The 60553-nt window shown below is 31.8% G+C and overlaps 2 protein-coding genes and 1 long non-coding RNA gene across 6 annotated transcripts; 2 read left to right on the top strand and 1 right to left on the bottom strand.

Moving 5' to 3' along the window:
* Positions 1-12804: 12804 nt before the first annotated feature.
* Positions 12805-23854, bottom strand: LOC134687640 (uncharacterized). 4 transcript variants are annotated; one of them, XM_063548088.1, is made up of 7 exons: positions 23819-23854; positions 17918-18625; positions 17084-17572; positions 16405-16575; positions 15116-15180; positions 14149-14406; positions 12805-13429 (listed from the first exon to the last, which is right to left on the bottom strand). In XM_063548088.1, exons 2-7 carry the CDS (start codon positions 18606-18608, stop codon positions 13391-13393), a joined length of 1713 nt encoding a protein of 570 aa, XP_063404158.1. In that variant the 5' UTR covers positions 18609-18625; positions 23819-23854; the 3' UTR covers positions 12805-13390. The 4 variants fall into 4 exon arrangements, with proteins under 4 accessions (XP_063404158.1, XP_063404157.1, XP_063404160.1 ...); XM_063548087.1 differs by lacking the exon at positions 23819-23854 and adding an exon at positions 19325-19444; XM_063548090.1 differs by lacking the exon at positions 23819-23854 and adding an exon at positions 19278-19290.
* A 22392-nt stretch (positions 23855-46246) lies between these two features.
* LOC134688007 (uncharacterized) lies at positions 46247-46717 on the top strand. Its single transcript, XM_063548474.1, has one exon. It carries the CDS (start codon positions 46247-46249, stop codon positions 46715-46717), a length of 471 nt encoding a protein of 156 aa, XP_063404544.1.
* Positions 46718-53364: 6647 nt separating this feature from the next.
* On the top strand, positions 53365-60309 carry LOC134686351 (uncharacterized). Its single transcript, XR_010101597.1, has 3 exons — positions 53365-53503; positions 55956-56070; positions 60145-60309. It is a non-coding gene; the product is annotated as an uncharacterized LOC134686351 (long non-coding RNA).
* The last annotated feature ends 244 nt before the right edge of the window (positions 60310-60553 follow it).

Here is a 60553-nt window from a genome sequence, read left to right as displayed (position 1 = left end):
GAAAGCTCCCAATAATAAAGAAAAAGCTTTTCATAATAGAGAAAAGCTCCCCATAATAAAGAGAAAGCTCCCAATAATAACGAAAAAGCCCATCATAATAAAGAAAAGCTCCCCATAATAAAGAGAAAGCTCCCAATAATAAAGAAAAGCTCATCATAATAGAGAAAAGCTCCCCATAATAAAGAGAAAGCTCCCAATAATAAAGAAAAAGCTCATCATAATAACGAAAAGCTCCCCACAATAAAGGGAAAGCTCACAATAATAAAGAAAAGCCCATCATAATAGAGAAAAGCTCTCCAAGATAAAGAAAAAGCTCCCAATAATAAAGAAACCCTCATTATAATAAAGAAAAAGCTCATCATAATAGAGAAAAAGCTCATCATAATAAAGAAAAAGCTTATCATTATAGAGAAAAACCTCATAATTATAGAGAAAAATCTCATCATAATTAAGAAAAAACTCATCATAAAAGAGAAAAACCTCATCATGATAGAATGAAAGTACCATAAGACAGTCACGGCGTTCCATACCATAATATTAATATGTGATTTTTATTGCATAAGTATACTTGTTGTTACCATGGAAAGATATCTTTTTGTGTTATGTGGTTAAATATTTTATTATATAACTTGTATTTTCTATGTATCATATGTTGTACATTTTTCTTTTATAATGTATATATCGATAATATTTATACCGGGTATACACTTCTTTTTAAGAAAAAGATAAAGGTATACCCCAAAACCAAAATTTAGACTTATAACTAGAAAATGAGTAGATGTTGGATATTTACAAAACACATGCTTTGCTACGTACAAAAAACGTACACCTAAAAGGTTTCTTGAATAAGTCCTTCTTTGGTGTATAGAAAGCATGATACTTTCTCATCAGTGTGAGACATCGTTAGTGCAAGGATGAACAAACATGCAGTAAGCATAGGTTGATTTGTCGTTGTTTGCAGTACTTTTAACTGTTGCTCACATTATTACATCTGCTGATTTTGTTGTATTGTGGACTAACGAAGTACATTTTATCAACAGGAATTTCTTTTGATTTGTCATACGCACTTTTATATGCAAACGTTAATCTACAAAGTGGACGTACATGATACCCGGTGTCATATGGTATTTTGAACCCCCTAAAAATTGAACCCGGGGTCAAAATACCATGCGGTAAAATGACCCCGGGGTCATTATACCGCATGGTATTTTGACCCCGGGGTCATTTTTCACATATGGTATTTTGAACCCCCCTGCGGTATATTGAACCCCCCTGTTTTTGAGAAATAGTATTGCAGATAAATTTATTTACAATTTATTGGCTATTTTTTTTTTAATAAGATGGTTATGAGTAGGGGGTTCAATATACCGCAGGGGGGTCAAAATACCATGGCTATATAAAATTTTGCAAAATATCTTTTCCAGTATGCTGAATACATACCAACTACATGGAGTATTATAACTATGTTAAGGAATAAGAATAGCTTGGATTTTTGAAATTTAAGGTCTATAGTAGGGGGTTCAATATACCGCAGGGGGGTCAAATTACCATGTCTAAGTAAAATTTTCAAAATATCTTTTCCAGTATGTTAATACATGTAAACAAACTACTTGTAGGAGTATTATAACTATGTTAAGGAGTTTGAATAGAGAGAATTTTTGAAATTTAAGGTCTATAGTAGGGTTCAATATACCGCAGGGGGGTCAAAATACCATGGAAATTATTTTTTTTCAAAATATTTTTTCCAGGATGTTAAATGCATACAAACTACTTATTGAAGTATTATTACTAAGTAAAGGAGTTAGAATAGCTAGAATTTTTTTGATTAAAGGTCTATGGTAGGGGGTTCAGTATACCGCAGGGGGGGTCAAAATACCATGGCTACGTAAAATTTTCAAAATATCTTTTCCAGTATGTTAAATACATACAAACTACTTGTTGGAGTATTATAACTATGTTGAGGAGTTAGAATAGCTAGAATTTTTGAAATTTAAGGTCTTTAGTAGGGGTTCAATATACTGCAGGGGGGTCAAAATACCATGGAAATTATTTATTTTTTTTACATCTTTTCCAGCATTTTAAATACATACTAACTACTTATTGGAGTATTATTACTATGTTAAGGAGTAAGAATTGCAAGAATTTTTGAAATTTAAGGTCTATGGTAGGGGGTTCAATATACCGCAGGGGGGTCAAAATACCATGGCTAAGTAAAATTTTCAAAATATCTTTTCCAGTATGTTAAATACATACAAACTACTTGTAGGAATATCATAACTATGTTAAGGAGTTTGAATAGCTAGAATTTTTGAAATTTAAGGTCTATAGTAGGGGGGTCAAAATACCTTGGAAATTATTTTTTTTCAAAACATTTTTGCCAGCATTTTAAATACATACAAACTACTTATTGGAGTATTATTACTATGTTAAGGAGTAAGAATTGCAAGAATTTTTGAAATTTAAGGTCTATGGTAGGGGGTTCAATATACCGCAGGGGGGGTCAAAATACCATGGCTAAGTAAAATTTTCAAAATATCTTTTCCAGTATGATTAATGCATATTAACTACTTGTTGGGGTATTATTACTATGTTAAGGAGTAAGAATTGCTAGAATTTTTATACGACCGCAAATTTTGAAAAAATTTTCGTCGTATATTGCTATCACGTTGGCGTCGTCGTCTTCGTCGTCCGAATACTTTTAGTTTTCGCACTCTAACTTTAGTAAAAGTGAATAGAAATCTATGAAATTTTAACACAAGGTTTATGACCATAAAAGGAAGGCTGGTATTGATTTTGGGAGTTTTGGTCCCAACATTTTAGGAATTAGGGGCCAAAAAGGGCCCAAATAAGCATTTTCTTGGTTTTCGCACTATAACTTTAGTTTAAGTTAATAGAAATCTATGAAATTTTGACACAAGGTTTATAACCACAAAATAAAGGTTGGGATTGATTTTGGGAGTTTTATTTTCAACAGTTTAGGAATTAGGGGCCAAAAAAGGGCCCAAATAAGCATTATTCTTGGTTTTCGCACAATAACTTTAGTTAAAGTAAATAGAAATCAATGAAATTTAAACACACTGTTTATGACCACAAAAGGAAGGTTGGTATTGATTTTGGGAGTTTCGGTCCCTACAGTTTAGGAATTAGGGGCCAAAAAGGGACCCAAATAAGCATTTTTCTTGGTTTTCGCACCATAGCGTTAGTATAAGTAAATAGAAATCTATGAAATTTAAACACAAGGTTTATGACTATAAAAGGAAGGTTGGTATTGATTTTGGAAGTTTTGGTCCCAACAGTTAAGGAAAAAGGGGCCCAAAGGGTCCAAAATTAAACTTTGTTTGATTTCATCAAAATTGAATAATTGGGGTTCTTTAATATGCCGAATCTAACTGTGTATGTAGATTCTTAATTTTTGGTCCCGTTTTCAAATTGGTCTACATTAAGGTCCAAAGGGTCCAAAATTAAACTTAGTTTGATTTTAATAAAAATTGAAACCTTGGGGTTCTTTGATATGCTGAATCTAAAAATGTACTTAGATTTTTGATTATTGGCCCAGTTTTCAAGTTGGCCCAAATCGGGGTCCAAAATTAAACATTGTTTGATTTCATCAAAAATTGAATAATTGGGGTTCTTTGATATGCCAAATCTAACTGTGTATGTAGATTCTTAATTTTTGGTCCAGTTTTAAAATTGGTCTAAATTAAAGTGCAAAGGGTCCAAAATTAAACTAAGTTTGATTTTAACAAAAATTAAATTCTTGGGCCTCTTTGATATGCTGAATCTAAACATGTACTTAGATTTTTGATTATGGGCCCAGTTTTCAAGTTGGTCCAAATCAGGATCTAAAATTATTGTATTAAGTATTGTGCAATAGCAAGTCTTTTCAATTGCACAGTATTGTGCAATGGCAAGAAATATCTAATTTCACAATATTGTGAAATAGCAAATTTTTTTTTAATTAAGAGTTATCTTTCTTTGTCCAGTATAGTAAGCAAGAAATATCTGCAAGAATTTTTTTAATTGGAGTTATCTTTCTTTGTCCAGAATCAACTTAAATCTTTGTTTTATACAATATACAATGTATATTCACTTTTTACTACCAACTGATAAATTTAAATAATCTTTACTATTCAGTGATAACAAGCAGTTTTTTTACATCATGTATTTAAATGAGTAGTAATTGTTGCAAACTCCATTAGAATATTTTAATTGAAATTAGTTTTGGAATAAGGGAAAGGGGGATGTGAATAAAAAATTGGGTTAAATTTTTCTCATTTGAAATTTCATAAATAAAAAGAAAATTTCTTCAAACATTTTTTTGAGAGGATTAATATTCAACAGCATAGTGAATTGCTCTAAGAGAAAACAAAAATTTTAAGTTCATTTGAATACATTCATTCTGTGTCAGAAACCTATGCTGTGTCAACTATTTAATCACAATCCAAATTTAGAGCGGAATCCAGCTTGAATGTTGTGTCCATACTTGCCCCAACCGTTCAGGGTTCAACCTCTGCGGTCGTATAAAGCTACGCCCTGCGGGGCATCTGGTTGAAATTTAAGGTCTTTAGTAGGGGTTCAATATACTGCTGGGGGGTCAAAATACCATGGAAATTATTTTTTTTTTTACATCTTTTCCAGCATTTTAAATACATACTAACTACTTATTGGAGTATTATTACTATGTTAAGGAGTTAGAATTGCAAGAATTTTTGAAATTTAAGGTCTATGGTAGGGGGTTCAATATACCGCAGGGGGGTCAAAATACCATGGCTACGTAAAATTTTCAAAATATCTTTTCCAGTATGTTAAATACATACAACCTACTTGTTGGAGTATTATAACTATGTTGAGGAGTTAGAATAGCTAGAATTTTTGAAATTTAAGGTCTTTTGTAGGGTTTCAATATACTGCAGGGGGGTCAAAATACCATGGAAATTATTTATTTTTTTTACATCTTTTCCAGCATTTTAAATACATACAAACTACTTGTTGGTTTATTATTACTATGTTAAGGAGTAAGAATTGCTAGAATTTTTGAAATTTAAGGTCTTTAGTAGGGGTTCAATATACCGCAGGGGGGTCAAAATACCATGGAAATTATTTTTTTTTCAAAACATTTTTTCCAGGATGTTAAATGCAAACAAACTACTTATTGAAGTATTATTACTAAGTTAAGGAGTAAGAACAGCTAGAATTTTTGAATATTAAGGTCTATGGTAGGGGGTTCAATATACCGCAGGGGGGTCAAAATACCATGGAAATTATTTACTTTTTTTACATCTTTTCCAGCATTTTAAATACATACTAACTACTTATTGGAGTATTATTACTATGTTAAGGAGTTAGAATTGCAAGAATTTTTGAAATTTAAGGTCTATGGTAGGGGGTTCAATATACCGCAGGGGGGTCAAAATACCATGGAAATTATTTTTTTTTTTAATTTTCCAGCATTTTAAATACATACTAACTACTTATTTGAGTATTATTACTATGTTAAGGAGTTAGAATTGCAAGAATTTTTGAAATTTAAGGTCTATGGTAGGGGGTTCAATATACCGCAGGGGGGTCAAAATACCATGGCTACGTAAAATTTTCAAAATATCTTTTCCAGTATGTTAAATACATACAACCTACTTGTTGGAGTATTATAACTATGTTGAGGAGTTAGAATAGCTAGAATTTTTGAAATTTGAGGTCTTTAGTAGGGTTTCAATATACTGCAGGGGGGTCAAAATACCATGGAAATTATTTATTTTTTTTACATCTTTTCCAGCATTTTAAATACATACTAACTACTTATTGGAGTATTATTACTATGTTAAGGAGTAAGAATTGCTAGAATTTTTTAAATTTAAGGTCTTTAGTAGGGGTTCAATATACCGCAGGGGGGTCAAAATACCATGGCTAAGTAAAATTTTCAAAATATCTTTTCCAGTTATTTTCAAGATATTTTGAAAAATTTTACTTAGCGATGGTATTTTGACCCCCTGCGGTATATTGAACCCCCTACCAAAGACATTCAATTTAAAAAATTCCAGCTATTCTTAATCCTTAACATAGTAATAATATTCCAATAAGTAGTTTGTATGCATTTAACATGCTGGAAAAGATATTTTGAAGAAAAAATATTTTCATGGTATTTTGACCCCCCTACCATGGTATATTGAACCCCGTACTGTAGACCTTGAATTTCAAAAACCCAAGCTATTCTAACTCCTTAACATAATTATAATACTCCAATAAGAAGTTTGTATGTATTTAACAAACTGACAAAGATATTATGAAAATTTTACGTAGCCATGGTATTTTGACCCCCTGCGATATATTGAACCCCCTTCTATAGACCTTGATTTTCAAAAATTCAAGCTATTCTAACTCCTTAACATAGTAATAATACTCCAATAAGTAGTTTGTATGCATTTAACATGCTGGAAAAGATATTTTGAAGAAAAAATATTTTCATGGTATTTTGACCCCCCCCCCCTACCATGGTATATTGAACCCCCTACTATAGACCTTGAATTTCAAAAATTCAAGCTATTCTAACTTCTTTACATAGTAACAATACTCCAATTTGTAGTTTGTATGTATTCGACATGCTGGAAAAGATATTTTAAAAATTTTACTTAGCCATGGTATTTTGACCCCCTGCAGTATATTGAACCCCCTTCTATAGACCTTGATTTTCAAAAATTCAAGCTATTCTAATTTCTTAACATAGTAACAATACTCCAATTTGTAGTTTGTATGTATTCAACATGCTGGAAAAGATATTTTAAAAATTTTACTTAGCCATGGTATTTTGACCCCCTGCGGTATATTGAACCCCCTTCTATAGACCTTTGATTTTCAAAAACCCAAGCTATTCTAACTCCTTAACATAATTATAATACTCCAATAAGTAGTTTGTATGTATTTAACAAACTGGCAAAGATATTTTGAAGAAAAAATATTTTCATGGTAATTTGACCCCCCCCCCCCCCTAACCATGGTATATTGAACCCCCTACTATAGACCTTGAATTTAAAAAATTCAAGCTATTCTAACTTCTTTACATAGTAACAATACTCCAATTTGTAGTTTGTATGTATTCAACATGCTGGAAAAGATATTTTAAAATTTTTACTTAGCCATGGTATTTTGACCCCCTGCGGTATATTGAACCCCCTTCTATAGACCTTTGATTTTCAAAAACCCAAGCTATTTTAACTCCTAAACAAAATTATAATACTTCAATAAATAGTTTGTATGTATTTAACAAACTGGCAAAGATATTTTGAAAATTTTAAGTTGCCATGGTATTTTGACCCCCTGCTGTATATTGAAGCCCCTTCTATAGACCTTGATTTTCAAAAATTCAAGCTATTCTAACTTCTTAACATAGTAACAATACTCCAATTTGTAGTTTGTATGTATTCAACATGCTGGAAAAGATATTTTAGAAATTTTACTTAGCCATGGTATTTTGACCCCCTGCGGTATATTGAACCCCCTTCTATAGACCTTGATTTTCAAAAATTCAAGCTATTCTTAATCCTTAACATAGTAATTATACTCCAGTAAGTAGTTTGTAAGCATTTAACATGCTGGAAAAGATATTTTGAAGAAAAAATATTTTTATGGTATTTTGACCCCCCCCCCCCCCCCCCCCCCCTACCATGGTATATTGAACCCCCTGCTAAAGACCTTGAATTTCAAAAACCCAAGCTATTCTAACTCCTTAACATAATTATAATACTCCAATAAGTAGTTTGTATGTATTTAACAAACTGGCAAAGATATTTTGAAAATTTTATGTAGCCATGGTATTTTGACCCCCTACAGTATATTGAACCCCCTTCTGTAGACCTTGATTTTCAAAAATTCAAAGCTATTCTTACTCCTTAACATAGTAAAAATACTCCAATTTGTAGTTTGTATGTATTCAACATGCTGGAAAAGATATTTTAAAAAATTTACTTAGCCATGGTATTTTGACCCCCTGCGGTATATTGAACCCCCTTCTATAGACCTTGATTTTCAAAAATTCAAGCTATTCTAACTCCTTAACATAGTTATAATACTCCAATAAGTTGTTTGTATATATTTAACATGCTGAAAAAGATATTTTGAAAATTTTACTTAGCCATGGTATTTTGACACCCCCCTGCGGTATATTGAACCCCCTACCATAGACATTCAATTTCAAAAATTCCAGCTATTCTTAATCCTTAACGTAGTAAAAAAATCCAATAAGTTGTTTGTATGCATTTAACATGCTGGAAATGATATTTTGAACAAAGAATATTTTCATGGTATTTTGACCTTAGTATATACCATGGTATATTGAACCCCTACTATAGACCTTGAATTTCAAAAACCCAAGCTATTCTAACTCCTTAACATAGTTATAATACTCCAATAAGTAGTTTGTATGTATTTAACAAACTGGCAAAGATATTTTGAAAATTTTACGCAGCCATTGTTTTTTGACCCCCTGCTGTATATTGAACCCCCTACCATAGACCGTCAATTTCAAAAATTCTAGCTATTCTAACTCCATAACATAGTTGTTACTCCAATTTGTAGTTTGAATGCATTTTTAAAACATGCTTGAAAAGATATTTTGAAGAAGAAAAAAATTCCATTGTATTTTGATCCCCTCCCCCTACCATGGTATATTGAACCCCCTCCTATAGACCTTGAATTTTAAAAATCCAAGTTTTTCTAACTCCTTAACATAGTTTTAATACTCCAATTAGTAGTTTGTTTGTATTTAACATGCTGGAAAAGATATTTTGAAAATTTTACTTAGCCATGTTATTGTACCATGGTATATTGACCCCCCTATTATACATCTAAAGACCTTTCATGTTAAAATATCTTGCTACTGTAACTCCTGAACATATTTATTATACTCCAATTAGTAGTTTGTATTTATTTTATTAGTTTGAAAAGATGTTTTGAAAATTTTACTTTTTAAAATCAAGTGAGCCATGGTAATTTGACCCCCTCCCCCTTTTTTACCATGGAAAATTAAAACTTAAAAGTCTACCATTCTATATAAATATTTTAAATTTCAAAGAATTATAGTGTCCAAGCTACATGGTCTAGTTTTAATGCTTTAAGAAGTTTTTTGAATGAAATTTTGTTGGTTAAGACTTCAAAGCACTTATACCAAGCAAATATTTTTCTTTTAACCAATAATTGAAAATTGACCTCCCCTTCTTGTATAAATGATTTTTAATATTTGATTAGCTTTTACATAATGTTAAATGTTTTATTAATTATCTAGAATGAAAAAAACAGGGGGGTTCAATTTACCAGGGGGGTTCAATTTTCCATACAGGGGGGGTTCAATTTACCATGGGGGGGTTCAATTTACCATAGCGGTATTTTGACCCCGGGGTCATTTTACCATGGGGTTCAAAATACCATATGACACCGGCATGCACTTTTAAAGTTCATTATCCACAATAATTCCAACTCATCATAAAAGTATTTATAAGATCAATTATTAATTTCTGCTTTATTGATTTAAATATTGTTTACAAACAAACGTATGACTACTAACAAAAGGTGATATTAGTACTTATTGTTCAATACTTCTAACCGCAAACCAGAAAATAAAACCAAGCTGTTATTGAATTGTTATTAAATTTCACCACACGCATCTGCATAGTTACATCATAAAACTGAACTCAGGGTTCATTTGATTGAAAATTACCATCAAATAGGTGATCATTTGTTTCCAGCCTCCTGTTGCACCTTATGCATGGGAACTTTATACTTTTTCCACTAGAATTGAAGAGGATCAGGATGGCTATCTTCATTTTTGAATTTTTCAATTTTTAAGCCATTTTATACTCTTTTTTTCTTCTTTTATTTTATCTATTTTTCCCAATATCCTCTATTCCATATCTCTTGGTATGTTTTTAATTTCTTGTTATTTGTCTATTGTTCTGTTCTACTGGTCCATTAATCTCTATTCTTAAAACACCACCCGGCCACATCCTCATTGTAACTTCTATTGCCAAAGACGAGGAAGCCTACCACTACTTGCCAATGTCTACTGAATGTATTTCACACAAGAACCATTTTCGAAAAGTCTTATAATCTTCTGTAATTTGATTCATCGTATTACAATCCAATATGTGTATTCTTAAAGGTTCTAACAAATTAATAAAATTATGGGTAATCGCAGAAGCATCATCGTCTTAAAATAGCCTAAATCGCAATTTTGACAGATTAGGGATTTTTTTAGTATTTATTCAATGAATGTACAAGAAAGGATGGTGGAATTAAAAGCTATGACATTCGGATTAAAATTGATTCATGTTAGCTTAAAATATAATGTTTCTCGCGTATGGCATTTGTTTTAGACGGTATTTCCCATCATAGCTTCGAATATAACGTCGTTACTATTACTGAAAATTGAAAAATTATATAGGTAAATAAATGGGGAATGTGTCCATGGGACACGGTTAAAGTAACGCTACCCAAATGTGTTATCGATGTGAATTTTGAAGTAAAATAAAGTAGTGTGTATAAGATTCATAACATTTGGTTGATTATATACACTACTAAATCATATTGAATCCCTGTTAAGTAAGAGAACGGAAACGAAAAATTGCACATTTTTTTCTTTCTGTAAAGGGGCATAACTCTATTGAACAGTAAAAGTGACACCATCATTATACAACTTGTTGATATGCAATAAGCATTGCCTACAAGTTCCAAAACATTTGTATGAGGCAAACTTACATTAAAGAATGGAAACGAAAAATTCAGCATTTTTTTTCATTTGAAAAGGGGAATAACTCTAGAACAGTTTAGGTGAAACCACAAAAATTCAAACTTTAATGGTAATTAGGATTGTGTAGAAGTTTCATGACATTTGGTTGAGGCAAACTAAAGTAAGAGAACGGGAGAAACCAACTTTTGGACGTACAGACGTAGAAGGACAAGGGTAAAATTTAATATAGAACCTAGAAAAAAAATCTCTCATCCTTCAACGGTAAGTGTAACACGCATGGTGTACCTTCTTATGCAATTGAAATTGCCCTTTTTCTTATGGTCTACCTATTATGACTAAATACTTACTGACCTTTCATTAACACTATATATATACTGATTTTATGGTTAAACGTAAGCTTATTAATGAACGACAGCATATTAAATCAAAAGCAGTGACCATCTTAACTAGCTTCAATCGTTGTAATTGCAAATGATTTAGACAACTATTCGTCTTACACTAAATGACAAGCATTTGAACAACTAAAGGTCACTACTACACACATACACTTGTCTCAGAAAAAAATTCCTATAGATACCTTAATATATAAAGGTACATGTATATAGGGGAACAAAATCTGAGACGAGTGCCTGTGCTACTACACTATAGTGTAAGCAAAAGTGATTTGCTATTTGCTTTACACGACAGACATAATCGACATCATATTTAGACAATTTAAACTAAAAGACGACGTATGTTGCCAGGTGAGTCTGATCCATATTTGCCCGTTGATTTCAAATAATATTTACCAATTACTGAAATGGCTATACACAGGGCAAGGCGAGTTAAAAAAAAAGTAAAAAAAAAGCCGTACACCCATAAACTGTATTGTGTGTATCGTTTGATTGCTGTCTCATTGACATTTATACTATGACTCGTTTATCAACGGAATGCACATGTACGTTGCCTTGAACATGTATAGAACCTCTAAAATGGCTGGAGGTATAGGGGGACGGTTGATATCTCATAAACATGTTTAACCCCGCCGCATCTTTGCGCCTGTCTTAAGTCAGGAGCCTCTAGACTTTTTAAGTCTTGTATAATTTTTTATTTTAGTTTCTAGTGTACAATTTGGAGTTTAGCATGGCGTTCATTAGTACTGAACTAGTAAATAGGGGCCAGTTGAAGGAGTTGTCTGTTCTATGGTCGGGTTGTTGTGTCTTTGACACATTCCCCATTTTCATTCTCAATGTTATACTTAGGCCTGTAATAGTTTGCTTAACAAATTGTGACTTGGATAAAGAGTTGTTTCATTGGCACTAATAGCTCTTTTTCTCAGCCAACTAACACCAATCAATCAAATTTGTTTACCGGGCCATTACACCAATACTGGTAAATGTCACAAAAACCAGTTGGCAAATCAGATCCAAAATTTCAACAGAAACGTACAGTGGCGGATCCAGAATTTTTCATAAGTGGGGGCCCACTGACTGACCTAAGAGGGGGCCCGCTCCAGTCACGATTCAGTGATTCCCTATATAAGCAACCAAATTTTTTCCCAAAAAGTGGGGGGCCCGGGCCCCCTGCCCCCCTAAATCCCCCTCTGACGTATATATAAACTGTTCTGGTGCATAATATGCTGACATAAAAATTGGGCAAAAAATTGTCACATTTTTGTTTTGCCTGCAAATGTATTCGAATGACGAACACAGAAATACAGGAATGATAAGAATCTTAGCAAAACAAAAGTCCTTCAAGTTCGGAAAAGTGCTAGAAAAATGGAAGTGAATTTATAGTTGTTAATTTCTGTGTTATTTTGTCGTTTTTGCATGGAGAGTAGTCTCAATGACAATAATACCACATCCTTTGAGGAAAAAAATGCTATTTTCTGACCATGCTCTAACATCACGTTTCAATTTCTGTGACCTTATATATACAGGTCAGACGGTTTTGTAGTGATGAATATAAATCGATGAAAATTTTTAAATTTATTTTATAATTCTCGAATTTATGAAATAGAGATGAAAAATGCAACCATCAAAGACTAGTATGATAATTACCCCCTTGGTTTTATATAAAGTCAATTCATCGAGTGTTTAAAAGGATTTATTCAAACCAATCCAATATAATTTGTACATATTTCTTCATAATACATTTTAAATCATCACAGTGAAGGCATTTCATTAAATCAAATAAATTATACATGTAAATAGGAAACATACAAAACATTACATACATTAACGCTGAGATCATCTTATTGAGACAAAAAAATATTGCACATAAAATTATTACTATAGACTGAATATCAAACAGCGTCGCTGAGTAAAATGATTGCTATAACTTAAATGCCATACACCATCGCTGAGAAACAGGATTGCCTATAACTTTAATGCCATAAACCATCGCTGAGAAACATGATTGCTACAACTTAAATGCCATACACCATCGGTGAGAAAAATTCCGCGGACTTCCATTGTCATAAAGCCATACAACATCACTGAGTAAAATACTGGTTCAATACCAAATCATGGTTAAATGTCTCAATGTCACATTATTCAGGTTACTATCTAACCGACGGAGGTCGCAGACATATGCAGTTGTCCCGTTTTCAGAACTGTAGAGCACTGCTTTGTCCGTTTTAGGATCAGTTCAAATTCTAACTAATCACAGCCTTTGTCAGTCAACCTCCGAATCTGTTTCTTCTAGCATAGTTTCCTAAAATACAAATATACATTATTTTTAGAGTTGAATAAGAAGTAACAAATGTATTTATAATGTGCAAATAGCTGTCTGCTCGTTCAAAAAAAGGACATAGTTAAAATACGGACCGCAAAGAGGACCCAAAATCAAAATTAAGTATTATCCATTTTACTGTTTGCTCAACGTGTATTCGACATAACAGAGGGCTTTGTTTGTACTGAAAAAAAAGTATGTGTGACCCCGGCTGTTACGGTTTTTGCTTGTTGCAGGATAAACGATTCAATTTTCGCAAAACTAAGAGTCAACTGAAATTGAAATAAAATAGGAAGCATAGAACCAGAATAATTTGTGTTATCTCCAAGATCGATCTCTCCTAATTGCGATTCAGTGATGCTTATTGTTGTAATTGCACACACGGAATGAAATTTGGCTTGGAATATTCACTCACATTGCACCAGTGCACACAATGCTTCAAGATTATCAGAAACAAAAATAGGGATAGAACAGTGTGTGAAGCTATGATTATAAAAGTTTTATTGCGTGAATATTGGCGATTATTATCCATCGAAGAATATAAATTGGCACTCACAACTCATGAAACAGTATTCATCATTGGCCACACAAAAACCCTATATAATCATGCAATGTAATTTATAGCCATCGGAGAGCAGCGCATATTACGACTGCGTGATTATTCAGGTTAAGGAAGCTTATAAAAAGTTGTATAAACTTACCAATCCCCCTCTATCATATATCCATGGAGATAATTCCTCGTGGAAATATCTAACCGCCATGTCTTTTAGTTTACAGGCAATACTTCCACCAGCCCCGGCCATAACAATAGCTGCTTTAGATATGTAAAAATACAAAGCAACCTGGTCCCAGCCTATCGTCTCGCACAAAGCCTTCTTAACTAAGTCTTTAAAATGGTCGTAGGTTATTTGCTTGACCATGTCCATTACTATCGGTAAAAGATTAGCAGGCAAATTCATCTAAAAAAACAATAAATTTCTAGTTTTACTATTGAAGAATTTTTTTTTTAAACTTAAATAAAAAAAATAAAAAAATAATTCAATTCTTATTTTAATAACACTGATTGCTTGCATAAGATCCTGTGGTAAAAGACAAATACATTTACAACTGTTGCAAATTATTGTTGGACTTCGTATCGTTAAAAGTTGGCATGATTGAAATATAAGTCCGTGCAATGAAAGTTTATTTTTCGGTTTTTTTTTTCGGGGGGGGGGGGGGGGGGGGGTATGCCAAAAAGGATGGAAGTAAAACATATATTTATGGTTGTCAAATGTACCCTTAACTTTCATAAGCAGAACTAATAACATCTATTCTTTTTATTATTTAAATAGTTGAGAAATGGAATTTAAGGGTGGCAATTCGTCCTCTCTGTCGTTGTCTTATTTTGAAGAAGGCATCTGTTGAATGTCGTAGCATGATGTTTGTTATTCTTTAATTTTACACGCATGTCGTGTTTGGCATTTTGCCTGAGAAAACTAACTCAATTTATATTTCGCATAAATTTAGTATGCACTAAAGTCCTTTATCATTTTTAAATGGCTTGTTTAAGTTTCATAAAACGTAACTGCATTAAAATCTTCTCTTTCAAACAAAATAGTTTATCATAGCGGATGTAAAGATAACATTTTCAGAGGTCAGTAAGCAAATTTGGGTAAAAGCTATTTATACCTCTCGGGATAATCTGTCCCCTTCCTTTCTTAGTTCATCCACTAAGTCTTTGGCAAGCTTCCTACCTAAAACAATATAAGTAATAACCTAATAAAGATCAATGCACGATGGTTTTATAGATCTTTGAGAAGATTTTATTACCATGTCGATTGTTCACCTTTAGCTATTAATTCTATACATGATAATCGATTTGGTTAATCTATCATAAATATCGTAATTAAAATATACAAACCGCTAACACGATATAACTGAAGATTAATGAGAATACTGGGTTAATCTCTCATAATTCGTTGATTCATATGTCACTGATCTAAATCTCATTAGATATTCAAAATACTTAATATTAAGCAAAAGGATAAGAGATAATTTGCAAATAATGGGAAAAAGGGGGGTAGGTTGTAGGATTGCTTAACGATTGATTTCCAACAAAAACAACAATTTTGATTTACGTTTTTTAATAAATCATTATGGTAATTTTGCATTTATAATGAAATAGGGATAATTTATTAACATAATTGGAACCGGACGTCCCAGTATTTCCAACTTCTCCGAAAACCTTGGTTTTTCCAATTAAGAGAAAAGCTGATGTAATTGTGACACAAATATTTTCCAGATCAATACCAGCTGGGATGTGGAGTATTTTAAAGAAAATATTTGAACGCCTCGCATATTATTAACATGCATTGTATTTACATGACTAAATATTTTTTCGATTCATCGATTTTATTATATTTAGATTAAATTTCAGTTGAATAATATAGTCTCAATATACAAATTTTTCATGTAAACATTTGAAAATAACGCACATAAAATTACGATACAAGCGTTTTTAGGTGGTGAATACAAAAGCTGACTGTGTACTCCTGTATCATATGCACTGCATAATTGCATATTTTTCCACAAAAGTATTTCTTGTATTAGTAATTGAATTGTTTTAAGTGATAGTCATAAGAACTACGTTTAATATAAAGGATAAAAGAGTGATATAATAAAACGATAATATAAGACGCTTAACCTCTCCCCCACCACCAAAAAAATAAATAATAATAAATACATGAAAATAAATAAAAGTATACATGCAGTTTATATGATATCTTCTAAAAAGTTTACAAAAATAACTAAATAGGGGACGACTTTAGTCTTTAAACGGTGCTAAACCTTAAATTTCTGGATTTTCAGTACTTCACCCAAAATTCACTTTGAGAGTGATAAGGTATTCATGCAATGGATGTTGGGAAGCAGATAACACTTGATCGGGGAGGGACCTTATATATATAGCGTAACTTTACCTTGAGACGCGGGTGACAACAATGGTCCAGCAGTTGCACCTTGGAGGGGTGAAGTTCCTCCAGCTTCCATGCGCTGGACACAGTCGTCAGCTATTCTATTTAATCTTCTAGCTATTTCTTCTATCATTTTTTCCTGCTCTGACGGTGTTAACGGCTCCTGTGATTCGTCTCCTGTACAAAAGAAGGAGATGTTAAGATATGAAATGTACAAATGTTAAGTGTAAGACTGCATATGACCATACAAAAGAGGAGTAGATTATAATGATTATTAAGCATTACCTGGCCATCATTATATCAATCTTATGTCAATAAACAAATAAGCAAGTGTTGTTTTTAGTTATTTTTTTTTTTTTTTTTTTTTTTTTGGGGGGGGGGGGGTTATTTGGTATAGGGAGGGGGATGTTTATAAGCACTGACACTGACAGGTCAAAATGAATAAACTTGTATTGTTTTCGTCTTTATAAAAAAAATGCATATAAATATTGTATGAGATGAAGAAATACAAAATAAAGAATTATAAAAAAAAAAAAGTGTTTGATTGTTGTTTTATTTTATGTCCTTTACATCTCTTAGACGTAATGAAATAATATACAAAATTAACAGGACTACTTAAGAAGTAGGATTCTCTTTTTATTAGGCTTTATATTACTTGATACCAAAAACATGTCCAGATATATACCTGTATGTAATCGACCTTCCTCTTTCAAAGTAGAACCCATTGGACCATCAACTTCATCATCATTACCACCATCCACTTCCAAAGAGAAAGTTCTCTGAATTGTCCTTCTATCTGTTAACAAAGACCGCGTTGTTCCGTCATTTACTATGGTTTTGTTCTCCTGAATTACTGTTGTATGTGATTCTACTGTAAAACCATTCGTAAAAGGACCTAGGTCTAGTTTAAGTCCAGATTTCTTATCTTTAATTCCATCAGCGTATGAAATATCTCTCACTGGACTGACATCTTTTCTTTTGTGAAGAACCCTTTTAGCGGGAAATTTGTATGGTTCCTCTTTAACTTCGGCAGACGATAGGCATTTTTCGAACATATTAGTAATTTCTTCACGTGAGACTTGAGTTTTGTATCTTCTGTCACGCGCGGGCGACTTATAATTTGGAGCCATAATCTCAGCTGGACTTTGTTGGTTTGAATGAGATTCTTTGCAATCTGGAAGTTATATGGTATCAAATACTTAGAATACATAAAAAGTCTAACCCTGGATATGATTTTAACCAAAGTAAAATACAATATGAAATTATTTTCTAATTTTCTAATTTGATTATATCATTCGCTTTGATTTCACATACATGAAAACATAATACGTTGTGCTTCAAGAAAAGTTTTTTGTGTGTATTTAGATGTACTTACAACCAAAAGGTTATACAAACTGTTATCCTACGTAAACATTATGATATCTACTTTTATATTTTATTAACAAAGCACATCGTACTTATAATTGAAATATGTATTATGTAACATTTTTATATAAGCAAAAAAACATAATAAACTTACATTCAGACGTTCTTGCTTTGATACTATTATTATTTTTCTTTCGTTCGATAATCTCAGCATCGTTTGATGTGGTTTTTATTTGACCTTTATTGTTGTTAACTCTCAGTACAATATCATTACCACGACGAAGGGTCGGTGTCCTTTTCGATTCCTTTGATATCTTTTTATCGCCATGTTTCTTATCTTTCCAGAGTATGAATATGATTCTTTCCTTAGTCCTTTGCACGACACTTTTTTTCTTTCGATTTTCAGGTGGATTTGTGTTATTGTCACTATCAGACGATGGAACAGTGCCAGATTTCTGCCTATTAAGTTTATTTTTTCTCCCTACTTGCAACTTTGATTTGTTTTCAGTATGAGTGATCTTCGATGTTCTGTCAATTGGCAAAGACTTATATTTCTTATGATCATAATCCTCTTTCTTAAAAGTCATTGTTTCTACAACATCCTCGAGCGAAAATCTTTGTGTAGCTTTCCTGTAACTATCAGAACGCTTGAATTCAGGAAGCTCCTCAATACAGCTACATTCCTCTTTTTCAACGGGATTCAAACAATTATCATTTGTCGGGTTTTCCTCTTCTGTCGGATTTGATGGCAGATGAAGAAAAAAATCAAATAATTGTTCGCTTTCCTTTCTAGTTATAGGACAGGTTTGTCTCAGCGGGCGACTTCTGTTTAATGATGAAGGCATTCTTGGTTCTCTTCTCTCTAAAAAGATAATAAACCAAATTAAATTAAATTGGTATCGACTTGCTTGATACCTGGCCGAAGTATGGAATTTCCTTTTGGAAAAATTGTTGTATTTGTACTGTTACATAAAATGAATTTACTATATATAGTATATTCTCATTCAAGATAACCCGTGACTTTTTAACCTCTCAGTAGTCATCTGAATTTACATATTTACTTAAATTCTGTATTGTTGAAGATTAAATTGTTTCAATGGAACCGATTAAAATACCTGTCCTCTAATATGTATGTACACAATAATTTTTTCATCATATTGTAATTTAGTTATTTATAAATATTAATGCACGAATAATGTACAAACAAAACAAAACCACCGTTGACTAACGACAGGTAAATAAGTCTATACAACCTGTTTAATTTTCAAAAGTTGACATCTGATGGTTATCTTAAACCTTTTATGATACTTTCAAAAGTGTCTTTTATTTGGGACTGTTAGATTTTAACCAAAAATGCAAGAACTTAGTCATGAAGTTAGTGCAAATCTATTGAAGCATTGCATATTGATTAAGTCACTAGGGGACATGTTTATCAAAGCCATCTTTCTTTGGAATATTTTATCAAGTTTAATAAGTTTGTCTACGATTTAAATAAACCTTATATTCGGCACTACCTGAATGGGTATTGCGTACACTATCCAATAATAAAATGAAAACTTACATGTATTAGGTTTAGAAATATATATATCCTTTGTAACACCTGTAATGATTGTGTCACTTTACATTCAGGTGACATTTGTGGTTTATTGAACTGACTAACAATGCAACAAAAATACTTCCGTATTTGGAGTGAATGACGTAAACTGTTCTAAATTTAGAGACGGGTGGAAAGAGTTATTTTTAGATTTTGGGGTAAAATATTCTTGCACTGTTTTAATTGGCGAAACATCCTTGTATTATTGATTTGATATGAATCTGAGTTGAGGGTAACCAGAGAAAACAGTTGTAGTAACTTTGAATAAAGCGAAAGCTATGTATGAGGACTTGTCTGAATTGGTTCTATTTCCTTTCAGTTTTTATACCATTTTATCTCAATCTAAACGTAAAATAAATCAACGCCCTCGATTTTTTTTATTGATTTTTTTGCAGCTCGACAAGCATGAATAGGAAAGATCTTATAACGGGGTACATACCACAAGCGCCTTTGTAAGAACATATAATTGCATGCATACTGTAATAAATAAATACAATATTTATAGAGCGCATTATATAATGACAAAAATTACTCTAAGCGCTTCACATTAAAAAATATATAAAATACAAAAATACATAAATCATAGATTACAAAGCACTATCTTAAAAGAATTAAACAAGCAAATAAAAATTTATAAGATACTTATAAAAGAAATGAAAAATGCATGTTCTCTAAAATATATAAAACTGTCTAAAACTAATGCAGTCAATTAAAAGTATATAAAAACTACAAGAAATCCTTAAAAGCAGTCCGAAATAAATGAGTCTTGAGTTGCTTTTTTAAAAACATCTAAGGAATTTACACTCCGTAAAGACGATGGCAAATTGTTCCAGAGTGTAGGCGCAGCCTTGTCAAAACGCCTCTCACCGTAGCTTTTCGTTCGAACGTCATTTGGAGGATGAAGGAGCATACTATTTTCCGACCTGAGGGATCTACTTGGCTTGTATGGCGTAATTAAATTTTGAAGGTAACTCGGAGCCTTGCCATGCTGTGCTTTGTACACATATAAAATAAGTTTGTATTGGCAACGGTAATGTATGGGTAGCCAGTGTAACGAAATTAAAACAGGTGTAATTGAGTCAAATTTCCTTTTTCGTGTTATCAAACGTGCTGCTGTGTTTTGTACCCGCTGCAATTTACAGATAATGTTGGTGTTAGTACCGTACAACAATGCATTGCCATAGTCCAGCCTTGATGTTACTAGGGAGCATACTAGTGTTTTACAGGCTTCAACAGAAATAAGAGATCGAATTCTACCAATATTCCGAATTTGGTAAAAACAGGCCTTAGTGATCGCACTGGCTTGATGTTCCATACTGATGGTTTTATCAAAGTACATTCCCAGATTTTTCACACAAGAAACGTCGCTCAACACTGTTCCATCAAATGTCAGACGAAAATCTGAAAGATGCTTCAATTGATGTTTTGGTGCAAAGATAATTAATTCAGTCTTGTCTTCATTAAGTTTAAGTATATTGGCACTCATCCAATCACCAATATCAGACAAACATTTTTCTAGGCGTTTGGACAGATCGCTCCAGTCTCCTTTCGGTCTTATAATTTGATACACCTGAGTATCGTCTGCGTACGAATGGTATGACATTCCGTGGCGTCTACAAATTTCGCCTACTGGTTTTGCAAAAATACAATATAGTTTCGGCCCTAAGACCGAGCCCTGCGGAACACCAAAGTCGAGTTTGATATCGTCAGATTGTACTGATCCTATAGCAACACGTTGAGTTCTGTTTATAAGATACGATTTTAACCATAGCAAAGCATCTCCGGTAACGCCAAAAGAATATTCCAAACGATCAAAGATAATCTGATGGTCGATGGTATCAAAAGCGGCCGATAGATCGAGCATGAGCAAAACGGCACAACAGTTATTATCTAATGCATAGGCACTATCGTGATGAACACGTAAGAGTGCAGTTTCCGTGGAATGACATGTACGGTAGGCTGACTGAACACTATCATGTAGAGAATGTGAACTCATGTGATTTTCTAGTCGAATGTCGACAACCTTTTCCAGTGTCTTTGAAATGAAAGGAAAGTTGGAGACTGGTCTGTAGTTTTTAATTACCTCTTTATCTAGATTTGGTTTCTTAAGTAATGGTCTCACAACAGCTTGTTTGAACGACAAAGGTACACATTGTTCTGATAGCGACTTGTTGACTATATCTGTGATTGACGGCAACAAATGATCCACACAAGGCTTAAGAAGTTTTGTTGGTAACGGATCAAGTTCGCAAGACTTTGTAGGAGCAGCCAAGATAATTTTACGAAGTTCGTCATTTGAAACTGGCGATAACGATCTTAATGGTTCACCTTCGAATTTTATATCAGCTCTCATTGGATCACGGTTGTAATTTGCTGCATCATTCTTAGCCGTGAGATTGTCACGAATGGCACTTATTTTTCCAACAAAAAATTCACAAAATTTTTCAGCCAGAACTTTTTCATCTTTATGCGAAGGTAGTATGATTTCTCGCCTATTGCCCATTAAGTCATTTGTCAAACGATGCAATTGCTTTTGATCATGTTCTATCTCGGATATTTTTGTTGAAAAATAGTCCTTCTTGGATTTAAGGAGAAGCTTGCTTGCTTTCAGACAGGTCTCTTGAAATATTTGACGATGAACTGTCAAATTCGATTTCCGCATTCGTCGTTCTGCTTTTCGACGGTCTCTCTTAGCTAAGCGGAGTTCGTCTGTATACCACTCAGTGTTAGGACGCATTATGATGTTCCTCGATTTTAATGGTGCATGCTTATCTATGATTGAACTAAGCTCAGTGTTATACAGGTTTACTATATTTTCAACCGGCCCTTCACGATTTTGAACTGTAGGTAGCTACCCTTTGATTAATATGGGGGAAGAAGCCTAGGGGTAAAAAAAAGGCATGAGTTTTGGGTAATAAATTAAGACAGGCTGAGCAACTTATATAAAAAGGCGCAGGATGACAATTTATGCAAATAAAGTCAAGATAAACTAATTAAAAAGGCAGGACCGAATAGAGTGAAAAATAAAAATGCAGAACAGAGATTACAACTAAAAAATTGAGGACAAACTATCCCCCTGCCTAAAAATCAAATGGTTTACATAAACTTAATGTTTGACAATTAAAACTAGACATCACTCAGAGGGTCGTATATACAATAAGTCATTATCATATTGCAATATATATGTTAAGCACACATGACTCATCAAGAATGTTTTTAACTATACTAAATCTAATCTGAATATTATCTAATATTTTTTTCTCAAACAAAAGGATAACCATAAACAACGCAGAGAGGCATCTTGTCATTTTCGCTAGCCAAGAGTAACGATCAAGCCTCCTTCTATCAAGCAGGTCCATCAGGTAGAGAGAAGGGGACTGGATCGTTACCCTTGGTTGGTGAAGATGGCATCTCGGGTATATACGAAGGGATAAATCCTAGGCACTTTGATTCTTCAGTTTTTCAACCATTGAAACCCTATAGATGTCTTACTTATCATGTGACGTTTTAAGGGGTTCGTGTATTTTAATATACAGTGATTTAGATATTTTTTTATATTCTTATTTTTTCTTCTTTTTGTAATGATGATGTCTTTTTCTTCGTCTTGTGATATTATGCTATTTTTTTTTTATTTTACTCATAAACTTTTTCAATCAACTTATTGACAGGACAGTTTTTACCATTTTTTTCTAATTGTTCTTGTCATTTCAACGGTCCCAAAAACTGTTTGCACATGAGTGGTCGAATTTAAAGAATTCTTTTTGGAAGAAAAGCTTTATTTTGCAACCAGTTAACCCATTGTTAATGAGAGGATATATAATCTAAGGTCTTTAGAAAAACAATACAGCTACCACTGATGGTAAACCAATGCTAGATAATTCAATAGAGGTGAGAGGGAACACTTTCTGACAAAATGTTATTTACAGACAAAATATTCAACAATCACATCTCCAAGTCAGAAAATCCTACAATGTTCACAGCAGCGATGATTAAATTCCACTGTAACTCTGTGTTTGTATTCTCCAAGAATCTGATTATCTTTTTTTCTTAGGCAGCAACCATTTGATTTTCAGGGGGGGGGGGGGGGGCTATGGACTTTTTTTTGGAAAAAAAGTTTTGTTTCCAGATTTTGGAGAAAAAAAATATTTGTTTTTGATTCTGAGAAAAAAAAATGTTTCACCCTCAGCTGCCACTATATGAAATGCTAGAATTGAAAGAAAAAAATTGTTTTCGACTTGTCGCGAAAAAAATAGATTGTTTTTCGCCGCAGGCGAAAAACAAAAGTTTGTCAAGAAAAAAATCCATAGCCCCCTCCCCCTACAGAAAATCAAATGGTTGCTGCCTTAGTTCGTGATTATTATATAAAAAAAAACTAAATAAGTGCTATTATATCATACATATGCTGTGTCTTTGTCTCTATGATATAGTCTTTTTAGTGCACATGACAAATAACATACTTACAAAATATGTATATAACGTTCTTGTTGTAACTTGAAAATATCGAATATTACTTTGTTTATAAGAGGAACTACTATTTATACGGTTACCCTTCATAGCACATGACCAAAACTTCTTGGGGTATTTACACTTTCTATTTTTATCCTGTTAAAAATATGTTTTACAATGATTTAAAAAGGTCACTCATACTGTTACAGCTGAATGGATTTATACCTATAGAAAAGATGAAATCCCTTAATCATGTTATTGCCGTGAGGAATATATATATATCAAAAATTGATTTTCTACGAAATATACAAAGTCATGTATATATGAACTGATTCTTGGTATAATGTATTTTCATACTGTGACTTTTTTCTGTGTTGTTTAAGTTCATTTACCCGTAAGCACAAAATATAAGTACTCGGTTTCTCTATTGCAAAATAGATGACGGATAGAGGAACAACAATCCCTATTCAATTGCCAAAAACACAAACATGTTAAGTACAGTTTATGTTTTTTTGTGAAAAATGGGTAAGGTAAGTACTAACTGAAACATAAAAGAACTTAAAGATGTCTTCAAATAAGTACAGTTACATTTTGATAGATATATGTGATCAGGACAAGAGTGTGAATATATACATTTCACTGTAAAACCTTTAATAATGAGCAAAAATTACATGTAGCACATAGCTATGGCACGCCGTTTTTATATTTATTCAAATTTGAAGATATCTTATTTATTGAACAAGATATCTTATTTATTGAACAAGATATCTTATTAAGTATTAAGATATCTTTAATTTTTATAAGATATCTTATTTAATTTGAAAGTAAATAAGATATCTCTATTAGTTTATAAGATATCTCTATAAGTTAATAATATATTTCTATTAATTAATAAGATATCTTATAAACTAATAGAGATATCTTATTAACTTATGCAGATATCTTATATATTAAATAATATATCTTTAAAACCAATTAAATAAGATATCCCTATAAGTTAATAAGATATCTCTAAAAGTTTATAAGATATCTCTATCAATTAATAAGATATCTCTATTAGTTTATAAGATATCTCTATTAATTAATAAGATATCTTATAAAGTATATAAGATATCTTATAAAGTATATAAGATATCTTTTAAATACATACTTTATAAGATATCTTATTAATTAATAGAGATATCTTATTAATTAATAGAGATATCTTATTAATTAATAGAGATATCTTATAAACTAATAGAGATATCTTATTAATTAATAGCGATATCTTATAAACTAATAACGATATCTTATTAACTTATGGAGATATCTTATCAAGTAAATAAGATATCTCTATTATTAACTATATAAAAGATATCTTCTATAGTTAATACGATATCTTATAAATTAATAGAGATATCTTATATTTTAAATAAGATATCTTATATATTTAATAAGATATTTTTATAAACATTTTAATAAGATATCTTATTTAATAAATCAAATATCTCAAATGATATATAAGATATCTCATTTTGTTATTAAGATATCTCAATTAGTTTAATAGATATCTTTTTTAACTAAATAAGATATCTCGAAATTGAATAAATATAATAACGGCGTGCCATACATAGCTATGGATCGCCGCGATATAGCCTTCGTGTGTTAATGCGGCGTAAAGCAACCAACAATCAATCGATCAATCAATCATAGCCATGGATGGTACCAAAGGGATATTCTTATATTTTTAAAAATATTTTATAGGGTTGAGTATTGGAGTAGAGTATTGGAGTAACATTTTGGATTGAATAATTGGAGTGAAATTTTGGAAGGGGGGATACGGGGGTTGGAACCCCTTGTATGCGATCAATGCATTTGAATAAGGACATATAGTTGGACCCCCTCCTTTTGTCTTGGGTTGGGAGCCCCCTTTTATAAAATGGCTGGATCCGCCCCTGATGTTGGTGAGTTAAATACTCTTTTTTTTAATATTAAGCAAGTATTCATTGGAATTTAGCCTTGATTCACAGCGCTAAATATAAATATATATTTTGGTAACATACGGTCATGAATAATTATATGGTTATGTTTATGGTTGACCGTTATGACCCAGTATTTGGTGGGGTTAGTGTTGCTCAGTCTTTAGTTTTCGTTGGTGTGTTATGTATACTCTATATATCATTTGTCTGTCAGTGGTCTTTTTCTATACACGCCATAGTATTGTCAGTTTATATTCAGCTTAAAATTTTGAAAGTCCCACTGGTGTCTTTCGCCTCTCATATAAAATTAGTTGTAAAGGGCTTTTAACCCCGCCACATTATTTATGTATGTGCCTGTCCCAAGTCAGGAGCCTGTAATTCAGTGGTTGTCGTTTGTTTATGTGTTACATATTTGTTTTTCGTTATTTTTTTTTACATAAATAAGGCCATTAGTTTTCTCGTTTGAATTGTTTTACATTGTGTTATCGTGGCCTTTTATAGCTGACTATGCGGTATGGGTTTTGCTCATTGTTGAAGGCCGTACGGTGACCTATCGTTGTTAATGTTTGTGTCATTTTGGTCTTTTGTGGATAGTTGTCTCATTGGCAATCATACCACATCTTCTTTTTTTTATATTAGTTAATATGAGGTCATTCACTTTACAGTTTTACCACAGTTTCACTGCATGCATATTGATTTTGTGTATTTCGATTGCAGTAAAGTTTGCAGGTAAAATTCATAATTCAAACCAAAATCTCACTTCAAAATTTTTACTCCAAATGTTCACAAGCTCCACTCCAACATCCCAGTCCATAAAATATATTATGCATGATATGGATAACTGATGCATTTTCCAATTCTATTAGAACTTTTACATATGTTTATTGAACAATACCATTAATACCACAATGGGGTTGAAGGCATATATAGATCAACAACATAGTTTTACAATACATCAGAACACTCAGAAAACTGCTTGTTCTGTTTATATTGAATGAATTACATTGGATGATTGTTTTCGTTATCATAATATAACTTTTTGGTTCTTTATATTTGCTTTCGCCTCTAGTTTCAATTTTGGTTAATTATTTTTGTTTCGTTGCTTCCTTTTTAGTTTGATTTTTCTCGTTGATTCTGTTTCTTTTTGTTTCGTATTATTCATAGTCTATATATTAGCTACACAGCTACAATTTCACGAATTATAAAACGTAAAAAAATGGTCAAGTACGCATTACTGAGAATGTGATGTCCGGGGTAACTTGGTCCCTTCTCTAAGTAACGTACAGTGGTATAGCAGTACAACAGTAAAACATACTATATCTGTATCTGTATGTTACACAGTGCAGGATCCGATCGCGGATATATGCGCACTGGAAGGAGAGCGGGTTGGTTAGTCCAACCGTTGGAGGGTAGCCGTGAAACCCTCAACTGTAGTTACCTCGTCCAGATGGTTCCACTCTTCTATTGTTTTTGGAAAAAAAGAGTTCTTCCGAAATGTCTGTTTTGCAGTCTATTAATTTGTACGATCTGCTATTTCTGGTTTCTTGTCTTTCCACGATGTTTGACTTTGAGTATTGAAAGTCACTGAAGTTTTTTGCTTTGACTTGGCGTTTATTTCTTGTCTTTTGTAGGTAATTTGTTGGATCGATAGCTGGCACCAATCCCTCAACCACTTTGTAGAACATAGTCCGCCTCTGGTGTTTCCTTCGCTCTTGGAGAGGTGGTAGTTTTAGCTTAGAAAGCATATTTGTGACGCATCCGGTGTCTCTGGATTTATAGTCGTGCAGGATGAAACGTGCTCCTCTTTTCTGTATGCTTTCAATTTTTTCTATTTCCCTGATGGTGAATGGGTCCCAGATGATAGCACCGTATTCTAGTACGGATCTTACCATGGCTAAGTAGGCAAGTTTTTTGCACTCCTGGGAGCACTGGCGCAAGTTTCTTCTCAGGAACCCTAGTATACAGCTTGCCTTGCTTGTTGTTTTCCCTATGTGGCTGGTCCATTTAAGATCATCAGATATGTTAAGACCTAGGTAAGGATTTGTTTGTACATGTTCTAGTATATGGTTGTCTAGATGGTAGAAGTGTGTTGATTTTTGTTTGAAGCTCATTATATAGCATTTTTTTGCGTTAAATTTCATTCCCCAATTTAGTGCCCATACTTCCAGAGCTTTTATATCTTCTTGGAGAGTTTGTTAGTCTTTTGTGTTGTTAATCTCTCAATAGAGTAGGGGTCGTCTGTAAATAAACGAACTTGAGATTTTACGCTTTTCGGGTGGTCGTTGATGTGGCAAAGGAAAAGCAGCAGTCCTAGTAATGTGCCTTATGGTACGCCAGAGTCTACGTGGGCATATTCTGAGTGCTCACCTTCTACGACAACCCGCATTGATAGTTTTTGCAGAAATGCTGCTAACCATTTGTCCAGATTTCCATATATTCCGAAGCTGTTTAATTTTTTGACCAGAAGTGTGTCATGTGACACAGTATCAAAAGCCTTTGAAAAGTCGAGTATAGCCATATCGAGTTGAATGCCACTGTCGAAACTCATTAGTAGGTCTTCTGTTGTGACTAAGAGCTGTGTTGTACAAGAGTATCATGATCTGAATCCATGATTTAAATTTGACAGAATTTTGTGCTTTTCCAAGAGTTTAAGGATGTGTTTACAGATGATGTGTTCCAAAAGCTTACATGATAAACAGGCCAGTGAAACTGGTCTGTTATTTTCTGCTGCGTGGACGTCTCCCTTCGTAAATACTGCAGCTATGCTTGCACTTAACCAATCTTCAGGGAGAGTGCCTTTGTCAATTGATTTTTGAAAGATGGCGGATATACTTGGTGCGAGTTCTTCTGCACATGTTTTAAAGACAGTGTTTGGTATTCCGTCTTGTCACATTGCTTACGATGGATTTACGTTGTTCAATAATTTATGTACTCCATCTGATGTTATGCTCAATTTCGAAATATTTGAAGTTGATCTTTCCGTTAGCGGTGGTATTTGTGAGTTCGAAACTCATTTAGTGAATACTGATTTGAATTGGTTGTTTAGAATTTATGCCTTTTCTTTGCTGTCATTTGTAAGGCCTCCATTTGACTTTAGTGGTGCTACTCCTATATTATCTCGTTTCTTTGCTTTCATATAGTTCCAGAATAGTTTATAACTATTCTTTTCAAAACCTGCATTGATGATGTCATTAATATAGTTCCATTCTGCTTTTCTAAATTGGCGTTTGCAGTCTTTTTGGAATTGTTTATATTCTTTGTAAATTCCAGTTTTTCTAGCATATTTGTGCAACCTAGCTTTGCTTTTTAGCATTTTGCGAAGTTTTCTGTTTAACCATGGGACAGAGTGCTTTTTCTTTATCATTTTAGATGGTACGTTTGTGTCAATTGTTGCCTGTTCACCGTTCTTGAAGGTTTGCCAGGTTTTATCAATTGGCATATTGTGTATATGATTATAGATGTCCTTTGTTATCATATTTATGTCTGTTTTAATCTTATCCCAGTTTAATTTCACAAACATGTATCTTTTCTGTGGTCGTTGTTTGCAATAGTATGGTTTTACCAAAAGAGTCTGTACTGACGATTTCATGGTCTGAAATTCCTGGTGCATTACCAGTTGAGTTAATAGAATCATATTCAAAACAGTGTGGTCCTGGCCATTGATTGACGACCTAATTTATCCCATTGACTGGGACAGATTAGGTGAACGTTTTTCGGTAACAATCACTGCTCACTATGTACTTTTTAAAGACACTGAATCTGTGGGGTCACCAAAGGTTCTCAACACCTAAATACAGCAATTCGAAAAACGAATCCGGAATAATACGATGTGTTGATTTATATCAATAATATAAATCAAAACATAAAGGTTATTTCTGAATAATTTTTCGAATTATTTTATTATTAAAGTCGTTAAGAACCTTTGGTGACCCCACAGTTTAAATTCTATAATAAGTAAGAAGTGAGCAATGGGCGTTACAGACAAAAGTTCACCTAATCTGTCACAGTCAATGGGATAATTTAGGTCGTCAATCAATGGTCAGGACCACACTGTTTTGAATATGATTCTAAGGGACGGGTTGTTTGTGAATACCAGATCTAACAGATTTCCCTCTCTTGTTGGTTTGTCGTGTATTTGGACGAGACCGTGTTCAATAGATAGGTCCATAAGTGCTTGTTGTACTTCTTTGTCTGGTGCTCCTGTTTTTATCTCCGTATTTATCCAGTCGATATCTGAGTAGTTGAAATCTCCAGCAATAATGATATGTTTTGGTTTTCCTGTAGTTAATTTTTCTAGTGATAGTTTAAGATTTGTTATGTCTTTCATGTTTCTGTGAGGCATGTATTATGATGCGGTGAAAAGATCTTTGCTGTTTTTCAATTTAATTTTAGACCATTCGATTCCGCAGTCTGTGACGGGTTCAATGAATTCAGTTGATATGAGATCTTCATGTATTCCTAAGAATACTCCGCCCCCAAGAGTGCCTCTATCATTTCTGTAAATTTTAAAGTTCTCTGGGAAGACTTCAGCTGATTTAATTGCATCTTTCTTCATTGGTTTACCTGGTTTAATTCCTTTGAGCCTGGATTCAGTTCCACATATGATGTCTGGTTTGATGTATTGTATGGAAGCTGATAGTTCGGCTGTCTTTTCAATGATACTACGGCAGTTTACCGTCATAATCCGTAGGTTTCCTTTTGGTGGTAATTTAGGTACATTTGGAGTTTGTACTAAGGTTACTGCTTCTTTTGCTGTTTCTACTGTGTCTGTTTCCAATGGATTTTGGGCTACAAGTTCCTATTTTGAGGGCCAGGATTTTGTAGTATGTCTCCTACTATTAGTAGAACTATATTTAATAAACATTTAAACTGTGAATTGTTTTTATCAGCTTTAGTCATAATTGATCTTTTCAGATGTTTTGTCCAAGTCTGTGTATAGATGTATATAATATGAAAGTCATATTACAATTTCGTATTTGATTGCTCTTTTATTATTTAACATGTTTAAATGATCTGATTGACGCTTGTTTACAAGTTTTCAAAGAGGAAGATGAATAACGTTGTGGTTTTTAGTTTCTGTTTGAAATAACAAAACAACGATGAAATGTTCAGCTTAACAGTTTGATCAGATTAACCCCCTTTTTCTTTGCACTGTTCAATAAATAAATGATTTATACCAAAGATAGATGACAAACTTATATGAAATATTTTTTTTTTATTTTAGACAAAATAGATTTGTAGTTAAAATAATAGTTTTATCAAATTCTTAATTTAACATAAATTATGTAAATAAACAACATTTCTTAATCATGATAAATCTGCATTTGTCCATTAACTAGGCTAACCAGATTATTATAATGTTATTCGTGATATCGAAAACATTGGTAATTTAAATGGAATTTCCGCCCTTTATTATTTAGTTTTGACTATTTATATACATATGCTGATATATACTTTTATCTTATCTTTGTATTGCTCATTATTATATCTTCAACTTACTGAAAATGGAAAAGGAAAAAATTATTTCAAATAATATAACAGGATTAAGTTATAGACATCATTTCTTTGATAAGAAAAAGTTTGTTCGTACTGGATCAATAGGTTTACACTTATCTATCGGATTTCGAACTTTATAATTTATATATCATACATGTATGTTGTGTACAACTTCAAGATCATAAACGGTTAATTTGTACAGGGTTTTTGTACAAGATATAAGTTTTTTGCACATATTTGTTTTGTAACAGGTGAAACAAGTTTATCTTCTAAAATTAGTAAGTTAATTTCTTAAATTCAAATTAATACACTTTAACCTAACATTTAATTCCCCTTGACTTGTTCAAAAACTGGAGATAAGGATTCCTGAATGGGGCAAAGTAAAAAAAAATTGGTCCAAATTTATTTTTTTGGTAAAATTTCAACATTGTTTTAGTCCATTTTTTTTAAAAGTATTTTGATACAGATACATTTAAGTTAATAAATCCAAAAGGATATTTAAAAGTATAAAGAAACAAAAAAGTTCTGAAACTTTATTGACATAAACCAATTGAAAAAAATTAAATCAAGTATACCTTTTTGGAATATGATTTCAAACAAATAATATCAAATATTAATATTTTTTTCACCCCATTTGATTGCAGAAATACCAACATTACTTTTAATGCAAAAATTAATAATCTCATCTTTGATTATAATTTGTTTTAATGATTTTGACTATTTTTTGTATCAATTCATTTAAAGTTGATTGAAAAAGTTTTAATAAAAAAATAATTCATCAATAAGTTGATATAAAGCCTTCTCCTTATCAAAATCAACCCTTTTTGGAAAGTTTGCTATAGCTTGCTATAGCAATAAACTTTCTTAAGGCATCGGCCTAACCGGAAAAGAGACAGACTAACTGACTTTAGGAAGTGTGTCCTACTTCTAGATAATGTAGTACTGGTGTTTGAAAACTAAAAATAGAAAGATGCTTTTGAAATTCTGAGCTCTTCTATTTTAATAGCATACAGCTTGAATAAAAATGTACTGAAATTTCATCGATAAATCAAATAATTCAACTTCATTTGAAAGACGAAAAAACACTACTTCGCGGATCTGCGCTACGCGGAAAGTAAAATCAATACACACACGAGACAGCAGTTTCTACGTTATGATTTTATCGGTATTCTTCAGACATGCGTCATATCAATATATGTGTGCCTCCAAACGGGAGTACTACAATCCCGTTTTCAAAGGTTTCCTACCTTCCTCCGGTTGAAGAGAAAATTAATAACGTGTTTAAAATATTTCATGAATGAACATTTTTCGTCGCTTACTACGGTTTTTACAAATTTCTCTTCAATAGGTAAAAGCCCGAAAGTATCGGAAGTATCATGGTATCTCATCTGATCTCGGCCCACAACAAACTCGGACTATAATAAACTCGGCCTTTTACATATTTGGCATTAGAAATCGAACTTTAACAAAAATCGTAATTATACTAATTGCTATTAAGACTCCTAAACAAAGTTTTTGCTCAGTTCTTATTATTTTTCTTCTTGGGGTCTATTAAGTTGTATTTTGAGGGGCCAACAGAAGAGAGGAATTTTCTATAAAACCCTAAGGGATTTTTTTTTTAAATTTTCAATAACAATAATAAATTATAAACTTGAAGAAAACACATGGTTTTCAGTAATGACCACAGGACCATAAAACAAATCAAATTAACTAAATTTAGGTTGAGTCCATGATGTCACCCCACCCAACCCCTCATGTTTGAATACTTAAAAAACAGTCAGATCCCCATTCCTAAACACTATTTGTTCTTATACATTACAATAAAACAAATCAAATGAAATAAAAGGCGAGTCCCCTGGGGTCACTCTCACCCCCTGTTTTTTTGGAGAACTTATTAACAGTTGAGATCTCCACCTATATACCATATATATTATTGTATGGGACAATGAAATAAATCAAATGAAATATAGAGGAACTCCAGAGGGGTCAGTCACCCCACCCCTTTCTTTTCGAAAAATTGTAAACGGTTGAGATCCCCACCCATAAACCATATATATTTTTGTATGTGGCAACAAAACAAATCAAATGAAATAAAGTGGGTGTCCCTTTGGGCCAGCCCAAACCCCTCATGTCTGGGAACTTAGAAACTGTCGAGATCCCCACCCCTAAACCATATATATTTTTGTATATGGCAACATAACAAATTCAATGAAATAAAGTGGGAGTCCCTTTGGGTCAGCCCCACCCCCTCATGTCTGAGAACTTGTAAACGGTCGAGATCCCCACCCCTAAACCATATATATTTTTGTATAGGGCAACAAAACAAATCAATGAAATAAAGTGGGTGTCCCTTTCGGTCACCCACCCCCTCATGTCTGAGAACTTGTAAACGGTCGAGATCCCCACCCTAAACCATATATATTTTTGTATAGGACAACAAAACAAATTCAATGAAATAAAGTGGGAGTCCCTTTGGGTCAGTCCCACCCCCTGTTGTTTGACAACTTTGAAATGGTCAAGATCCCCACCCCTTAACCATATATATTCTTGTACTGGACAATAAAACAAATCCAATTCAAAAAAAGGCGAGTCCCTAGGGGTCACTCCCACCCCCTTGTTGTTTGAGAACTTGTAAACGGCTGAGATCCCCGCCCACAAACCATATATATTTTTGAATGAGAAAATAAAATAAATCAAAATGAAATATAGAAGAAGTCCATGGGGGTGACCCCACCAACTTCTTTTTGAAAACTTATACGGTCGAGATGATCACCCCTAAACCATATATATTCTTTTATGGGGCAACAAAACAAAACCAATGAAATAATAGTGGGAGTACTTCTGAGTCATCCCCAACCCCTCATGTTTGAGAACATGTAAACAGTTGAGATCCCAAACCCTTAATCATAAATATTCTTGTATTGGACAATTAAACGAATAAAGTGAAATATAATGAAGTCACTCGGTGTAACCCCACCCCATCCTGTTTTGAGAACTTGTAAACAGTCAAGATCCACCCCTTTTCGAAAACTTGAAAACTGTTGAAAACCCCACACTGAAACAACATATATTCTTGTACGGAATAATAAAACAAATCAGATGAAATAAAAGGCTAGTCCCCTAGGGCCACTCTTACCCTACCTCCTGCCTGTTTGAGAACTTGTAAACTGTCTAGATCCCCACCCCTAAATCATGAATATCACTTTACTAGACCAGACCATTCTGTATTGGACTTTGCTTAATGTAAGGCGACCGTGGGAATGACTTATTTTGAGAGCTTTGTTTGGGAGACTTCGTAGCAGCATCCTGTTACAACTATTTCTTGATAAAGTTATTTTCTCTTTTAAGGTAGCACAATACAAAGATTTTTTTACTTCTAATCACTAACCTTTGAAATGCTTTAACTTTCTTATGAATGCATAGAAAATAATAAAAGAGGTATATATCGATAGATAAAAGATTAATCTTTTAAATGAATGCAATATTTTTATTATTCAATCATTATGTAATCAATTATTATGTAATTAATGGCAAAATCTGGATAAGTTCACTTGAATGAATTTAGCTCTGTCATCTCTTTAACTATAAAGAAAATTTTAACGAAATCTTAATCAACACATCATGGGCTTCAAAAGGGTGTCTCAGATTGTCTCTATGGTATTCCATTCTCTCATAAATCTCTAATTAGTGTAAACATCCTAACCACATAAAAGAAGAAAATGTTTAATTAGGTGTACAATTTGTTCTATACATTCTATCTGAAATCTGAGACACCCTTTTGTAGATAATGGCCATAGGAACAACATATAATAAAATCAATCCTCTAGGGATACCTATGCAAAAGCTAATTTCATTTGAAAGTGGAAATTTTGTGAAAAATATTTTAGTCACATTTAACATTATAATTGGTTACATAATTGTTGCATCATACTAACATTGCATTAATATGAAAGAGTAATCTGTAAGCTATCCAAAACTACCAATTTTATACATTTTCAAGCATTATTAAGAAAGTTACAGCATTTTAAAACATGGGAGATGGAGTTATAAAATCTTTGTATTGTGCTACCTTAAGTAGGAAAAAAAAGTTAACCATGCAATCTACACACAATCTATTTGAAATATTACAATCTACCGTTGCAAACTTTCCACATGTGCTATCCAGCACTTTGATTAAATTCACTGACAAAAAAAATGTATCAAACAGGAAATACATCCAATTTCCCCTGTTTTTGTTGCACTCCTGACATATTATAAACCAAACTAAAATACAGAAACTAGAACAAAATGCTCATGATTTTTTAATCATTGCTGGTTTATAAAGACCTAAACTTGTCATTTGAATGTATTTTCAGTTTTACCTTATGCATCTTATGCATCTTATGCACTTTAGACCATATTTAAATTGCTTTTTCTGACACATTCTTATACAATTGAGGGTAAGTTACAAAACTATGAACTAAATTCCATTAAATATCCATCAGAATTGTTGTTTAACAGCTTAAAAAGAGATCTGCAATCTTCAAAATTTTTCTGAACTCTTGTTTTTAAAAAAAAGTATTACCATATAAGGTACTTTATTTTACCCTATCTTGTTGCACTACTGACATTCAATATATATTATAACAAAACAGTTTTTACATCATCACAACATACCATGATTTCTAGATTAAGTGTTTAAATACATTTATGCCTTTCAAATTTGACATTTTATTTCCATTTAAACAATATTTTTATTAGCTATATCATACATATCACTTATTGTACTATTTTTTTAAATGACAGTGATTGCAATGTTAAAATGAGCTGAATGTTGTGGCTTGATGTGTAGATTAATACTGCTAAATATCTTTGGAAAATTTCAAGCATTAGAAAAATTACATTAAAAAAAAATGCCAAAATTGTCAGGAGTGCAACACTTTTTCTTGACATTTAAAAAAAATAGTTTTAATCGAAAGACACAGCAACTTGTAATATGATGACATGTGCCATATATTCTTATTTATATTACAACTAGTATGTCTTAGGGATGATTTTAGCTCAGAATGAAGCTTATCCATTGAACCATTTTGATACAGATGTGTTTTGAAAAAAAGTTGTGCCATGTCAGGAGTGCAACACAAAAAATAATGTTACTGAGGTAAAGAAGGATTTTTGCTTAAAAGGCTCACACCTAAGTATAAACATATAGTAATCCTGTATAACAAACATTTTCTTTTAGAATTTCAAAGCATGACTTATAAGATTTTTTTTAAAAAATATATTTGTCCTAATCAAAAATTCTTGAATGACAAATTTTTATATAATTTTAGAATTTAGGAAGCTAATCCTCATAAACTGTGCACTTTTATTAGAAATAACCATATTTCAGTTTCAAAAGTTTTATAATGGTTTCATGAAATACTTATCAAATTATACTAACATTTTAAAACTCATCAATTTCTTGTACTCAGCTGTCATCAGTTCTCATTAACTCTGACAACCACCTTGGTGTAGCTGTGGATATGATGTGCTCAATTGTTTTAGCACAAGATTTGGAATGGTCAGGCAGATGTCTTTTTCTTTGACTTCTCTTTCTGATTTCTCTAGGTATTGTTAGTGCATCTGTACTTTTGCTACATGACTGGACAACTTTCTGTTGGTTTGCAACTTTTTCGGCTTGTGTCAATTTTCTTCTTCTCTTTTGTTGCCACTTTTTCTGTTTTGTTTTCCTTTTCTCATATATGTGTTTTAATTCTGGTCAAAGTCTTTTGAATTAAGTGTTACATTGTTTTGTTTTCTTTATTCTTTCTTTGTTTATATTTGTCTAGATTGTCCTTCAGATTATGATCTTAATTCATTGTTTTTCTCAATTTTCTACTTCTCAAAGTTGGAGTTGTTGTTGACTTTGTATGCACTTAGCCTGTCTGATGTTACTCTAAAGCTTAGTTTCACAACCATCTTTCCAATCTTTCATTCATTGAAAAGTTGGGTCTTAAAATTGAACTCAAAATGTTACAAATGGTTTGTTTTGATAAATCCATGTCAGGAGTGCAACCCAATTAATAGTTTGTTTTAACAAGTATAATAATTTAATAAGTGTTACATGAAACCATTCTAAAACTTGTAAAATGAAATATGGTTATTTCTTAATCAAATGACAAAGTTTAAGACAATTACCTTCCATAATTTGATAATTATATGAATATTTAGCATAAAAATATGTTTGTCTGTGACAAAAACAATTCTTGGATCTAAGTCCTGCTTTGAAACCTACCTTTAAGAATTTATTAAACCTCATACAGGTAACATAAATAGTTAGAAAACATGTTTAGATGCATATAAGTCACTAGAAGGAGATATTATCTTAAAATGTAAGTCCAAGATAATGTCATTTTAAAAGTGTTGCACTCCTGACGTAAAAAAATGGTTCTTAAAGAAAAGTTCCTTGTCTATCAAACTCCTCTTTGACTTTGGGTGGAATCTTGTATCTAGTATAGTATCTTTTGAAAAATAAAACAAAACCATATATTTGATTTTGCATTTTTTAAGTGTGAGTCTTCAAAGTTGCACTCCTGACACTCATAGGGAGGCCTTATTTACTTGACTCTCACACATTATTTATATTAATAATCAGGTAAATACACTATTTATTCTAGAAAGGACATATTTGTTTCACAGTATTAACCTTTTTTTATGTTTAGGTGTGAGTCATTTGAGCAAAATTCATTCTATTCCTCAGTAATACTAATTTTTGTGTTGCACTCCTGACATGGCACAACTTTTTTCAAAACAAATCAGTATCAAAACGGTTCAATGGAAAAGCTTTATTTTGAGCTAAATTCATTACTTAGATATAACAGTTTTCAAAAAAAAATAAGAATTTATGGCATATTTCTCCATAAAACAATTTGCTGTGTCTCGAAAAAAAATTATTTTTTCAAAATGTCACAAAAAAGTGTTGCTCTCCTGACAATTTTGGCATCTTTTTTAAACATATTTTTTTTTAATATTTGAGATTTTCCAAAGAAATTTTGCAGAAATATTCTACACATTAAGCCACATTATTTGAAATCAAATAATACAATCAAATTATCAGCATGGTTGATAAATACTGTTATACATGCAAGGACCCCATTTAGTTTGTCTTTGCTCAAATTTGGTTTAAATTCTATTATGTTATTGAAATTTATCATTTCAATGGAAATACACGCCGGCTCTCTTCCGAGTTTGTCCAATAACTGGATAACAATATAGGATAAAGTCAAAGTTATTGGTAAAGGTGCACTGAATGGGTGCCCATAGGAAAACCTACAACAAAGTAAATAAATGTTTAAATGTGAAAATTAATAGCTGAAATAATATTATCAGTATTTAAGTGTATGCTTATTTCGCATATCTTTTTTCACCTAATGAGTTAATGTGCTTTAGATATTGGCCAATTATTTAAAGTACCAATCTGCCTAAGATTCAAGCAGTGGCAAAAACATGGCAAACAAAAACCAACACAAGATGGCAATTAACTATGTTCAAAATATATGCTAGTCGGCACGAATATAACATTCGTTTTTCCTGCCCTGTTCTGGTAATTTAAGATATAATTTGGTTGAAATCCGGCACTAGAAATTAAATTTTAAAGGGAGCTAGCTCAGTAATTTGTTTTCATTCTAACCAAAATTTTTCTTGAGATTTCTAGAATTATTAGACACCATCAGTAAAGAAACACCTTCTATGTGTAGGTAGTTAGAATGGGAGTTAAAATATATCAAAATAGGATGGTAAGGTCGGTGTTTTTTTTTGCCATGCCAAGTGTTTTTTAAAAATTTTCTGATTTTTACAAAGAGTGTCATATAATTTGAATATAATTTTTGAATATTTTTTATTATAATAGTTGATTAAATCAAAGCGCTGTAAGCACTGTAGGCAGTTTACCAAAAACCAAGGCAAACATAATTATGAAAATTGTGGCAATGTTGCTTCAACTTTTTTTAAAGATTTAAAGAACAAACATTAAACATTTGTACATTTATGTTCATTTAATGAATTAACCATTAAGGCAAATAATTCATATTTTATCAAGGTTTTCAAAAGCATAGTATATATCAAGTATATTGTTTTTCGTGGTCATGAGTCTTGAGTCAGCAGTGGTACAAATTCGCAATGATTGCAGTTCTTCTAGTTGATCGTAATTGTTCGTATTAGTTGACTGTTAGTAGTTCAAGTTGACTTTAGTACGAGCTTGTAAATGTATGAATGGACTTGCTTCCCTGGAAAGAAAACTGAGTTTGTGTTCTACAGTACAAATGTTATGAGATACAAATCATACAAATGTTAACTAATACAGGGATCACTAGTTTAGGTCTGACTGACCTGTCCATACTAAATGTAAATGACTCCCACCTTCACCCCAAGTCCATGATTGGAATAACATGACAGGTGTTAGGTCTAACAAAGTGATATGCATATGTGACGCCTATGAGATTGACCTTGTATGTCATTCAATCTGTTTGAAATGACAAACATGAATGAATATGGTTTAGGAATTGGTATCGTAATCTTTTACAAGTTCTCAAAACACACACAAGAGGGTGTGGGGTGATTCTAGGGACTACCCCTATTTTTCATTTGATTTTTTATATTGTCCTATACATGAATATATATGGTTGAGCGGTGGGGATCTCGACCGTTATCAAGTTTTCAAACAGGAGGGGGTGGGGACCCAGTGACTTCCCCTATATTTCATTTGATTTATTATATTGTCCAATATATGAATATATATGGTTGAGGGGTGGGGATCTCATCTGTTTCCAAGTTATCAAACAGGATTGGGTAGGGTGACCCTTAGGACTCTCCCTATATTGCATTCGATTAGTCCTTTTGTCCCATACATGAAATATATGGTTTAATCTAAAGTTAGGGTTCTCGACTGTTTCCAAGTTCGCAAACAACAGGCGGGGTGGGGTGACCGCAGGGACTCCCCCTATATTTTATTTGATTTGTTATTTAATCCTATGCAAACGTATATATGGTTAAGGGGTGAGGATCTCGACTGTTTCCAAGTTCTCGAACAGGAGGGTGCAGTGACCATAGGGACTCCCCCTATATTTCATATGATTTGTTATATTGTCCCATACATGAATATATATGGTTTAGGGGTGGGGATCTCGACCGTTTCCAAGTTCTCAAACAGGAGGGGTGAGATGACACACAGGGACTCCCCCTATTTGCATTTGATTTATTATATTGTCCCATACATGAATATATATGGTTTAGGGGTGGAGATCTCGAGTTTTTCAAAGTTTCTAAACAGGAGGGGTGGGGTGACCCCAGGGACTCCTTCTGTATTTCATTCAATGGTTATATTGTCCAATACATGAATAAATATGGTTGAGGGTGGGGATCTCGACTGTTTCCAAGTTCTAAAGCAGGAGGTGGTGGGTGACCCTAGTGAATTCACCTCTATTTCTGTTGATTAGTTATATAGTCCCATACATGAATGTATATGGTTGAGAGGTGGGGATCTCATCCGTTTCAAAGTTATCAACTAGGAGGGGTAGAGTGCCACAAAGGACTTCTTATACATATCATATGATTTGCTTACATTCAAGTATCATATAATCTAGTTGCACTATATTTGTAAATTAAGAAACTTCCAGCTATTTTAACTTGCCCATCAAAATTGAGAAATAAGTAGCCATTGAAATTGGAGTAATATGTTTGCATTTTAAAAGCATCTTACTTACTTTAACAACATTTATTACTGATAAAGAAAATTTATACTGTCACCAGGACCATATATATTGTAAGATATAATGTTCCCAGCTGTCACAAAGACTCACATTGTATTGGATTTTGACATTAAAATTTGTCAAAAAGTAATTTTGAGTTTCATGCAAATTTTTTTCTGTTCTTTCATTCTTTTACATATATCTGTCAATTCAAGTGTTTATGTTTATTTACCATGCAAAGATGTCATCTGTCTGATTTTTTTTTGTTGATCGCCAAAACCCGGAATTACCAATATCCGCTTCCGGAATCGAATCCGATATTGTAATTTTCTTCTCATGTCAGCCATTTTGTTTTCAATGTTGTTTTTGTCAGATACGATTTTATTCGAATTTAAACATTATTTGTCGGCGATTTTCTATAAAATGCTAGTCGTTGAACAAAATGAATATCGCTGTCATGAATAATAATGCTAAAACAAGTTTTGAGATCGTTTATTAGGAGACGTTGGTAAAAAGGTTTGCAACTTCAGTTATTTTTTTATTTCCTCTCAAGTCGGGTATGGCGAGCGTAGCTAGTAACCAAGTCGAAAGTTCGATTGCAAATGTGGAAGTTCACAGACCTCGGACAACCGCTAATTTGAACCTCTGCCTCCAAATTGAAAAGATACAACAACAAAAATTTATAATTTAAAATTGCCGCCAACAGCATGAACAGTGGAACTTATTTTAAGACTACTGACGTAGTTGACTACGTATTGACGACACACAATATTCCTACGACTTTTGCCATTTGGGAAATCTAAACTACTTGTCTTTAGAGTTTTTCGGCGATTTAGGTTCATCAAAACAAATGAACAAATATAGCCGTATTTTCACCTCAAAAACTACTCTGTGTACAGACTTACCTGTGCTGTTAGGAAAGTTTTGATGCCTAGCATCCACTAGATATATAAAAGTTAAATTCATATTGTGTTTAAGAAAGATAAAATCTTTCTTGGTTTTTGATGGGCATTTTTTTCCTTTCTTCAGAAGGTGCAAAATAAACAAACATCTGAATTACTTTGATACTGTCCACTCGCTGACTCAGATAAACTCTTTAACTCACCTAGAACAAAAGTTGAAAAAAGAGAGAAACAAATTAAATGAAAGAAGCCATGATTAATGAAAATATGAAGGAAAAAAACAAACATCTTAGATAGGCTTCATAAATCAGAATTTCGAAATCTAGAACTGGAACATACAATTAAAACTCTGTACACCAAAATGGAGTCTCTTCAGAACAAGCCAAATCAACATCTTCCTGAACACCAAAGCTCTGATAGAAAGACTACTGATGACCTCGTAACTGGTATATGAGAAAAAGTAACAAAATATGTACTTAGTAAAGTTAATGATAAAATAAATAAACTTCAAAATGAAAATAAAACTACTAACAATGATTCTTTCAATAGACAAAATCAAAGATATGATTACCAGCAAACGTATCCCTCAAACCAACAACAACATTACAGACAAAGCAGCTCTACTCAAAACTTGGGTGAACCATCAGCAACTAGTCAGTACAGTATGTATGGAGCAAGGTATAGTGAACCCAATCAATACTATTACCGCTCAGAAAATGAAGACAGTAATTATGATCAAAAATACCAAGTCAATTCCCATATCAAGCAGAACTAGAGACTAGAAACATCTGCAAGAATAACCTAATAGAAGTTGTTCCAAATTGGACAAACAAAGATTATGTCCAAAACCATATTTCTGTTCAAAACAAAACAACACAACATTCAAAAATAAATGATCAAGATATGTATCAATTGAAGCATAACAATCAGCCAACATCAGACAATCTTGTAGACACATACATGCAGGACAAGCATTGTACTACCAACCTACAAGACACACAGATAATTTTTTATACTGTGAAAGTACTTTTATTTGTAAAATTGTCGTGGTTTTCGTGGATGAATTTAGCCACGAATTTAAGTGTCCAACGAAGTAAAACAACCATTGTTCAAATCAAGACATGAAAATATCCCAATCGGTAGGTTGGACTACTGATATGATATACTGTAGAGAATATATTAAATAACGCAAAATCTGAGAAAACTTTAAAAGCAGTCACAGAACTACAACCGCATGCAGGATCATATCCATTTAATCTTTAATATCCTAAACTGTACAACTTTTGATCTTTTTATTCTCATAAAAAATGTTTTTGATCGACGAAAGTCAAATTTCTGTCTTCCAGTATTGATATGCCAGTATGATAAAGTGTTAATTTTATATCCTCATAGTTCTCGTACATATGGGAAATAATAATTTCATGCTTGGCTTGATTTTCATAAGAATTATTTGACAATTCAAGATACGTTTAAAGCATTTGTTTATGTTACTGTTTTCTTTAGGTGTCATGTTTATGGCCTAATTAACACCTTTGATGGTATTTAATCTGTTCATCACTTTATCATGGGTTAATTAGTGTTATCACTACGATTTACACGGGTCAATGTTTACTTTGCAATTTCCTTCAATCAAGACTATTTTTAACCTTCATTTCTATAGGCTTTAATTTTTCTATTTTTATTTATAAGAAAACTGATTTAAAAACCCACGAAGATGTTAATATTGCCCAAACCACGAAAATTGATACCCACGAATTAAAGTACTTTCACAGTACCACCCAAGCCCCAACCAGACTTCGCACTAGATGCCAATTTGCTTACAAATGTAAATAGTAACTGTACAAATAATGTTTTAGATTTAAATGATTGTGAGCAGAAAAATATGAATATTCTGGTTTTTTTTTGTTTGTTTTTAACAACATAATAATTTTATTCATCAAATATTGCGTGTTACAAAAACTATCAAGATTCCAAGCTTCTCTTGATGTACCCTGTTACACTCCACTGACTTCCCAGGGAATAATCAGCTGATAAGATATACAATTTATTAGGTCAACAGATCTGTAGAATAACATTACTATTACATTATTCATTTGTTATGTTATTTTTGATTTTTAATAACATTGGACTTTTTATCGTATCTCTATTTGTGTATACTCTTTTATTAAATTCATTCACAAAAATTCTGTAGACATCTACATTTTTGTTTTCTGTTCAGATACATAGTATGTCTTATATATAGAAAAAACTAAGTATTGTAATTAAAAAATTGATGGAGAAATACTTGTTGTCTGTGATTTTGTACCCAAATATTAGGTGTTGTAGTTTTATCACAAAACCTATATTACATCTTATAAGGAGGTCATCTATTTGTTGCCAAAATCTTGTCAAATGAAACACTTAAAAAAATTATGATTATAGTATTCTTCTAGGTTACAAAAATTACACATATTATTGTTAGCTATTTTCCATTGTGATATAATTTTTTTGGTTGGTATAATAAATTGTAAATTTATAGGGAAGTAATAAAGGCTTGGATTTTGACTGGGGGTGGACAAACAAAACAGCCAGACACATATTTTGATATAAGAAAGCAAATAATATGGGGAAATAAATTCATTACATTTCATAATGAACCAATCATCTTTGAAAACTGGATAAAGAGTGATATAATATACTTAAATGACATTCTTGACGATACTATGTCAATATCAGAAAATAATATTTAAAAAAAATTAAAGAGTAAGGTAAATTGGATTGCTGAATTTCATAAATTGAAACAATCTATTCCACATAATTGGATTCATATTGTTAAAAAAGAAAATTCTGTAAAAACATTCTGAGTTTTAATTGTAAAAATATTCTAACTTGTGGACCATTCTTCATGGACATGAAGGAAGATGTCGATATTTATTTACTACAAGAACATTGGTTGTTTGACTGTCAACTCAACATGTTGCATGAAATTCATTATAAATATATAGGAATAGGAAAATCGGTGGACACTGATGACCCTCTGCCGCCAATACAAATGCTGAGAGGATATGGCTGAGTGGTAATATTGTGGCGAAAAGAACTAGACCACATTATATCGACTGTGAAAGCAGGAAATAGTAGAATCCAATGCATTGAAATAGAAGGTGATCCCAACATCATCATTATTTCTCTATATCTACCATGCAAAGGACCCACTAATAGTACACAAGAGTTACTAGAATGTATAGACCAACTGAATGAAATTGTATGTACATACTCAAATACTCATCAGATAATTATAGGAGGAGATTTTAATGAAGACATAATTAATGGTGCTTACTCTCAAAGAAAAAAGTGTATCAATGACTTTATGCAAGAACATGATCTATCTTCAAAAGAAACTAGACTTACCTTTATACATTCAAATGGAAAAGATTCTACGGCCGTTGACTTTATTCTTTATCTAAACAAATATTCAGAGAACATAATAGATATAAAGAAACTAAACGTAACTTCAAATGTCTCGGACCATTACTCTATATTATTGTCTGTTCTACATCATCAGAAAAAGCTCAATACTTCGGGAAAATCGCAAATTTCAACAAAAACATTGACCAAAAGAATTAAATGGGACAAAGTTGATACAGGAAAATATGCAAGTCTCATCTCGACAGAAATAAGCTCAACAAGATGCCAAATAAAAAACCGTGAAGACATTGTGAGTGGTTTTAGCACTTTAAATAACATCATAATTAAAGCTTCAAAAGTTTTTGCTCCTAAATCAAATAAAGGAAAAAAGAAGCCAAAATTACAAGTGGTGATTGAGGAAATCCGTAAAGCTATTAGCAACAAGAAAATTGCGTTCTATAACTGTAAAAATAACGGAAGTATTAATGATCAGCACAATTACTATCTGAAGCAAAAGAAACTAACAACTTACGAACTGAGGAAGCAATGTCGTTTAGAAATAGCACTTAGAAGAATAAATGAGAGGCAAAAACTAATTGAATCTAAAGTTTACGATACCAAAACTTTTTTTAGAATGATCAGAAATTAAAGAGGAAAAATGTCCAAACATATAGATGAGCTCAATGTTGATGGTCAAATTTATAACAGCGACAATCAAATAATTAACGGCTGGCATATACATTTTGGAGAACTAGCTAAAAAGTCTGTCACTACAAAGTTTGATCATAAATATTTAGAAAATGTTGAATAAGAAGTTAAAGTTATATCTTATATTTGCCAAGAAAGATATATCCATATGCAAGTGACTGATGAAGAAGTAGAAAAGCAATATCAAGCTTGAACAAAAATAAAGCAGCAGATATTTATGGGATCACAGCAGAAAATATTATATATGGTGGTGAAGATCCAAGAGCTTATATACGTGAACTCATAAATATGTCCTTTAAATACTGCTATGTTCTAGACCTACTAAAAATAGACACATTATTTCCAATATTTAAAAACAAAGGAAACATTAATGATGCTATTAACTATCATGGAATAACTGTCACTCCAACCTTATCGAAAATAATAGAAAAGATTTTGAAATTGAGAGAAAATGTAAAAATTATAGAATCTCAAAACCAATTACAAAGTGGATTCACAGAGGATACCACCCCATTAATGTGTGAACTCATCATAGAGGAATTTGAGAGAGAAAATAAAGACCTAAAAAGACCAACTTATTTAGCTATGCTTGATGGGAAATCAGCCTTTGATGTTGTGGTACATGCAAATCTCATTAGAAGACTATACCAAATTGAAATATCCGACCAATCTCTACTAATGATACAAAATCTGTACCATAATGCTGCTACATGCATTAAATGGAATGGTCATCTGTCACAATCTTTTCTAGTAGAATAAGGAGTACGTCAAGGTGGAGCTATATCTGCTGACTTTTTAAAAGTATATGTTGACCCTTTATTGAACCTCTTGTGTGAAACAGGACTAGGCGGGGAAAATGGTAACATAAACTGTTGTGCATCTACTTTCGCTGATGATGTCGGTATTATAGCAACTTATCCACTTGAGATACAGTCTTTGGTCGATATTGCAGTTGATTTCAGTAGAAGAGAAGGATATCTCTTACAACCAACAAAGAGCGTCATACTACCAGTAAAAACAACCACAAAAACAAAAGAAACTGAAGAAGGATTTTGGAATATGGACGATAAGCCAATGCCAGTAGTTAAAACAGCAAAACATATTGGAATACATAAATCAGAAAAAAACTCAGTCCTTTTAACAGTTGAAGAAAACATCAAAAAAGCAAGGCGCACTTTATATAGTTTAATGGGATCAGATCTACATGGAACCAACGGATTAGACCCAGAAACAATACTCACACTAGTTAAAACTTATGTACTACCAATTCTAACTTATGGACTAGAAATTTTGATCCCAAAAGGAAAATCGCTAAATATTTTAAATCTATACCACAAGAAATTATTAAAACAGCTTTTATCATTATCTACAAATACAGCAGACCCGGCCATTTATATACTCTCTGGCATGATACCAATTGAAGCTGAGTTGCACATAAAAATGTTGACATTATTTGTAACCATCTCTAGATCAGAAAAATCTTCAAATGAGTGGCGAATAGCAGAAAGACAACTTAAATTGAAATCCTTTAATAGTAAAAGCTGGTTCATTGATATAAAAAAAATCTACTTGTTATATAATATAGAAAAAATAGAGAAGTATCTGGACAATCCACTTACAAAATCAAAATGGAAATCATTTATAGACAATAAAGTGTAAAGCTACTTGACTAACAAAATTCTTGATGACATTGTAAGGATTCCTTCAAGAACTAAAATTGCTACAGGAACTTATATATTTCAATCAAATCGAGCATCATTCAATAAAAACAAAGTCAATCCAACATGTAAACTTTGTAATAAGAGTCCTGAAACCTTGTCACATTTTCTATTGTCATGTGAGTTACTTGAAATGGCCAGGAAAAGATCGGTGGATATAAATATAATTGATATGGGAAGTGAACTTTTAGCAAAATCTTACTTTGCAGAGGAAGTAGACTTAATTCAACTTATAGTTAATCATGTTAATCCCTTCTACTATAATGTGAATAAATGTAACAATGAAATTGTTCAAAGTATTGCTGGACAACTAGAAAGAGTGTGTAGACAGCTTATTAATAATCTGCATATGAAGCGATATGATCTGCTAATTAAACAACCAAAATGTGAAAAGAAAAACAATCTTTCGTGAGGAGTGTATACTAAATAACATGTGACATTATGCTGATAATCAGGATGGGAATCTCCACAGTTATCATTCAGTCGCAATCAAATCAAACAGACAGTTAAATAAACGTACTTTATAAATTTTGGTTATTATATATGGGTGCATACAGATCAAAATTGAAGATAAATTTTTATCTTTTTATTGTCAAATTATATATTAAATGTACATAACGGTGGCATTATAGAAGTCACTTTTTACCGATATTTTACTGTGTATTCATAATTGGTTATTGGATTTGACATTCATTGTGTATTATAACATTGTGTGGTGGAGGATTACATATTCAACTCCTTTGTAGGTGTGCCTACATTGGCAGAATTTATATTGATACATATACAGATATAGTTGTGAGGATACCTGGTGTCCATGTCAGTTAAGGACAATGAAAACAATAAAAAACGTTTTTTTACCTGAGGGAGCATCTCCTAGTTGTACCACAATTTAGTTAATTTTCACACCTTTTGTATGAAGGAAAACAAATGACCATCAAAATCCAAAAGAAATTTGATCTTTCTGAAACACAAAATGCATTTAACTTTATTATATCTAGTGGATGCTAGGCATTTAAACTTTTCCGACTTTACAGGTAAGGCTGGTATGAAAGGACCTGACATCGTACGACAAACAAGACATCCACTTCCAACAATTTATTGGGTTTTACCCCATAAATTGTTGGAAGTGGATGTCTTGTTTGTCGTACGATGTCAGGTCCTTTCATACCAGCCTTATGCAATGCTGCAATGGAATTTTTCTCAGACAATGACAGTTCCTTGCGTTTTGGGGCCATTCTCAAAACAATACGAAATTTTAACAAAGCAGACGATTCCAAACTTCCGGTGACGTATCAGGTCAATGACCTTCCTCAAAACTGTCATATTGTGCAAAAAGAGAGATAACTCCAACTTATAAATTTACAGAAAAAATTGCATTAGAAGTTGTCACTTCCAACTCGCATTCGACATGACGTCGTTAAATTATCTTCACTTTTGGCCCGGTAGTGTATGTTTCACCCTTTACCAAGTTAAGGTGAATTATGGAAGAAATTTATATTTTATTTTCAATAACATTGACTTCTTAAATTTATGGGACAACTCTCCATCCAAATAACAATTTAAAAAAAGGTTATATAAAAAAGAAGATGTGGTATGATTGCCTATGAGACAACTATCAACAAAAGACCAAAATGACACAAACATTAACAACTATAGGTAACCGTACGGCCTTCAACAATGAGCAAAGCCCATACCGCGTAGTCAGCTATAAAAGGCCCCGATAAGACAAGGTAAAACCTTTCAAACGAGAAAACTAACGGCCTTATCTATGTAAAAAAAATGAATGTTTATATAATGTATGTTTATATAAATTTCAATTTGATCAGCACTCACTGACTCTGAGTATGTCTTATTATAAATAGACAAAACGATGCATATATATATCAATGTATCTATGTCAATATTGCCATGTAACATTTCTAGAACATACATAATAGAGTTACAGTACAAAAAATAGAAACAATACTTAGAAAAAATTTAGATTCTAATATTTCTCATATAAAACCCCAGATAGACTTTGGTCTATATATATAACACTTTGGCAAGTAAGTGTTGACAGGTAGAAATACTTTTTGAAAAGAAACAAGCTCTTTATTCCATGACAGTCTGATTGCAGCAATGTAAAATGATTTTTTTTTCAATTGTAAATAAAAGAATGTAAACATGAGAGGAAATTCATAGATAGATTAGATATGGTGCTCTTTAAAATAATGAAATAATAAAATATAAAATTATAACATTGAATATATTTATATTCTGAATGGTCTGAAAGTATGAGTAAACACCATTACGATAAAAAAAAGGTTCAGAATAAAAAGCCAAGGTTCCTTTAAATTTTATGTAAGTACTTGTTACTGTCAATCTATGACTTTAATGTCAGATTTAGCAAAGCCAAAAAACAGGGTTTTGTAATTTATTTTTTTTCAACTGAAACTTCAAAGTGAAGTTATGACTATTCAAAAATAAATTTATGATGATAAGAGAAAGACTCTTGAAAGTATCTTATTTGCATTTTAAAACTCTTTTATGTATTCAGCCTTTCATTTTGTTTTTAATAATCTATGTATTGACAGTACTTCTTAACTACTGTGTTGCTATACTATTATTTGATTTAGCTAATAAATGCACTAAAGTACTAAAGAGTTTTATTGTTTTACAATATGTTTTACATTCGACAGGCTTTGGTATATTTTATAAACTATAAATTAAAAGATAACACAGTAGAAAAAATTATCCCTGTGAAATGTGTACTTAGTGACATGCAGATACCTTTATCTTGAAGTACCATAAATTCAAACTGGAGTATAATCATACAACTGCATTAAACTACCAATAAAGTTTTTTTAATTGTTTAAATATTCCGCAATTCTAATGTGATGTTTTAAAATGTAACATTGAAGATCGAAATTTTGTGATAATCTGTCTTTGAACATTTAAATTCAAAGTTTGCTTAAACCTAAGAAAACCTTGACAGCTGGTATTTCCAATTTTTTTGATGCAAATTCTTTCCTAATCTGATTTTATGTCCTGAGGCCCCTGACAGTGGCAGCTTGAATTCTATAAATTAAAATAAATTCTCTGTATCTTATAATAATAATTTCCAATTTCTAATAAGAAAAATCTTTTCTTACTAATATTTAGTAGGTTTCTAAAACTATAAAACTAACTTATTTTACCAAATATAAACCTTTTGATTATGATAAGTTCTGTTATTTTTGTTAACAGAACATTTTTAATTTTTTTAGTACAAAAAGCTTCAGTTTTTAATGAAATCCAATTTTGTAGAGCCTAAGTTTTGTTACATTAGAATTTTATTTGCTTTGCAGTATTGCATGTTGTTTATTTAGCAATGCATTCAAGTTTATAGTTTTGACCTCACAATTAATGTCATAGTTTGTTTTATACTTTGCCAAGGCTTTTTGCTGATTGTTGCTTTATAAAACTAAATTACCCCACATTTCATCATTTATTTGTGTTATTTTTTTTATTAGTGTATGGATAGGTAACAAAGCAGCCAAGATGTACTCTTTACACTCTTGTAAATGGTATTCTGCAGCCTTTGCTTTGCGACAGAATATGTTACATTTTGTTCAGAATTTTGAGTATAATATGGTGTTTGAAGTGATAGAATATAACTGGCATGTCTTTCAGAGTTATATGGACTCGATAAGTGATTCTATGCATAGATAAAGTATATATGAATAAACCAGATGCGTCGTATATGTCAATGAGACAGCAATCTAAGGACACAAAAAGAGAGTCCTATGTATTTGATCTCAGATTCTTGAAATTTTTACTCATTTTAGAAATAGCTCACCAAGTGATGTTACTTGATGGACGTCTCTATTGAAAATGTTCAAATGGTTGGTCACGGATCTGGTTCATCACTGTTATGTACTATTGAGTACTGACCAAATACCAGATGCTATCTACAGCTAGATATACATGTACTATTATAAATGACATAATAAAACACCTTAAGGATTAAAAAACAAAAACATAAAACTACAGTAATGACAGTGTAGATTGTCAAGATATTTTTATCATGTACATAATCATAGATGAACCTTTAAAAGTACTTGTTTATAATTATAATATTTACAAAATCCTAATTTAATTTAAATTAACAACAACATTTCAAAGAGTGTGCATTTTTTTTTTATCTACATAATAATTTTATTCATCAAATCTTGCTTGTTACATAAACCATCAAGATTCCAAGCTTCTCTTGACGTACCCTGTAACAATCCACTGACTACCCAGGGAATAATCAGCTGATAAAATAATTGACATACATTTTGTTTACAAAACTCTATATTAACAATATAAAAACTATTCATTGATTATGTTTCATTTTATTAAAAGTAACATTATACTTATTGTCTTATGTCCATTAATATTGGTATCTACTCCCTCGGTGTATTCATTAATAAAAACTCTGAATATGTCTATGTTTTTTGTTTTCTGCTCAGATACATATTACGACTTATATATTGAAAAACTAATAATTGCAATCAAAAAATTTATTAGGTAATACTTGATGTCTGTAATTTTTTATCCAAATATCATGTGTTGTAATTTTATTGAAAAATCTAAATTACTCTTTTTTAAGAGATCGTTTTTTTGGTGCCAAAATCTTGTTAAATAAGAGCAAATCTGTATATTTTTTATCTATTTTTAGTTAAGTAATGGAAAATAAAGTTATATACTGAATTCATATTTGAAGCTTCTTGCAATGGTAAAATTTTGAGCCACCTGTTTATCCCTACTGACGTTTTTTTTTATGTTACTATTCACTAGAGAGTCATATTTTATTTGAAAAAAAATGTAGTCTCAAAATAACGATCTTTCCATGTGATCTTATTTCTCTGGATATTTACTTTACTTTGCACAGAATTTTCTTGTTGAACTATGTCAATCTAATTTTTTAGAGTGGATTGTTTTAATTTATGAAATTCAGCAATCCAGTTTTCTTTACACTTTACACTTTAATTTGTTCAAAATATATTTTTCTGATAGTGACATAGTGTCATTAAGAGTGTGCTATCATTAGTATGCTAGATGACATGTTTTGCCTGTTAGGCAGACGTCATCATGAAATTTTACAAACATAAATTATCCAACAGAGGTACATTAAATCTGACCTCTAGTGTGCGTTGTTAAGCTGATAGAAACAAAAATAGAATATAAAATTTGTTTAAAATTTTACTTCAGGTTTTTTTTTGGGAAAAGATTACATGAAATGTAATCAAAACCCTATGTTACTGACTTGATATCTAAATCTTCAAAGGCTTATCACAACCTTTTTGATACACAAATTATAGTGCATTGATCATTACATTTTATATATCCTATCCATGAACATTTTCTGAAATGTATCCATGTAATATATGCTCAGATATTTCAGTCACAAAATAATGTTACACCTATCTAGAAAATTACTTAACTTTTGAAAGGTGCAGGAATCTAATATCTGTTCTAGAAATATAAATGATTGGATTATAAAAGCAATCTTTAAAAATTGAAGTTAATTCCCATTGTCCAGAATTGTAGTTGAATCAACTATAATCAATGCTAATGTAATAATCATAATGCTACAAGTTAAAGAATGGGTTAAGCATGTAGATGTGCTATTATAATAGTTATAAAGTTGTTATTAATGATAATATTTATTTATTTTTAGGTTTCCAATATAGACAATGTGTTAGACTATCATTCTGACTTCCTAGATAATTGTCTCAAAGATTGTATATTGACAAATCCTGATCTATTAAAAACTGTATATAAACTCATGATGGTCTGTGTTACCTTCTCAAACTTTGTACAGGTAATTTGTATATGTTACAGGCATTTTCTAAATTTAGGCATTTTGTAAAATGACTGAAAATTTTAGGCATTTTTTAAAATGCCTGGATGATTTAGGCATTTTACAAATTGACTATTTTCTTCAGGCATTTTGTAAAATGCCTGTAAAAATTGTAAGGCATTTTACAAAATGCCTAAAAGACTAAAACTGAATGGAATGTACTCAAAATTTTACGACTAGAAACATCACATAACTAATTTTATTCTATCATTAAATATTGCATGAAAAATAAACAGTAAAAGTTTTATAATTTTAATTAAATCATTTAAATAAACACTGACAATTTGTCCTGACTTTTTGCAAATACAAAGTTTAGTGTTACATCTAGTCTTACCACTAGCATAGTCTACAGCCACATTTTGTGTAACTCTGACCATCACACAAAGAAACGTTACTGACAGCTTTTCTAAAGGATATTTCATTATTATAATTTACACAATGAATAGCAATAAAATTACTGTCATATAGTTTAAACTGATTCCTGGTGAAAAGTCAAAGTAGTATTCCATCTTTAATTCCAAGTTAATAACCATGCTCTTCCTTTCCAGTAACAACAGCATACCTGCCAACTGTCACTATTTGCGGGGGATTTCCCCCATCGAGGCTTCCAAATTGAAATATTGAAAGAGCAATTTTGTCCACAATTTTAAACAAAACAGTTAATTTACAATGACTCTAGGTTTATAAAAGCATGAAGAATCCACAAAACACTATTTAAATGTATTTGTAAGCTCCTTTGAAGATTTTTTTTGGACTATGACAGCCATCTTGCACGCAAAACCACCATAGGCATTTTCAAAAGTTGGCAGCTATGCAACAGTCATAAGGTAACGCGGGTCTCCTTTCCCTCGATCCACATGTGGAATAGCAACTAATACATTTTCTCCAACATCCACCTCTGTTAAAACTCTTTTCGATAGATTTTTCATCCTGACAGCTTGGTTTGTCATTGGTCTAACGCATGCTTTCTCTCATTTCTGATGACCTCTTCGTTTGAACACAGATGACAAGATATAGTATCAGATATGTTTCCTTTTGAACACAGCTCATGTATGTACTGTGCACAAGTAGAACACTGGATACTGTGGATTCATTTATTTTCGTGGGTACGAATTTTCGTGGATAAGGGAAAACTTGGATGTTCGTGGATATTTAATTTCGTGGTTTTGATGCAGTCTACAATATAAGCCTATAACAAATTTGTCATTCGTGGAACATTTAATTTCGTGGTTTACTTGTTACCACGAAACCCATGAAAATTGGTATCCAACGAAAATTAATGAATCCACAGTATTCGAAAAACATAGATTTTCACACACGGCACACACATGAACATCTTATTCTGTTTCCTGAGTTTCAGATAGTATCTAGTTATAGACACTAAAACTAGTAAAACATAAAAACTTAACCTGCAGGCTAGATTTATTAAAAATAATCTTAAATTTATTTTAATCAATACTTCTTGTAGATTTACAATATATTTTTATAATCTAATTGATGTATTGCATATTTACACAATTTGTCTGAAACAGACCAGGCATTTTGTGTAATTTTCATTAAAAATTTCAGGCATTTTACAAAATGACTATTGTTTTTTAAGCATTTTACAAAATACCTGTCAACTTTAGGCATTTTAGAAAATGCCTAAAAATTCAGTCATTTTACAAAATGCCTAAATTTAGAAAATGCCTGTAACATATACAGTAATAATTTTTTTCTTTTTTTTGGCAAGAAACTCTGTACCATAATTTTTTTAAAGGGTGTGTACAAGTAGCAAAGGATCACCAAACACTACTTTTTATTTCGTGAAAATAACAGTTATACAGACTTTTATTCTCAAATTCCTTCTCCTAAAAATAGATTTAAACTCTCTTTGCCAGCAGGTCATGTGTTGTTTTGTCACATAGATTATTACTAGTTTTAAAACAAAGGCTTTATATTCTCAAATTTTACAATGTAGACTGTTTTATTAAATACAATAATTGTGTAAAATTATTATCAAAAAATTAGAGGAAGAAAAATACAAATTTAATAAAATTTTCTACAAAGCTCAATTGTTGTATAAAATTGCTTTATGACAGCTGTTTTTAAGCATATAACAGGCTATTATTTAAACTTTCTATTAAGAAGAAGATATTACATTTTCAATAGAATGCACTGTGCAACGCACAACACTATCTTTACATTGTATGGAAAGTGGTATGAACCGCTCAAACCATTATGATACCAAATAAACATGGAATTTGTCAAAAATTTCAAGCACAAGAAATAATACAAATTCCATAATTGAAAATAATTCCAAGTTCAAATAATAGCCTGTTATATAGATTTTTAGTGACCTACTGTTAATAAAAGACTTTAAAATTATCAATAGCATGTAATATAGAGAGCCATTTTATCATTCTTTTCAAAGATTGAATTCCAGTACTTCAGTAAAAGTAAAGACTAAACCTTCAAGAGAAAGTTCTCTTCAGGCCACGAAAAAAGATTCTAAAGACACCTCCTCTAAACAGAAGATGGCAACTAAAGTAAGATATAATGTAGACCAAAAGAAAAAAATGAACAAATCTTCCACTGCCATCATATACTTGTTTTTAATTATACCCCACACAACGAAGTTGCAGAGGTATAATGTTTTGACCCGTTCGTCAGTCGGTTTGTTCGTCTGTCTGTCAGTCCTGTTTCTTGTCATCGAAACTCCTCTCATTTGAACTTATTTGCTCGAATGAACTATTGCAACAGTTTGTCATCGCAACTCCTTTGAAACCACACAACAGATTTTCACGAAACCTTTTGAGATAACAAGAACATAATATGTATATGTGTAAATCGACAGGAAATTACGATTCTTTTTTTTCTAGGAGTTGCACCCTTTTGAACTTATTTGCTTTGATGTACTACTACAACAGTTCGTCATCGCAACTTTTCTGAAACCATATAACAGAATTTCATGAAACTTTGTAGATAATAAGGCCATACAACGTAGATGTGCATATGGACAGGAAATTACGATTCAATATTTTTCTAGGAGTTACGCTCCTTTGAACTTATTTGCTTCAATGTACTTCTGCAACAGTTTGTCATCGCAAATCCTCTGAAACTACACAACAGAATTTCATGAAACTTTGTTGATGATAAGGACATACTAGTATGTAGTTGTGCATATTGACAGTAAATTATGATTCAATTTTTTTTCTTATACAATTTTCTTTTCTTACTCTTATTTAATTTCTCCAATGACAATGTGGGGACTATGGGTATGTGAGCCACTGACTAAGGTTCTTTAATTTATTATGTTTATTCAATATGCCTAAAAGTCATGTATCTAGTTAGAGCAGAATGCAGTTACCAAAACACTTATATTCTTGTTGCAAGTCAGGGCTTCCAAAAAGGTCTTATTGTCTAGACCGGACTATTAGATTATATTTTGGACTTTGTGTGCCAATCCCGAAACGAATATATAACATAGCTATGCTATTTTAATACGATTAAGGAAAAGAAATAGAAGATTATACAATCTTTTTCGCTTGACCTTTTGCCTTCAAGAGCCCCACATTTCGGTCACATTTTTCGTCATGTATAGGTGCTTTTTTAAAAACGAAAGTGACATTTTTGATAGCATTATTTTGTACAAATGAAGAGTCTAAGGCACATATTAGTATTCTGATGTTGCACACTTTAAATGATACACCATATTTAAGTTTAGGTCAAAACATCAAGCTTTTATCAAAAGTCAAGTTTAATATCATTTTCTTGTCAATCATGATTTATTTGATGCCCAGCTGCTAACCATGACTTTTTTTCTTAGTCTGAAGGGGCAAAAACTGAGATAAGACAAAAATGTCTGGCAGGCTGAAATATTTATTCGAAACTCTATTGCCAAGTTCTACGCCTTGGTAAATTATCTTTTCAGTGGTTAGAAATACAGTTGGGTATATATTTTGCACAACTAGTTTTAAACCTTAAAACATTTAATCATTTTAAGTAGACAGTATGTGGTTATTTTATGACCGTCTGTCCATATTTGTTCATGAATAGAACCAGAAATTACAGAATACGATGAGATGAATGTTTATAACGACATATCAACACATTGTCTTTGTCTCTTGCACATGGTAGGCTGTTGGTGAAAATGTGTAATTGTCTTGTCACATAAATGTATTCTATCTATTATTGTCTAGAGCAACATTACGGTGCTGGAGAAAGGGAAAAACCTGATCCGTCTGTATGTCTGTGAGGTTTTGTAAAAAAGCACTCTGGCGAATACAATTCTTGTCAGATTTTTATGAAATTTTATAAGTGGTTTAAAATACAGACTATTTTGAAGATCTTTGCCAATATTGGACTTTTTATTTTAAAGACACACGGTAAAAATAGATATGGAAATTGATTTGTAAGCACTCACAGGTTTATGATATTTATATCAAAGGGTTTATGCCATCAATGTCTGGGACCGATTTCAAAACTCCACTATGATCAACTATTTTAAATGGTCATTGGAGTTGTGTTCCTATTAAGTGATGTAAATTATTATATTAAATAACATTGTAAGCACACTCTTGCCTTTTTTTATTGACAAATTGATATCAAAGATATATGTCAGTTATGTCTAGGACAATGTCAAAAAGTATGCATACACTAATTTTTTTTACAACTTAAATAAAATTACGTTTTTAGCACTGAGGCCTACATTTTTTTGATGACTTTTGATGACCTTTTTGTAAGGAAATCTCTGAAAAGCTTGGTATCTATGCAAATCAACTATTTTTACAAGAGTGAAGTTTGATAGATAAAAAAAATATATACTAGGGTTATTGCCCTTTGACATATTAAATATGTGTGTCTGCGAGGAACATTAGAATATTGATCTTTTATTCTACATACATTCTAACACACATTTATGATTTTATTTTTGAGGAGTTAAATGCAACTATTTAACTTGATGGTAGTAGTTACCAAGAAATTCTGTTGCCTTTTGGGAGTTTGTTTCCTGGTGTGGTGGTATTAGTATTTGAAACAAAAAAAATCAATTATCTGGGTAACATGAACAATTGATTTATGATTTTGGTGAAGCCATTTTTGTTTTTGTCAAATACATCATTGTTTATTTCCCTATATTTGTATAATATAAATAATCATTTCTGAATACCCCCAAATGACCCTTTTGTTTCATCCAAAAAAATATTACTTAAAAGAGGGACGAAAGATACCAAAGGGACAGTCAAACTCATAAATCTTAAACAAACTGACAACGCCATGGCTAAGAATGAAAAAAAGACAAACAGACAAACAATAGTACCTGTATCAATATTGACAGGAAATGTACAATGTCAAAATGTAGGACAAATATCAAGTGAATCGATTTGATTAGTTTTATAGCATTTTAACACATGAAAACTTACAATGATTGCATCAATAAAAGTAGTAATATCAGTATAATAACTTATAGATAAAGTAAATTGTAACGGATAGTTGACAACACACGTTTGCATCATTGAAGACGTTGTATGCTGGGACTTAAATAATTTATAGAAAGTATATACAGAAAAGAAAATATTAACCGTTTACAACTTCACAAAAGGTTATAATGAGCAAAAATGTTTGTTTACAAAGAATTATTTTGTAATATAGTAAATTTTCCCCAATATATTTGTAAACACAAATTAGTATCAATAACATTTTTTATCCTGAACATAATGAATATTGCCCAATTAAAATAAATCAAATACAAAGGAGTAGGTTCAGTAAAACCCCTTTTCGGCCCCAAAATATAGCAGTTTTACAAAATTGTGAGAAATGTAATCTTTTAGCTATTTACTGGAAAGTAGAATGCTTCTGCTACATAAATATGGGCTGTTTTTGACAATACAATGCACATATATCGGGTACTAGCATCATTAAGACATACTAAATTACTATAATCTTCACAATTTTAGCATTTTAGTTAAATTCTAGAAGGTTTCCGTCTTAAATGAAAGTGGCTGCATTCGTGTTCATTCATAATATTAAAATGCAAGTGTATTTGATGATAATACATAACATATATAAAGGTTGAAGATGAACACGGATGCGGCCAGTTTCATTTTTGACAAAAAACATCTGAAAAGTGACGTTTTTTGTCATATTTGATAGATTTTTCATATTAAAGCTTGAATCAGAGCGTTTTTAATGTCTAAATCAAATAAAATCTTTCATATTAACTAACTGAATCAATTGAAATAAACACTTAAGTGTTTAAAAAGTTTCCAAAATCTTTCGCTAGATGAACTTGAAATTTGAGGCCAAAATCGGCCCTTACAGGACCTATTCATTTTGAAAAAAGAATACAATTCATTGCAAGGGTATATTGTTACTTTTATCGAATTCCTTAAAAATAGTATATTGTTGTAGTTTGGTAGAATATGGAAACCCAAATAAATGAAATCCACAAAGAATGCAGATTTGTACTTGCTTTAGTTGTATTAAGTCTGTTTGTTGTAGGTGTTCTCATAAACCTGCTGAGGAAGTCCACCATTCTGGTCTGATGTTTTATAAATCATCTTATTATGATCATTATACATTACTGCTGGATGTTAAGATCAATCATTGTCATTTAATTGTAGATTGTTGCTGAAAATGTGGATTTGATAGTTGCTAGTGAAAATTTTGAAAGGACAATTGCAAACTTTGACCAGAACTGTTCTCGGTTACTGCTGGAATTATTAGAAAAGATAATGGACTACAGCTGTAATAGTGGAGAATCTAAATTACATAATATTTTATACAGGTACATTCACATGTAAAACACAAAAAGCACTAAAATGTCGTTATAAACTTGTATATCACACTTCAACCAATTTGTTTATTTTCTATTTAAGCTGTAAAAATCAATTTGAATTTAAAAAAAATCAATATTAATATTTCAGGATCAACAGGATCATGGCCGACTTCATCTTTTACATCATCGAGACCTGACAGTGCACGATATGTCCCAGGCTAAATGAAATCTAGGTCATCATCTTCTAACAACAG

Source organism: Mytilus trossulus, chromosome 10, assembly GCF_036588685.1.
Source record: "Mytilus trossulus isolate FHL-02 chromosome 10, PNRI_Mtr1.1.1.hap1, whole genome shotgun sequence".
Lineage (NCBI taxonomy): Eukaryota > Metazoa > Mollusca > Bivalvia > Mytilida > Mytilidae > Mytilus > Mytilus trossulus.
This window is presented reverse-complemented; position numbering and strand designations above follow the sequence as displayed.

What these genes read in the sequence shown, in the direction of transcription:
- LOC134688007 (XM_063548474.1), top strand. Translation starts at nt 46,247, where the DNA reads ATGTCCTTTAAATACTGCTATGTTCTAGACCTACTAAAAATAGACACA.
- LOC134687640 (XM_063548088.1), bottom strand. Translation starts at nt 18,608, where the DNA reads ATGCCTTCATCATTAAACAGAAGTCGCCCGCTGAGACAAACCTGTCCT. An exon ending in CAAAGCAAGAACGTCTGAAT is followed by an intron (nt 17,573 to 17,917) that starts GTAAGTTTATTA and finishes TATAACTTCCAG; the next exon opens with ATTGCAAAGAATCTCATTCA. An exon ending in GTTGTCACCCGCGTCTCAAG is followed by an intron (nt 15,181 to 16,404) that starts GTAAAGTTACGC and finishes ATATTGTTTTAG; the next exon opens with GTAGGAAGCTTGCCAAAGAC.